Source organism: Centruroides vittatus, unplaced genomic scaffold (genome assembly GCF_030686945.1).
Source record: "Centruroides vittatus isolate TY-2023 unplaced genomic scaffold, ASM3068694v2 scaffold_996, whole genome shotgun sequence".
Lineage (NCBI taxonomy): Eukaryota > Metazoa > Arthropoda > Arachnida > Scorpiones > Buthidae > Centruroides > Centruroides vittatus.
The window spans coordinates 408,971-481,059 of record NW_027122724.1 but is presented as its reverse complement, the minus strand read 5'-3'; the positions used below and the strand labels follow the sequence as shown (position 1 = coordinate 481,059).

Sequence of the window (72,089 nt, the reverse complement as noted above, 5' to 3'; positions counted from 1 at the left end):
AGACGTCGGGCAGGGGCAAAAATACGATGGATTCTGGTATAATTGTAAAATTGCTAGAGCAACTCTGAGATAATTCGTATCCCAAAAACTCTCATATACCCTTTTTGATGCCCCTTCAGTTATACTTTTCCGCGTGATTTGAACAAGAGTTTTTGGAATAAAACGACTATTTTTTAACTGTTATATATATAATTATTTAAATTTTCTTTATTATATCACCTGTATTATTAAATTTATTAAAATTTTAATAATACAGGTTTTAACCTTTATTAAAATTTTTTTATTATATCACCTGTAGTAATAATTTCTGTATACACACGTATTACTACACAGAAATTATTTCTGTGTAGTAATACCTGTAGTAATAATTTCTGTGAAATACAGAAATTATTACTACAGGTGATATAATAAAGAAATTTTGTTCTTTCCTGAACAAACTCTCATTACTGTGCCAATCTTTAAACACCAGTATAAAGTCTTATTAATAAGTAAAGTCCAAGTAGACAATTAACAATAATATTAGAATTTAAAAACAGTAAGGCTTTTTCAATTAACTAATCACTTATTCTAGTGTATTATTGTATAAAGCATTGCAAAAATATTTAAAAAGTGTCAAATATTTACTATTTCAAGCACAAGTATATGATGATAAACTTTAACGTGTCACTTTACGATAACAATGGACTCCTCTCCTGGCTAAGTAATTAGAGATATAGTGTAAATAATGGCAATAACTTCTCCCCAGTTCTAGCTAGAAAGCTGCGGTTTGCTTTGTTTAAAAGAAGACAGATGTGTCTCTAATAGATGCAAAAAGTTCAGCGATTCTTTGTAAATTAAATGTTTTCCTTTTGTTTGTAAACTTCAAATTTTAGTATTATTTTAAATTTGTATTAAAGTAAACATTAAACAATTGTAAACTGTGACATGTTTCTAATCAAACATAAAACACAGATTAAATATAGAGCGATTTTGAAGCAAAATATCGCGATTTAAAAAAATTATCCAAAAAATGCAAAAAATGCGCCACATTACGAATTTCACTCAAAAATGTTCTGTAGATCGCCAACCCAAAAAAGATTAACGAGTAAACGACCTTTAAGCGTGTTGTTACAAATTTCACATATGACTTTTATTTGATCCGAGCAAAATTCTTATAACAAAGTCTTTCTCTGAGCGGATGTTGCCTTTGCAAGCACATTTCAAAATATACTGTTTGTTTTAGGTTCGACAGTTTATTTACATGTGCTGTTACTTAAGCTTTCTCCTATTTTGACATATTACAAAGTTGCATTTTTGACTTAACGTAATAAAAATATTTTTATTGAACATTCGCCATCAGTGCATGCTGAATGTCGAAATTTGCCAGTGTAAGTGAAAAATAATGATATTTAGCAAATACAGTAGAGCATCGATTATCCGATTATCGATTAACCGACTTATCGGTTAACCGACCACGTTCTAGTCGACAAATTCAAATGTCTGCTAGTGATGTGGCGCTACAATATTTAGTTGTCTTGGCTACCTTAATATTATTTTTGTTAAATTTTTGCATGTTTTAGCTGGCAGCACTGGCTCGACCATGAAAGGGAGGCTAGTATTTAAACCAAGCCTAATACACTGTACTAATAATGTATTTTTTCATACTTTTCGGTTATCCGACTTTTCAGTTATCCGACCAACCCCAGTCCCCAATTAAGTCGGATAATCGATGCTCTACTGTATTTCGTACATACACGGAACAACTGTGTGAATGCTGACATTCACCGGAGAATCTCGACATTTGCCAGATATCGGTCTTTCACAGTAACACACACATAACAAGGAAAATCAGTGGAACCGTGTAAAATTTGTAACTGACAGTTTTTCTGCAAATCTGAGTTTTCAGACTCCATAAATCCAAAACTATAAAAAAACGGCAAAAAAAATTCGTAGCTATATTTGTGTGTATGTATGTAAGTGTGTGTGTGTTTTTTATATTATTAAAATTTAAATTTTTAAGTTAATTTGCATGCATTTCATATAACATTATATACTTACTAATGAAGTAGTCACAGAAAGAGCCCAACTGACTGAAATAATTCCAACGATAAGCCCCGAAGCAAAAATTGCTGAACTCAATTTCATTTCAAAGTCCATTTCCACAAATAATGTCTCATACAACATGAAGCAGCATAAATAAAGGTATGTCGTGTAATTAAGACATACTATCACCTTCATTTGTTCGTTGAAATTATCAAAGTAATGCCAAATTTCTAAATGCTTTTGAATAACCCTCTCCAATTCTTCTCTTAAGCATCGTCGCTTTATATGCAAGGCTTGTATTTCTTCAGACATTTTGACGAATCTTTCTTGCAAAATATGTAATGTTAACATGGCCAGGAGAAACATACCTAAAAGATGACCAAAAGTGTAGATGTAATGTAGGGCGTATAGAACAGCCACAAGAAATGCTTCGGTATTTGATCCGTTTTGTTTCTTTATTTCCCAGTACAAAATTACGCCTGAGACAACAGTTGATACTATGTCTGCAATGAATGAAATTAAAATTATTATATATAAATATTTTTCCATTTTATCAAATCTTTTCTGTTCTCCTTCGTACGAACTCAACACACAATGAGCAAATATTTTTTTCCTCTTGAAGATGCTGTATTGGATCGATAGATAACTCGACATTAATGCACATATTATTGAGTCTAAGAAAGCGTTTTCCTTGTACATATTGTTCACTCGTAAACCGTAAAGGTTACCATCAATTAACCTGATCAAGAACAGAATATTCACCAACCAGAGAAAGAATTCTACAAAATGCGTGTACATTCGATATAACGGCGAAGATGTAAAGTGCCTGTTATGTTCAGTAGTATTCAATATACATGAACATGGTTTTATCATATACAGCCCAAATGCCGTCATACAGCTCATCGACGGCTCTAACAAATAAGCTATACAAACCATGTTGCAGATTGAGAATGATTTATAAAGTATTAAAGATAGTTTGAAACGTTGTTTTTTAGAAATTATGCAGTTTATATTATCTACTATTTTCAACGTGAATTCTCTAATTGTAAATGTAGTAAAGCGGCTTCATCGTGGAGCTTGAACTTATATTGACTTTAAATGTTACTGCAATGTGTCGTTAGTGCAGCACAGATGATCTTATATAATGAATATAAAGCGGAAATTCTACAGCTACACAGAATAATTACACAAAAAATATTTTAAATTTTAGTCATTTTGCTTAAGTTATATAAATATTAAATTCAGAAATTTAATGAAATTAATTAGTAATTACGCTAATGCACGAAAGTTAATGCAGAAACAATTAATTTTATGGCATATTTTAATGCTATATCGATTGCATCAACATATTTTTGTAAAGATTAATCAATTTTAATATCATTTTCATTATTTTTCACATTAAAATTTTGCTGTCGTGCTGTCATTTTGTGTCGTATTTTCCAGCTTAAAAATATTAAAATTTTAATAATGTAAATTTACTAAATTATACTCTTCCGTATACTAGAAAATGAGCCACGCTTTAGCAAAAAACAACAGCAAACATTAATTAAGATTATTTCGTATTTCTAGCTCTTCTATTATATAATAATATTATAGTATCAGATTTATATTAAGAAAGGATATCTTACGTGAAAATTTATCACACCGAGTTTCCAATCTAACACATTTTCAAAATTCTTTATACTGTGTACACTAGAAGAATAAATAAATTTTTAACCCTCTTCCTCTTCTCCGTGGAAAAGGAAAATTTCCAAAAAATTTTATTTCAATATGCATTTTCATGACGTACCCTAAATGTGTACCAAATTACAACTTTGGACTCCTAACGTTTGAGCTCTGTGATTATTATTATATTACGTTGCATTCTGTGAGTTATACTCAATTGATTCCGGTGGCTATGTACTGTTCTTTATGTATCAGAGTCAAGGCATAGCAATAAAACGAGACAAAACTTAAATAAATTTGTTCGTGTGTGTTTCTGTATTCAGGAATTTCCTAACAATATGACATATATTCAATATAGTGGCCATCTGTAGTGTGATGTATGTGTTTCCATTCAATTGAAATGTTCCCAGACTTTTGGATAGTGTGTGTGGGGTACGACATCCGAGGAGAGAACGACTGGTGCAATAAGCACCCATATTCGTCCTCCACAGATGCCTTATTTCCTGGGTGAGTTCTGTGTATTTGCTGATTTTTTCAGTGCATATGTTTGCATATTGTATGTTTGGAACGGATACGTCTATAATGTATGCGATTTTATTGTGTTTCTCGAAAAGTGTGATGTCTGGTCAATTTTAGTAAATTGTTTTATCTGTGATTACGGCTCTGTCGTAGTACATTTTGTGCGTGTTGTTTTTCAATACAGGTACTCCTCACTTTGCGACCGAGTTCCGTTCCAACGATTACATCGTTAAGCGAATTGGTCGATAAGCGAGGAGCTTGCGCCAGGAATATAGGATCGTTGTAAAATTATACAAATTATGCAACAAACTTCAAATTTATTCATAAAAAGACTATTATAGTATGCTATTAGCCTATTATAGTACTATAAGACCAGTGGCGTAGCGAACATAACTGGCACCTGGGGCACGACGCTTTATTGGCGCCCCTCCCCCCTCCCCCCTCCAGAAACACATATAGTTTGTCTTGGAGACCACTTGGGCGCCCCCTGTGAGTGGCGCCCAGTACATGATAGACCCCCTTGTACCCCCTCACTACGCCACTGTATAAGACAATTATAGTACGCGCAAGCCTATTATAGTACACTTACAAGGGAACTGTCGGAGTGTCATCTAATAGATTTTAATAAAATTTAGTGAATAATTACGTTAAAAGTATACAAACTCTATGACAAATTTTTAGAATTCACTAATAGTGTTAGTCAGAGTTATTAGCAATCAAATGTCGTACTATTTTATAGTGGTTTAACACAAATATGCAAATTTTTAGAAGTGAAAGGGTCGCGGAGGAAGACGGCGATATTACATTTAGAATAAATGCTGGAATTTTCGGAAATGGGAGAAGAATTAATAAAATTTAGTTTAATTACGTTAAAAGTATACAAACTCTATATCAAATTTGTAATGTTTACTAAAAGTGTTAACACGAATATGCAAATTTTTAGTAATGAAACGGTCGCGGAGGAAGACGGCGCTATTACCTTTACGAATGAATTCTAGTTTTCGAAAATGGAAAAATTAAATGTAAATATTCAAAACATTATAGCAGAATTTAAACGTTTATGTGATAATGTTTGGCCTACAGAAAATATTTGTAGGCCTAATATTTCAGACGTTGATAAACAGGTAGCCAAACTGCTTTTTAATGCATTTAGCGATATTTTAAGTAGTTATGTAAGTAGAGATGACGAAGAGTTTTGTCAGATGGAAAATAATAATTTGATTATAGATAGGCCTATTTCAGATAATAAAATAACACGTCTGCTTCTGGAGAAAGAAATTGATAACGCAGACACTGACTGCGAATCGGGATATTCAGATGATGAAAAATTCGATAAGAATATAATCTCAACAAAACGAAAAGAAGAAATTCTTAACTTGCATAAGAAACACCCAAAATGGAAATTACACACATTACAGCGGAAAGGAGCTAAAGAATTAAAACGTTTTAGTGATTTATATAAATGGGAAAAACAATTTAAATCTCGAAAGCATAGAATTGAAACGTTAAAAATCATTAAAGAACATACTAAACAAATGTTTGACGAAGCTCGAGGCAGCTATAAAATTGTTAAAGGAAATCAATTAAAAATATGGGCATTACAGAAATTTCTTCAACTGAATAGTTCAATTAAATTTACAGCTAGTGATTCTTGGGTTGCAAAATTTAAAAAAGAATATAGATTAGTATCTCGAAAGATTACAAAACTTGTAAATAAAACAGAAATAGCGAACGAAAAGGATATTTTAGTAAAAGCTGCGCAATTTCAAACAACAGTAAAAAATTTATTGCCATCTTATTCGCGTAACTTCATATTCAATACGGATCAGTGTGGTTTTTCATACGAAATGATTTCACCAAGAACACTTTCATATAAAGGAGAAAAAAACACTATTGGATTTGCACATTCTCCAAGTAATAAAGTTACGCATTCCTACACTGTTCAATATTTAGTTAATGCTAACGGACAAGTTGTAGGTAATGTATTTATTTGCTTACAAGAGGCTCGTGGAACCTTTGGACCTAGAGTTCAAGCATCGCTGTTCGATGCCCCAAACGTAACTGTTACAGCTAGCTCATCTGGCAAATTATCTACAGCAATTATTACAAACTATGTAAAAGACGTATTATCTCCAATATATAACAGAAAACTCTTTATTAATAATTGACTCGTGGAGTGGACAAACAAATATTAATATTTATAATACAGTATTTCAAACATCTACAAATCAAAATTCATGCGAAATATTAATTATTCCACCAAAGTGTACGTCTATATGCCAACCTTTAGATGTCGGATTTCATAAACAATTAAAACTTTTAGCTAAAGAAATTTTAAATGCTATACAATTATTCTGTAATGATTCTTCGATGAAATTGTTTTAAACAACTAGAAATGGCATTATAAAATTACATTCGATTCTTCATCATCAATTATCTGCGCCAATATTTAATAATTTGATTAAACATGCATGGTTCGCTTCTGGACTCATAAATGAAAAGTGTCAATTCTTAAATGTAAAACAAGTTTGTTTTTCTTTTTTAAACACTGACAGTTTAAATTGTGTCGAGAGTAATTGCGAAAATCTTCGATTTGTTAAATGTGCACGATGCCAACAGATTCTTTGTTTATTTTGCTTTGTTGAAAAATATCATGTAAATAGTTGCCCATCTAATAATTTGTGAATATAATAACTTTTAAATATATCTATTAAAATGTATTTATTTATTACGTTTCGATTGTTTTCTTTATATTTATTCTATCAATACTTTTATATTAAATTTCATTGTTAAACTAGTATATATATCTAATCTTTTATAATATTTATTTGCGTTTCCTTATTGAGTTTCCTATTTGAGTCATTCCTTCTTCCACTCTGTAAATGTAATACAGTGATACCTCTGTTTTCGTAGTGTTTAATACTAAAAAAAATTAAGAAATTAATATAAAATGAGTATAAAAAACTAATACAATGGTCTCCGAAACAGAATCGCCATCTAACTGTTTTTGATTGATCGAAATTAATAATAACTGTTCGGCCTCTTCAATTCTTTGCGGTCTGTGTTTCATTAGCACATTTACGCCTTTTGCTACATTAGCCTCCTTTTTGCTTCCTTTTTCGCCACAACGAAACTTATCGTGGATGCCGACTTCCCGTACAGTACATGCGACCGATTTCAGCAATCTTAATGCCGGTCACGTATTTTTTAATGATTTCCTTCAACTCGATCGTGTTCCTGGCCTTCTTCGAAGGGCTACTGGCTCTGGAAACTTTCTTTGGTCCTACGATGGAACTAAAAAGAATGGAAGCAATGGAATTGTTTGGCTAGACGCGCGGAGTAATGCTCATACAGCAAAAGACACCGCCACGATGACTTGTGAGCAGAAAAATGCGTGGGTCGCTCTTTGTTTTCGCAAAATTAGCAACGAGATCATGTGGCACTCCGACGAAATCCGAGGCAAATTTTTTGCAAAAAATGACGAAAACCAAAGTCAACAAAAATCGAGATATTACTGTATCTTCCTCCGCGACCCTTTCACTACTAAAAATTTTCATAATTGTGTTAAACTACTATAAAATAGTACGTCATTTGATTGCTATTAATCTCGATTAACACTTTTAGTAAACATTACAAATTTGATATAGAGTTTGTATACTTTTAACGTAATTAAACTAAATTTTATTAATTCTTCTCCCATTTCCGAAAATTCCAGCATTTATTCTAAATGTAATATCGCCGTCTTCCTCCGCGACCCTTTCACTTCTAAAAATTTGCATATTTGTGTTAAACCACTATAAAATAGTACGACATTTGATTGCTAATAACTCTGACTAACACTATTAGTGAATTACTAAAATTTGTTATAAAGTTTGTATACTTTTAACGTAATTATTAACTAAATTTTATTAAAATCTATTAGATGACACTCCGACAGTTCCCTTGTTAGTGCGCATGTCACCATTTGCTACTGATCGACACTCAAGCTGAGAAAGGGGATTCCTCGAATTGCAGGTCGAAACTCGATTGGTCATAAGTGCGAGTGGTCATTAAGCAGATAGGTCGTAAAGTGAGGAGTACCTGTACTCTCTGTGGGATGTATTTGTAGTATGGTTCATGGATGTCTAATAATTTGTTTTTCTTTGCAAGCTCTTGGTGTATTATATTTGCTACTTGATTGTGTCTGTGTGAATAATCTGTCTGTGCCAAGAGCTTGTAACCAGAAGTGATGTGTTGTATAGTTTCTGGCATGATGTAATATTTTCTGCATGTGCCATTTGTGAATGTTGTATATTTGAGTACGTTTTCTGTAATTTTTAGTATATATGACCTAATCCTGTATGGCAATCATGAATTCTTCTATCTTCCCAAAGTGGCATCTTCGAACAACTTAATGGGATGTAGGGGATGTTCGAAGAGGGTTAAACATCCAGATGGATGCCTGAGTTTAGAGATAAGGGGTATGGGAAAGGAAATTCGACTTCCCTTTTTGACAGAAAAATGACTAACGTTTCCCTTTTCGACAAGTGAGAGGCCGTTGTTACTGACATCAATTAATTTATCACAATATTTAAAGAAAAGTATAATTCCAAATAACATGGCGACTCCATATTTTTTCGTTCCTTTTTAATTTCTGACAACGGAAATTCCGTTTTAATCTCACGTAGAAATCAGATTTGCAAGTAATAAAATTTTAATTTCCAGGGCAGATCTCACACTCCTCCCTTTTCTTCAAAATCACACTGGAATTAAAGAAGACATGATTTTTCCATCTATGGACGATAAGATGAAGGATAGGCGTCATTGAAATAGGACGGGTAGTTGACAAGTGACGAGTAGTTGACAATGTTCACAATACGTGTGTTTATCTCTCTCTCTTTTGATAATAAAAATGGTTAGTTTAATAGGTATAATTAATATACTAATTAAAATATACATTCATATAAAGTAAGGTGATAATGAAATCTTAAAATTATAGATGATTACAATTCATATATAAATATATTAAAATAGTCAAACAATGAGGTCATAATAAAATGTTAAACGTAATACACTAAAAATTAAATATAATCGCCTTTAGGGGGGCAAAACACAAGACAATTTGTTTTCAGTTATCTCCAACTTCTGTAAATGAAGGATTGCAGTGTTGATGACTCACTTAGATAAGGCTTGTTCACATCTGTTGTCAATAAGTTTGCTTATTCACCTGGCGATCTTCTATTGGTTTTTAATAACGCGTGACTTGACTAACTTTGAACCGCAACGACCCATGACAAAAATAAACTGGCGGCTAATTACAGAACGATTCCGCAGCCGCAGTTCTGATTTTTACCACGAGATGCCGCTAATGTCGTGACGTTCACGTAGGCCGTGTTTCTTTATGCAGCGCTGGTGAAGCACTTTACAGCGAACGCACTGAAACTGGTTTCTAATTGGCCAACACTGCTCGTGACGTCATTTCGCTACACTCTCGCTGCATAAAGAAACGCGGCTGTAGTACTGTACGGTGTGCTTGGAGTTTTTTGTCGATATTTTAGCTTTAAAATTATACTTTATCATCGATAATTGGTTTTGAAGTAACTCTGCTACGTTGCTAAGAAATCGTTATGGAGAATATTGCATTGAATATATCAGAAAATACTGGTTATTGCGTTAAGCACTTTTCAAACGAAAATCTTACTAACAAGCATGTAAGGTTAGAACATAGCAAATCCCGGTGGAGGAAAAGTCTATATTCTGACGTGAGACATCATGTTCCGAAGGATTTTCTACTTTCCTTCGATTACGAGAACATTTGGAGAGAAGTACTGTACCCGTACATGGATTTGCCTGCGAAATTGTGAAGCTGGAATTCAAAAATATGAAGGGTAAGTAAATTCTGTTCTGAAATTTTAAAAATGCTGTATTTAATTAATATATCTTAAAATAATTGTTTTCACGAATATTAACAGCTGATTAAGTAGTAAATAAAAATATTATGTACTGTATTTGACAGATTTCTACGAATGGAAAGCCACAGAGGAGTGAGAACCAACTAAAGTTAACTGTGTCGCCCTGTCTAAAAAATCATGGAATTTATAAATTGTACTCGTGCATCTCTGGCACGTGGGATTATGACTACACTCAATTCAGAAATGTACAGTACCTAGAACAAGAAAACATTCGATAACAGGTTGTGTATATAAAAATGTTGCAAATGTATAATTTTCAATGAATCTTTTTTTCTTAGCTAACATTCAAATAAATCATTGCAGATCTGTTAAAGGAGACTGCAAAAAATTCTCTAATAATTTACTGACTATGATAATTTGTTGATAGATTTAAACTACCAATTCAAAAGACTTTACTCAAATTACACAAGATACACTTAACTCTTGGTATTCGCCAGGATTAGGTTTTTTATAAATCTTGTGAAAACCAAATAAGGATGCCTGTGGAAAAAATTGAGTTTTGGCTTTGTGGAACATTTCAAAGATAAACGTTAATTGTGAAATAAAATATTGCAAATTTTCTAATATAAAACATTTAAATTATTTCTAAATAGCAATGAATAATTTTATTAAATAATACAAAAGAAAACAAACATTTCGAGTAAGAGACTGAAAATTCAGCAGGAAAATCTTGAGATTAAAAGAATTTAAGAAGGAAAGTTTACTTATTCTGTACAATAACTTTTATAATATACTGTATAATTTTAAATATTTTGATAAAAATAATAAACAATAGTCATCTTTTAAAGCTACGATATAAACATTGAATATTAGACAAAAGACAAATTTGCCGTTCAATAAACGAACAGCAGCAAATTTTGTAATAAATTAATTCTGACTGTGGTGTATTTACACAGATTGCGTTCTGTCACGCGATTCAGTGACGTCACGAAGTAGCGACATCTAGTGGTAAAGAACAGAACTACGGTTACGGAATCGTTCTGTAATTAGCCGCCAGTAAAAATAAGGTCAGAGTTTTTCGGCAGTCGTTAAGATGGAAGGTGTTTTTGTCCTAAACGAAATAGTTCGTATAGAAGTCTTAGAAGAACGTTATCATTGTCTTTAATATCATTATCGCTATCCTTATCGTTTTAATATAACGTTATCATTGGCTTGATCTAAATTAGATCTAAACACTTTCTATGGAATAAGAGAGAGATGTTGAATAGGAGTAGATATATACACAAAGTATATTAACTAATTCAGTAAGATCGCACCTTTCCATACTTCAAAAGGTGTTTTTATTAAGGAGGAATGGGAACACCCCATTCCTCCTTAATAGAGATAACTCTATTAAGGAAAATGTATATAGATATAGAGATATCTCTATATCTCTATACATTTTCAACATTAAATATATCGTGAGAATTATATAATATATATATAAGAGATATACATAAACGGAAAATAACTCAATCTATTTAGTTAACAGCAAACTATGGTTAATTGCTTAGTCCTCTTATTTCTATTTAATGAGATCATTTGCTTGAGTATCTATGTATCGGGCTTCCGGATGTTTAGTATACTTGTACTTCAAATATTTTAATGTATTCCAAATAATTTTAAAATATTTCAAGTACTTATGTAAGATTTTCAAATAGTGTACTTGAAAATTCAAATTTCTGATACTTAGTATTTTAAATAATATGCACCAGAAATACTCTAACTTAAATCAGGTAGGCTACTTGTTATATGGGAAAAAGTATTTCTAATACAAGTGTTTGGTACTTGTATGCTTCCATCTCTGTATTATCAACACCAATCTTCACCATTGTTTGTCACTAAAAGTTTGTCACCACTCAAATGTTTGTCACTAAAAGTACAATTAATATATAAGAATAAGGGAAATGATTAACAATGTGAAAACTATATGAGCATTAAGCTTTTTTCCAATGAAATTTCGGGAAAAAATAATTGAAAAAAGGTTAAGGAAAAGTTTTCAGTATCTCAGAAAATTAATTTTGTTTCATGCAAGGTAAATCGGGTGCTGAGGCGATATTTATGGTAAGATGGGTAATAGACATATATTGAGAAAGAAGGAGAGAATTACACAATTATGATCTTTATTGATGTAGAAAAGCTCTATGATAATATACCATGAGATGTACTCTGCTGGAGTCTAAGTAATAAGGGGCTCTCATAAAAATATGTCATAATTTTCCAGGATACATACAACACTGTCAATACCTCTATCCTTTAAAATGATGTACTGTACCATTGTGCTTCATGTTGGTGGATGATGTGGTATTGATGGAGAATATAAGGAGTAGGGCTAATTAAAACTGGTAAATTGAGCAACTGCTTTAGAGGCTTAAGGAATCAAAGTCAGTAAAGAAAATCAAAATATAGGCTATGACTTTATCCAAAAGAAAGCTACGTTTGATATACTCGCGGAACTAGAACAGTGATGCTACATAATAATAAATTTAAATAGATAGGATTATTCTTATAGTGATAAGAATCTTCACAACGAAGTGAAATAGAATTCAAGCTGACTGAAAGAGCTGGCAAAAAGCTAGCAAAGTGTTATGTGACAAAACATGCCATTCAAAGAGAAACTTTTATAGAACTATCATAAGGCCACTATGCTTCATGGTATTCGGTTTACGGCAGTATTTCAGAAAATGACCTTAATCCAGAACAGGATACAGAAGCAGTTACATTTATTCGTACAAATTCAACAAAGAAAATTGTGAATCTAATGATTGTTGTCAACAGAGCTAAAGGCGAACCCCAAGAGAAAAAATAATAGATAAAAATGATCAGAAAAATTAGAAACAATATGTATACTTCGTACTAATTGAAAGATGGTTTCAGCTTTCCCGACTTATCAATTGTTTGAGTAAACGACTGAGGGTACATACGTGGTTCAGGTATCAAATTAAAGATCATTTCCTGTAATATGATGCTGCTGAAGAGAGATTTGAGAAACGTGCAATGGTTCAGGCATGGCGAGGGAGCAAAATTACAGTTTTAAGTCTCTGGGACCAACATGTCAGGTTCCCACCTCTTGTTAACTTTAGCTTGAGCAATTTTTTATACGTGTTTTGCAGTTACATTATTGTAATTACTGAGGTCAATACATGTATATACGTACTGTACGTTTTAGATACTAAGGTCATGTTTTTATCACGTTCTCCCAACTCAACCTCACTACCCGTAGGCCGGATGGCCGAGCAGTCAAGCTGACAGCCTACCGCTATGGAAGACCCGGGATCGAATCAGACGGGGGGAAATCCCCAGGAATTTTTCGGGGGATAGTCCGTTCGGATATGTCAGGCTCCGTCCCTCACCACCCGGCCGCCCCATTGTGGGCCTGGACGAGCCCATAATGGGCTTGGTAAAAATGGCTCTTTTAGTGCCCACAGAGAAGAAAGAGTTAAAAAAATGACCTCACTAATCCTCCCTCCGCAAAAGCCCGAGCAATGCAGCTAGTTAAATATTATTTCTAACTAAATTATATAATTTTAATAAAAATTTAAAAAGTAAGTAAATTATTAAAAAAATTCACGTAAACAAAAAAATAAATATGACGACCATTTAAAAAAAATTACTTAGAAACATCGAGATCGTCACACATCGGATATGACGTCAAACGTTTACGCAAGTGTAACCTGACGTCAACTTCCGTGTATATCGTCTGATGGAAAATCTGGTTTTTAAATTCGACTTTAGAATTGTAATCTCCGATATAAGCGTAAATACTTAAAAAATTTGGATAGTTATGGTAATTTAGTGGCAATTTATACAGAAAAAAAGGTAAGTTACGGCTTAAACTGCTTAATTAATTCGAAAAGGTCGTCTGTTTTACTAAAAGTTAACTAAGCCTAAATATAAATAAGCCTAATTTGCAGTAAACTAGGGACTTCAAATCATCAAATTTTCAAATATTTACAAGGTTTTAACGCATGAAAGTGTATTTATAAGTGTGTAAAGTTGAAAATTGAGAAATCTGTGTGTATTTTTAACCTAAGGATGTCGACATTTGTTCATAAGTAACCTTAACCCGAATTTAGGGAAGAATTTTAACGATTAAACTGGTATAAGGCAGTCAAATACGTTCTGCTTACGGAGATAATGCGATAAATAAGGTGAGTGCGAATGATTCGTGTACGTTCGGTTGAAGGAAATTGCCATATGAATAAATGCTTTCTTGGTTATGGTAAGAAATCGTTTAAATTACCACCAAATCAATAGTAAATTGTGATAGGAATGTTTAAAATTCTATGGTAGTAGCCTCTCGTGGATGATTTGTTCGGGTAAAATTATCGTCCCAAACTTTACCAAAAAAGTTTGAGGAATCGTATCTAATTGTGATTCTTGGGGAAATATTTGCTTCTAAACTAGTATTATTGGCTGCATTCAGCAGATTCAATAGTTCCAGAATGACTATTTTTCTGCTGAACACAGTGTTGTAAGCACTACTGTAGTGGGCTACAGCTCTACAGCTAGTGTAAATGAAAGATGTCTCATTTAGTAGTGTCTTTCATTAATGCTACCTGTTGCTAGCTGCTTCCTGTTTAGATGCGTATGTCACTCGTTGTTCATTGGGTGTAACTATGTAACAACTTTGCTCAGTTACGACTGTTGACTCTGCTGAATACAGTCGTCGTATGCTGCTAATATAGGGTGTGGGCGCCTATTGCTGACCGCTTCTAGTAGTCGATCGTGTAAGCCAAAATTCATTGGAGTGGGTTTGTACCGGCAGGAAGCATCGTAAGATGACCGCTTTCTCCATGATGTGCGATAATAATGGGTTGCCTAGCTGGCGGTGATGGGAAAAATTGTGTTACGTCTCTTCTGGTAGTTGACCGCATAGCCAGGCGTTATCCAGGTCTTTCATATATTCTACAAAATGCCTATTATCTTATTATTGAGCTTGCTTATCATTTTGCCATTTTGCAACAACCAGGTTTTCCTTCATCTGACATTTGCAAGATGAAGGAAAACCTGGTTGTTGACTGCCATTAATGATCGTGTGACTTGTTGGTTGACTACTGGGTGATTAAGTTGTGTTTTTATTTTCATATTGTAAACAAAGATTTAATAAAAAAAATTAATTTTTCCCTGTGACAAGTATAGAATAAATCTTTATCATCGTATATGAACTTTACTTTTCATATTACTACATACTGTAATAAAAAAGATCAAATGGTTGACTACTTGCACCATTACCTCACTACTATATGTATGTATATTTTGATACAGGGTGTACAGTACTTAAATGATGTGCTGATTCCAAAAATGTTATCTATAGTGCACTAAACAGGACAGTGATACACCCACAAACAGATATGGAGGCAAACTCTTAAAGTTTCTCAGATATCCTATGAATGCTCAATTTGAGTCCCTCTTATTACTCTGCACCCATCAACTCTAGTTCATCTCACACATGATCACAAACCACTGATTTGTCTTTGCACAAACATCCAGTAAGCACAAATTACTTGTACCATTGTCAAATAGTCTTCACATCTAATTGGTTTTTGTTGAACTTTTTACAAAAGCAGTGTTGGAAGTTAAAACTGATTTTATGGAATGAAATTTCAATACACAGAATGCTTTTTCTTTGCCTATCACCATGTCTATAATTGCCAGCCATCTAGGACTAGAGGTGGATGATGGAAACAGTGCTATGCCACATGATAGAAATAAAAGTTTGAGAGATGCTTATTTTACATGATCTCATGTCTGTTTTGCATCTTTTATGGTTTGTTTTCAAAATCATCTAATCAAAACATTCATTTAGGTACACCGTGTGTGTGTGTATCTATATCATCATCATGTATTCCATTAGCTTGTGACTGGACATAGCTGATTACAGAGCCAATATGCAGCTGCAGTTGCCGTGGGTTCACAAGAGGAATGCCCATCCATAATAGATGATTAGAGGCAATTTTGTATACTACTAATATACTACTATATTCCAAAAACTGAAGGGAATTGGTACAATGGCATTTTTTGTTTTATAAACTTTTAGCCATCTGTAGTAATGTAAAACAGTTGATTTTTACTTTTAAATTTTACCCCATTTTTGAGGGTATGTATAATTTTTATCATCCAGCACAACTCACAAAGGTATAAATGCAGCTGACTTGTGACTGGACATAGCTGCATATCTCTTGAAGGATCACATGTAGACCATTGGTTCCTTTTGACTTTTTTACTCCTGGTCCTGGTCTGATTGGTCCTGATCTATAGCTGGAATAAGATCCCAATTGCTTCATTCAAAGCTGCATTTATACCTTTGTGGGCTGTGCTGGATGATGAAAAATAAGTGTAGCAACTTTGCCATGCTGCCTCATTGTATATGAAATGAATAACAGAATAAAAAGTTACATTGTTGTGCTTTTACTGTTTACAACCTATTGCAGCTTAGCACATTTTTGTTTTTATGATAAACTCTTTTTGCAAATATTTTTAATGTTTAATTAGGAAAAATGCTGCACAAAGATGCCTTTGTATTGCCAGAATTCTTGCACTTAAACTCTTTGCGCATAAAGTATGCTTAGAGGGATGCTGTTAATGACGCACTGTCAAACATGGGGAACCTTACCTTTCTACTTTTTACTATCTTGCTTTTCTGTCTTTGCTCCCCTACTCTTTTTCTCCCTTTCTCAAAAATATTATTTTCATTTATTTATATTTCTGTAACTTATATTCTGTAACTTCAGAAAGTTAAAATATGATGATTAACATATTTTTACTTGCATTAGATTTCGGGATTTCTTGTTTGGTGAAGGATTGGACTGAGGTTTGTTGTTCCTTTGAATTTTTATTTGTGTAAGAAGTGCTTATTATCTTTATTGGTAGACGACCATCTCAACATCTTAACCAACTAAATACAACATTTTACCAACATGAAACTTAAGATCTAATTGACACTGAGTTACTTGACAGGTTAAAAGTATATTGTTTCAGCTATTTTATCTCATCAGATAATATTGAGTAATTTAATTTTAAAGGTCAAGTTTATATTATCTAATCTCATTATTGGATTAAAAACTGAATTAATAACAGATTTCTCAAAAAATACAAACTATTTTTATATTTTGTATCAGGGTTAATTGACAAGGCCAAAATAGCATAAATAAACGTAATTTACATAAATCACTCCAAAAATACCTTAAAAATTGCATAAATCACTTTAATTTCTAATATTTTCGGCCATATTTAACCAACTAAATACAACCTGAAACATTAAAGATTGACAACGAAATAAATTAACTTCTCTAGGAGTTAGACAAAGTTCATTTATAGTCATATATATGGTTAGACAATGTAAGGACACAGGCTTCGGACCACAGCAAAAAAATTAAAGATTAATGATTTATGCAATTTGAAAGGTATTTTTAGTGTAGTAAATACACTAAAAATACTTTAATTAAACCACACTATTCAGCATTGCATTTTTAAGTAGTAGTTGTAATTTATGTTTATTTATTTATGCAAGTATAGTTTTTAAAAGTGATCAAAATTCAGATGAATTTAACAAATTTCATCGTTGTATTTGGCATATCTCATGCTAGATTTTGTGGATTCATTCATATCTAGGAAAATGCGTTGCACTTGAATTTATTGTTCTTTTGCATTTGTATAGGAATGGCCTACATCATTCATAGGAATCCAATGGCCTCTGTTAGAGCTACATGATATTCCTATTGATAAGAAACTTGCATACACCAAGATAATATTGAGTAATGTATTTGTATTTTCAAGATGTGAGATAAAAGTCATTAAAAAAACACATGCAAAGGTTAGTAATATAACTGAATATATAGGAGATTTTAAGTGGACACTAAATCAAGGTGAAAGGTTTTTAAATGTAAAACACACAATTTATTGTGGGTCTAAAAAGAACAAAACAAAAAATTGCTAGTGCAGGAGCATTACACATAAATGTATTCCTTAAATTTGTTGCCACATAAAATTAATGTAATGTTAAAATCAGAAAAATTTTAATGTAATATTAGCTATTGATATGGGAAATTAGGAAAATGTAAGCATGTTGTTATGGTTTTATTGTTTCTAAAATGTAAAAGGAAAACCAAATTGCAAACATTCATATAATGTAAAGCTGGCTTTCCAGGTTTTAGAACTGAAAAGCCTGCTTTACATTACTTCCTATTTAAAACTTATTTAAAGAAAGAACATGAAATCTTTGGGATTTCACGTCTACTGTATACAGAACAATATTGTTTTTTTAATCTTTCTAGTTTTAATTGACTGAGTACATAGTTTTCATATTTACACCTGTCTTAAAAGCTGTAAATAGTAAGCTACTTGTTTGTATCTACAGGTTTTGTTAGTACACCTTTTGGCCTACTATGGAGCATGTCTATAGATTGAAAACACAAATAGGCCATGTCTCTCTGGTGTATACTATTCCGGACCGGGCACATGACTTCGATTTGGTGATATTCCTAAAGTTGTCCAATTACTTTACCTCCTACTAAACTCCTTTCTGATATTTACTAAAGTGCAGTGCTATTCTTTCCTGGAAGCGTGGCTAACCAGAACCATTCAGATGACAGAGATCAAAAACATTATATTTAATTTTTAATTCAATATTAGTTTATTTGGTCATCTTGAGAATTTGTTAAATAATAATAATTTATAAAAGTATTTATATTATTACAGGAAAATCAGGAAAACTTCCTTTTACAAAAGCAACAATAGAGAATTTCAGAGAATTAAATTGTTGTTACATGCATATAAATATCTATTAAATTTTCCTAAATACAACAGTACTGTATTAAGAAAAAACTGCTACTTTTACCTGTTTCATTGACCTTGATTCCAAATAGCACAGCTTAGAACAGAAAATTAAGTTTTAAATCCTATTATTATTGTATGACAATGGATATGAATCTGCGTTTAATGTAATTTAAATAATAATATATCATTCATGAGGTAGTACCATTTATAACAAATGATTTGATTCTTATAATTAATATCTTGTATTGTGCATTTCTTATGATAAATTGTCTGTTTGAATCTACTGAAAGATAACAAATTTAATATTGTTAAATCAGGGCTTCTTAAACTGTGGTTCATGACCCAAAAGGGAGTCATGTAACTGAGGGTGGGGTTCACAAAAAATTTGACATCATTTGACTAAAATTTGACAGTAAAACTTTGTATTACATATTTATGTGAAGTGATTTCAACATTCATGGTTATATTAATAAAATCAAAACATTGGCTGAGTGAAAATGTTGAAGATGCCATGCACCCCACAGTATCAAATATTCAGTCAATATTTGATTCTTTATGGAAAAATAAACAACTGAAATCTCATTATTATAGAAATTTGACTTTGTATTGAATAAATGGTAAAATAATATATATATATTTATTTATTTATTTATTTATATCAAAGAATTATTGTATGATTTATTATCAGTAAGTGATTTTATTTGTACTTATTTTATATACCTATATATGAGGAGACTTGTGTAAAATTTTCCTGGGTAAAGGGAGGTTTGAATAGAAAATGTTTAAGAAGTTCAGAGTTAAATTATAAGTGAACCGCTCTCTGAATTGTAGGTTATTGTCATTTAAATTGTCATAATCATGACTTATTTTAAAGGTTATAAGCAACGGTTGGTGAAGGATACCTCAACCCAGTAACTACAAAATAAAATATTGTCCTAAATTTTTGCTAAAATGAATGATATATGTGTTTTTCCTACTTGAATTGCTTTGTATAATTGCAAAGGAAATTCTATATATTTTTATTTATTGAATGTGATTGTTTTGTGGGTAAAATAATATAAATTTCATGTAGTCAGTGAGTCATAATATCGGTTATAAATACAAAAAATAATATGGAATTTATTTATACATGAAATTTTCTGCAAATCATTTCTCTTATAGATGACAGTGATGATAAGTAGTAATGAAAACATACATTATTGAAATAATGTAGATGTAAGAGGGGAAATTATAAATTCCTGATAATAAAATTGTTTTTCTTTATGATGTGTGTTAATGAAATGAATATTAAGCAATTCCGGTGTGAGTCGTCTTGGATTTATTAAAATATTTTTATATTCTTGGCATTCAAGAATATAATTTATGATAATTTTATGTTGTTGTTGTTGTTTGTATTATCATTATGTTGTGTTTGGCATTGTTGATCATGTTATATAATTAAATATAACTTGTGCACAGGGTGAGATAGCTGGTGTTACTAGGATCAACTGGACTATTTGGTCCGCTTCTCAGACAGGGAAGACCCTCTGAATTTAGTTGATTGATGATAAGAGCCAATATCGTAACATGCTAATGCTGTGATGTGTAGATATACCCTTGTAGACAAGGGTCTGCAAGGCTTGACAAAACAAAAAAAAATAGACAAGTTGGCTTGACAGATATACTGGAGTTTTTGATTTATTTCCATTGACATAGTCAATGTATATATATACAAGACAGAAACTATTGCGAGATTGACAAGTTTTCAATACCCTAGTAAAACCAATTCGTGTCTCCCTCACTTCTCTCATTTAAGGGGGTTCACGACACACAGTGAACACTATGAACAACAAAGTTTGCATGACAAGCAAAAATAAACCAAAACTACTCACAACAATTTTTCTACCCCTACAAACATTGAGAAGGAATACTAATCTGTGCAGTCGAATCTTCCACTGTTCTTCTCTTCTTTCTATACATTGTTTCTGAGTTGAGGTATCCTTGGTTAGATGGAATTGGGTTACAGTTCCTTCAGCCTTATTTCAGTCCTTAGTATTCTCACACTCAATGCCTCGATTTTGTATCCTTCACACAACAAACGGGACCCAGGAAAAACCAAAGAAAAAGGGGCTTACAAAACGTGGACATGACCTTTTATAAGATACAAAGCGGATATCCTCCTCACGTGACCATCACTGGCCAATCTGGTTACCAACATGCGGCGGATGGTGAAAAGGTGGTACTGCGAATGAAAATGAAGGGGGTCGGAGAAAACTGAAACAACTAAACAAAAAATAAAAATAGTCGCAAAGCATTACAGATGTTACTAGTAACCTCAAATGTCATGTCTTGGGTTTAGTCAACCATCTTAAGCTTATTTTTTGCATGGAAAGTGAGGTAATATGATATATCTGTTCTAACATATTTTTATCATTTTAGACAGTGCTTAGTGATATTATTTAAGGTTTTTGGAATGAATCTCTATATGACAACTTACATTGGATATAATATAAGCATTATTAAGTTGTATTCAGATAGGTTGTTCTTCTCATGATATGTTAAATTTGGACGATCAAAGAAGGTGTTACAATAATGCCTTCTTTGATTGGTAAGACATAACATAACAAAGTAGTCTGTCCAAATGCAGCTTTAAATGGGCACTTTGGAATTTGTCATTACGCTTGATTCTACTATACTTTTTCAAATACTTTTTGTAGATTATTTGTGTAATTAAGCATTTTAATATTTTTAGAATAATTAATTGTTAATTTAAAACCAACAGTATAGTTATTGGTCATTTAGAGTTTAAACTTCTACAATCTCTTTTTACAGGAAGGAAAACACAAAAATAATGTGTAACTATTATTTATATTGTATTTTATAAACATGTTATATTATGTGATCACAGTGGCCAAACTGTTGCTCTTTTAGACCCTTACTGCAACTTGGTATATTCTATTAACATATGGTATATGTAGTATTTTTGTAAGTTTGCTGACTGTTATGTAGTGTAATGTCTATACGGTTTATAGTCATAACTTATAACTTAAAGACTGGCTACTATAATAAATAGTATTATAATGCTGTCTGTACAGCAAATTCAATTCAGCATTGAACAAATGAAGCCCTGCACACTGCACATAATTTATAGTACACAAGTCATGTGTGGATCTTTTGTATTATAGTGGCTGATGTGTGCCAAAGTTAACTTTAAACAGGCAACTGAAGGCTAATGGCAGGGATGGGCAACCTGCAGCCCGCATTAGTATATTGTGCGGCCTGCATCGCACAAAATATTACAAAACAATATAACTGTCTATAAAACAAAAATGTAAAATACTAACATCTACTCGTCTGTAATCATACTAAATACCAAGAACCCGCTTCGTATATATATTCAATGCAGTTAGAGACGGCCCTTGGGTTGATTCATTTTTGCGTTTTTAAGGGGTGCTACAATTGTTTACAAATTCACGTGTACTTTCGTAGACTGTCCCTACATGCTTGACCCTTTTTCAAGACTAAATGAAGGTCAAGGGAGTAATGTGCATTCGTAAACAATTTTATTACCCCTTAAAGACACAAAAATAAACTCTAATTGCAAGGTATCTGGTAATTTAACCCGACTTCACTTGATACTTCATATTGAGCTGTAAAGTTTTGCCAACGCTTTGTATCATTGCATTTAATTTTTTTGGTATTTTCTACATTTTTACTATTAATCTACTGTGGTTTATCCGAATTATAGAAAAAGGTATGTTAAATATTTGAAATTTTACAGAAATAGAATTTTTAATGTGGAATTTCGAATTTTAAATATCCAAGTTAGAATTTCTGTTTAATAATAAATGTTATTCTTAATTTCCAAAATTGAAATTAAAAATGTTTGAACTAGAGAATTATTAATATTTTAAGAACAATTCAGACTTAGAACTAGACAGTAATAAATACAAAACCCACATATGAAAACGTTTCAACTTTGCATTATTTTCAATGCTAAAACTGACCTTGAGGTTCACACGTGGTTTTGTACAATAAAAGCTCGATATAATGGATGGTTGCTGATGTCGGTCTGGCCAAAAGTAAAAGAAAATTATTTAAAAAAAAAAAACTTATTCTTTGTAACGGACTCCTGCTACTTTGGATTATTTTTTAGTCCTCGCAGACCATGGTTATTATGGACTTTTTAGTCGCCATTTAGTCAAGTCATTGTTTTACAGTCACTTCTCAAGTTATGATCACCTTGTCCGAAGTTGCGGAACCGAACCATGTCGTAAGTCGAGAAGTGACTAGTTATTTCACTATAGTCATAGTTTTATTCATTTTATTTGACAAAAGTAAACACAAAATTAATATAAAGTTCATTTTAATCATTTTTTCAGTGTAGATTTTTGCCTTACATTCAGTTTTGCTTTCGTTTTCTGATTGACTTGTTTTTGGACTGCAATTTGAAAAATTTGCAGATCTATAAATTCCCACTGTCGTTTGTCTGTCTGTCTGTCTGTCTTTCCTTAATCTAGGGGCAGGAGACCCCAATTAACTACAGTAGAGCATCGATTATCCAACCTCCGATTAACCGACCGCGTTCTAGTTGGCAAATTCAAATGTCCGCTAGTGATGTGGCGCTACAATATTTGGTTACGTCTTAGCTACTTTAATATTATTTTTGTTAAATTTTTGCATGTTTTAGCCGGCAGCACTGGCTTGACCATGAAAAGGAGGCTAGTATTTAAACCAGGCCTAATACACTATACTAATAATATATTTTTTCATACTTTTCGGTTATTCGACTTTTCAGTTATCCGACCAACCCCAGTCCCCAGTTAAGTCGGATAATCGATGCTATACTGTATTTACGAACTTCCAGTTCAAAACCCAAGTCACGTTATTTCAATTCAAAAATTTCCCCTGAAAGGACTTAGATAAATGACCGGCACGACTCTATTGCTAGGAAAAGTATGCTGTACGGGGGAAAGTCACTACTAATTTGAGGTGGAGAACATATATCTTAAAAATTAGATTAATTAAAAATGTGATTAAAAATTGCAGCCCAGCATTGTTCAGTTTTGGTTTCATCTCGCCATGAATGATGCATCGTGGATTTGTTTGTAAAGCAGAGACATGGATCATAAAAGAAGACGATAAGCTTTAGATTTAATACGAAAAATAGATATATTTCATTAGATTTAAGATGGAAAATATCAAGATGAAGTTGGTAAAGAAATGTCTCGGAATAAATAGACAACTTAAGACATTTCGATAGCGAGAGATAAACAACAGACTTTTCTTAAATATGACAGTTCTACTAAAACTAAAAAGTCTCTTACTTTGTCTGATATAATTTAGGCTGCGTAATAGGGTAAAATTTTAAATTAAGAAAAGTACAGCAGTAGTAGCCATTTTTACTCTTCGTTTTTTCGTTTTAATCTAACAATAATTTTTTTTTTATGTAGACAATTTTGGTACAGGTGGTAATTAGTCTAAAGTTGAAAATCAATTTAATCAAGATCTCGTTCGAACGTGATTCTACTATATTATAATATACTGTTTGATATAACGGACGAGTCTGTAGTAACGAGTAATCGCGATAAAATGGACTTTCATTGTGATGAACCAATATCTTCAATTCCATAGTAGTTTGTTACATCGAGCTTTTACTGTATTTATTAGTGCATTATTTTATTCATTTTATTTATCCTCAATTTATAGATGTCAACAAGAAAGAAAAGAAAAATTGAAGATGAAAATCGAATTTACAATGAGTCGTGGAAATATGATTACTTTTTCACTCATTATGAAAAAAATCTCGTTTGTTTTAATTTGTTCGGAAAGTATTGCAGTTTTTAAGGAATATATCGTTAAAAGGTCACTAAACATTTCAATAAATACGACCAGTTTACTGGAGACTTAAGAAAACAGAAAGTGGAAAAACTGATGAAAGCCGTAACCTCCCAGCAAGCATTCTTAATGAAAACAAATAATGAATCTGAATCCGTTACAAAAGCCGGTTATGAAATTTGTAATCTATTGGCAAAAACTCTTCATCGTTATTCTGATGGAAAGTTTATAAAGCAATGTATTGAAAAAGCAGTTGAAATTATGTTTCCCGATCAGAAGATTTTTGCTAATATTAGTTTATTTCGACGAACGGTTGCGAGAAGAATCGATGAAATGGCAGATAATGTTGACGAATCATTAAAAGAACAAGTCAAAGCCTTTGAATATTTTTCCATTTGTTTGGATGAATCCACCGACATAACAGGTACGATTCAACTTGCAATTTTCATAGGAGGCGTTGATTCAGAATTAAACATTACTGAAGAATTTTTAGATTTAGTTGGGCTAAAAGGAAATACTACAGGAGAAATTATGTACGGGGCTTTTGAAAAAACCTTAGAAAAAAATGAACTCTCACTATTAAAACTGAGTGGAATTACAACTGATGGTGCCCAGTCTTTCGGAGGAGAGTGACGCGGTTTAATTGGCATTCTCTCAAATAAATTAGCACAAAATGAAAATCCAAATGGTTTATTTATTTGCCATTGTGTTTTGCACGTGGAGAAATTGTACGCTAAGAAAATTAACATGGAACATGTTACAGATATAGTAGTATTTACAGTGAACTTTCTGAGAGGTCGTGCATTGAACCATCGTCAGTTTAAAGAATTTTTGTCCGATATTGATGCCTGAAAATAATGATGTCATTTATTTTACTGACGTCAGATGGTTAAACAAATCTTCAGTTTTACAAAGATTTTACAATCTCTTACCAGAAATAAAATTATTTATGGAAATGAAAGGGAAACCTGTTAAAGAACTTTCAGACTGCGAATGGCTGACAGATCTTGCGTGTTTTGTCGATATTACAATGCATTTGTCAGAATTAAATATAAAAATGCAAGGAAAAAATCTTATCATATCTGAATTTATAACATTTATAAAAGCATTTATATCCAAGCTCAAAATATGGAGTATGCAATTGCGTAACAAAAATTGTCACTTTTTCCCCACTTTATTACAACGCACCGAACCTAAAAATTATTTAAAATTTGCAGAGAAAGTCAAAGAACAAGAATTTAAAAATAGATTCGAAAAATTTCTTAGCCAAGAAAACGAAATACAGATAATTACGGCACCTTTTTCAGTAAACATAGAAAACGTACCAAATGAACTTCAATTGGAGTTAATAGACTTGCAAAGTAATTTAGATTTGAAAGATACTTTTAAAGAAAAAAATTTGGTAGATTTTTATAAAACTTTTATCAAAGAAAATCAATTTCCTAACTTAAGAAAGTATGGGGCAAAAATTCTGTCCTTATTTTGTACAACTTACGTATGCGAACAGTTTTTTTCCGCAACGAATTTAGTAAAAAGTAAAACAAGAAATCGGCTAACAGACTCTCATCTAAAAAATAATTTAAAATTAGCGACGACAAATATTCAGCCAAATATATCTGATATATTACATTCGCATCAATTCCAGCAGTCACATTAAGTACAGTATACCTATGTTAATTTATGAATAAATATTTGTGATTTACTAGTATTTTTTCCTTTTTTTTTCTTATGTGCGGCCCGCGTCAATTTGGAAGTTTCAAATGTGGCCCTTAGAAAAAGGTTGCCCATCCCTGGCTAATGGTATGTTTACTATGAAATGCATCACAAACCTTATACTAATAAGTAATGAAAAAGAGCGACGTAGGTAAACAGAGAAAAAATTAACTTGAAATAAATCTATTTTCTCTGTTTTTTAGATAACCTTTCTTATGTATGTATCTAAATGTATTATTCTTAACCTAATACAACTGTGATACTTATTGTAAAATAGTGATAACTATAGTATTTTAAGTAGGCCTATATAATATATGTAACCATTTTAATAGCAGATGCAGTTTTTGCATGTTTCTATTAGGTGAAGAGTGGCTCCTATCAGGACAAGATTTGGCTTTCCCTGTTACATATCAAGGAGTTAATGCTTGATATATAAATTGCAAAATATGCACTTAAATATTAATATTTTGTTTATCTATATGATATTGTATAGTTCAGTTTATTGAACTAAGATAGAAGTAATAAAGACAGTTAATAACTTAGATAAACATTACTAATTCTAAATTCCATGCCTATTTTCGGCATTTTTATATTTACACACGCAATTCTGTTCTCTTTTAACTGATAGTTTCAATCTGAAATTGCTAAAACTCAAAATAAATTATTATTATATATAAATATAAGTTATCAGGTAACGTTAGGTTTTTCCATATATAAAGCTATGTAAAATTGCCTTTAAAAGTTTCTCTAGTATCGTGTTTTTGTGAATAACAGTAGAAATTTTGGACCAAAAAAAAAATTACTTAATTTGTACATAATTTGAAGATGCAACATTTAAAAGTAACTTGAACCTGTCTTAATGTCATAGGATTATAAATACTAATAGTCAACATTTCTTTGTAGTGAGGGTGATCAAACTTTGATGCATTAGGAGACATACTGCATATTAAAAATATGTGAGAGTCACATTCTGTATTGCAATAGTATGTAACTATAATAGTAATATATAACTTATATACTGTATATATTAGGAGTATAGTCTGACATAGAGAAGGTGCAATAAGGGTCTAGAAGAACTGCATGTAGCTTGCGAGTCACAGTTTGCTTTATACACTCCTCATTCTTTTTTTGGCCTATGGTGAAATTGGTTTTGTTTAACTTAATGTTGTGGTTTTCAAGAATCTATCAACAATGTTAAGTGAGGATATTGCTGTATTTGTTTGTGTTGTGGTTGACCTTTATTATAAGTTCAGGTTTAATACAGCAGGATAATGATTATTTAGCATTAGTTTGTTTATCCAGTTGTATTAAAGTCACTTTACCAGCTTTTATAACTTACTAAAGTATGAAAAATATGCTTTTGTGGTATCATGCCACTGGATTCATGTTGAAAATCACACTGTCATCTAAGGGAAACAAGTAAATATATACAATCTATATTTAATATTTTTTGTTTGGTATGGTTTTATGTACAACAGTCTATAATCAGTGTCAGGTTGTTTGAGACCCTTCTGATAAATATAAAAGTAAGGATTGAAAAGCAGAGTATATTTCCTCATTCAAAACAGTATAAATTTCAATACTTATTGAGAGAGAACTTTTTTGCCTCGGGACATTTTAACACATGGGAGGACCTGGCATTTTCACGGGGCCTTGGGCTTTAAGGTGGCATCAAAATAACATTAATACAGTAGAGCATCGATTATCCAAAACAATTTGGGACTGGGGTTGTTCGGATAATCGATTATATAGGAAAAAAAATATTAACCTATCCCATGTTGAAATTCGTTCAAATCCTGGCACGTCCTTTAGTACTCTTTCATGGTCATGCCAGTGGTGCCAGCTAAAACATGCACACCAACAAAAATAATATTGGAGTAGCCGAAGACAGCCAAATATTGCAGCGCCACAGCACTAGCGGAAATCTAAGTTTGCCGACTGGAACGCTTTCGGTTAACCGATGTTTTAGTTGATGGATATTCGGATAATTGATGCTCTACTGTATAATAATACATTGCCATAATGAATTTACAACAAAAAGATTTTATTGTTTCTTTGTTGAATGCTGACACAAAGTTAATGTAAGATATGAACATGACATATTATTTATTTGAAGAGCCAAGGGCAAAGTTCATAAATTTATTAATAACAAAAACTTCCTAAACTTAAACTTTTTTTTAGCAGTATTTGAAAGTTTTCACTAAGGTTTTATTGTGAAGAAGTGTTGACCAGCTCATTTATTTTTTTGTATTCTAAGGACATAGTATCTCACAAATTAGCTTGTTATGGAGTTTTAACTAATAGAGCATTTAGAGCGTTCACTTGTCGGTTATGGACAGAAAGAAGAAATCATATACATATATATAGTAATGTCTGTGACACTCCTTGTATCTAATAAACTACTGTATAGGGTAGATGTACCAGTTTTGGCCAGTGTAGTATCAGTTCTGGTCAGAAAACAAATTTAACTTAAAAATATAATCACAAATGAAACAAACTTTTATTGTTAACTGTTCACACAGTTAACAATAAAAGTTTGTTTCATTGGACAGATTTGAATATGTGGTGATTATATTTTTAAGTTAAATTTGTTTTCTGGCCAGAACTGGTACACTGGCCAAAACTGGTACATCTACCCTAGATCTTTCTGTACTGTCTATCTCCTCTCCCTCCTTCTTCCCCTGTTCTTTCCCTTACCCTCTTTTCTGCTGGCTAAACACTTCGTGTATGGCCGATATCTTTCATGTATGTATGTATGTATGTATGTATGTATAGATCTTTACTATTTATATATTTTTACATAGCATATGAATTAGTATTCTGGCTTTCACTCTTACTTTTTATTAAATGGATATTGGATTGATAAAACCACTAAAACCTGGAAATTTGTTGTGAGTTCTCACCCAGCCACTTTCTGTTTTATACATGTAACTTAACTAAATAGGGTCCAGTTCCCCTAGAAAGCTCTCTCAGGAGATCACTCCTTGACAGATGGATTACATGTTGGGTTGCCTTTTTCCATTGTCCAGTTCAAAAGAAAAATGTACACTTAAATAGAAACCATAAAAACAGTTCATATTTGCAACTAATCCAGCTGTAGTGATTACATTCCCATAATTCCCTGTCTAAGTTTCCAGGCTTCTCTCTATCAGCCTTACTGCCTCCGGTGGAAAAATGAGCATATGTAGTTATAGAAGTTGTGTATGTTGAACCAGATGGGACCTTGCAAATTATTTTCCAGTTCATTTACATCATAAATTTTTAATAAATGGGCAGTAACATAAAAGTTTTAATGACAGTTATAGAGCACCATTTTCTGCATTTGAATAAATACAATTTGTGCTGCATAATTTGCAGCTTTAAATTTACAAGAAGTAAGTGATTTTTCCTTTTACGAGTCTTTTTTAGACTAATTAAATGAGACTCTTAACTTTGTTATTGGAACTTTTATGTTACCTTCACTTATTAAAAAGTAATGACCTTGAAAATGTTATCATCAAGGTGCATTAATTGAGAATGTGACTGCTCAAAGAGAAGAGCTGCTCATTACATGCAATATTTGTCCCAAATTCCGTTTAAATATTCTGTTCTTTGTTGGCCTCTTCATCTTCTTCTTGTCCTCTTTCTAATATTAGATTAACTAATCTGTGAAAAATTCCTTTTGGCACACATCCAGCAAAATTGAAAGTAAAAGCCAGAAAATTCAGTGCTGTAACTTTATATACAAGATATAACATTACTATCATTAAATAAAGTATTATGAAATTTTAATTATCATAATATCTTATATCAACAAACTTTATATTAAAAGTATGAAACTCAAAAGATTTACTTTTCAATATATTCAGGTTTAAGAAAATGTCTTCGAGTACCGAAGAACGAAGAGAAAATGGTTCCGCTGCTTCTGGTGGAGATCAGAATTCAGGAGGTAATCAAGAAGGGAATTTTGAGTGCAATATTTGTCTAGATACAGCAAAGGATGCAGTCGTCAGCCTGTGTGGGCACCTCTTCTGGTAGGAGTTTTATTGTGTTAAGAATTATGATGATAATAGTGTCAAAATATTTTTTCCTCTAAATTATAACTCAACAACACAATATATCCTAATGTGATATTAGATTTATTGATTATTGTGTTTTATTTAAATTACTTTCTGGAGAAATTTAGATTTACTTCGACAACTTATATATAATGTACGTACTGGATAACCATAATATGAATAAAACACACCTTTAACAATCCATCAAATAAATTATTTTAGTAACATAAAAACATTTTTGACTGTTTTTTAACAATCTTCTTCAGTTAACATAAAATAGAATGTAAATATGAAAATAAGAATTCCGAAATAAAAATAAATAACGGAAAATGTAGTTGTGGTCGATAAAATAATATAAATTAGGCTGAAAATGTTACTTAACACGTTAACTGCCACCTGTAATATGATATTTTCCATCTTTTCAGGCCACAATGAGAAAATTTGATATTTAATATTTTATTATGATATAAATAGAAGGGTCATTATATAACAGTCGGTAGAGTGAAGATTAAAAAAATATATCAACGATGACTGGCCATCGTATGGCCTGAAACCGGAGACTATAAGACCATGTAATATTTAATATTAATTACTTTATATGTAACAAAAGAGAATAATTAAACTAGTTTTCGATATTTTTTCCTTTTTTTAACAATTCACTATTAAAAAAACACTATTAGATATAAAATAGCTTTTTATTTAAAAAAAAACTACGACAGCCGGCCGTCGGACCACTTCGTGAGGCCACACGATGGCCGGCAGTCAGAAACGAACTTCATAGACGTCCGCGAGAGGCCACCACTAGGATGTAAAACAACGTCTTACGAAGCCAGGATAATTTAACCTTGAGTGAAACTACATTGGTTATAGCGACGACGGGCGGTTGGATGGCTCTGTACGGCCCTAATTAGTACGACCGCCAGCGTGTCGGATGGCAGTTAACGTGTTAATAAAATAAAATTAAATTAAAATGAACAATGTCTCTTAATAACATATATTCTCGATTAAACCATATCTAATGTGTCCACATTCCTATGGTTGATGCAACCAGTTCTCTTGCAAGCTTTAAAGATCTGTAATTTTTCAAGATGTTTCATTGTGTGTAAATTTGTTGTTGGTTTAATTATTGCCGCTTGATCCCAATGGATTCGAATGTCTTGTTGTCTTGCATAAGCTGACAGTGTGGTGATGTTGAGGTTTTTATTAATCATATATTTGTGATACTTGATTTGTTGCTGCAAGTTGCGCCTTGTTGCGCCCATATAGACAAGTTCAGAATCAAAATGTTGGTCGTGTAATGGTATAGAGTAGATTCCTGTGGATGAGTTCTGGTCATATCGTTTCTTACCGTTTCTTAAGAGCTTGAAAACAGTAGGATTTTGCCGATATACTACTTGGAAATTATTAGTCTTGGCTGCCTTTTTATGTATTTGCCTTAAAAATGGGATGTAATTTAAAACTATCCTTTGTTTTTGGTCCATCGTGATATGCTGTTGTTTTGTTGTTTGGAAGGTTGTGATTAGTTTCTTTATGATTTCAGTTTGTTATCCCTGTTGTTCTGCAATCCTTAGAATGTAATTTAGCTCCGTTATTGTGTGTTTTATGCTTGTACAATGCGTATACGCTCTTCTTATCCAGGACCTGAAGGCTGCTAACTTGATGTGATGTAAATCAAACAATTTATGCAATATTAAAGTGGGTTGAAAACGTGGTTTTCTGTATACACTGGTCCAGCTTTCTCCCTGTCTGCAAGTGATGAAATATCCAAAAAATTTACATTATTTTAACTCTCCTTGTCTACTCGTAGTAATAAACTGTAAGGGTTATTAGTGATTGTCTCCAAAAATTGTTGTAAGTTATTTATTTTCCGTTATTTATTTTTATTTCGGAATTATTATTTTCATATTTATGTTCTATTTTAGTGTACTATTTTATGTTAACTGAAGATGATCATTAAAAAATGGTCAAAAACGTATTTATGTTACTAAAATAATTTATTTGCTGGATTGTTTAAGGTGCATTTTATTCACATCTTCCAATTCAAACAGACTAAACTTAGACATATTTTGACTTACTTAGACATACAATATTTTATTTATTGCACTTGGACAAAAAGCATTTCTAAGTGCTGAGATAGAATTTATTGGCTATTTGCTACAAAGAATAAGACTGACTGTACTATTATTTAATTCAAATATGCACTTTATTAGTGTAATTATGAACTTGTCAGTTATTTACAATCCTCTTCTACTGTTGTCAATAATGTTTTCACCAATTTAAGGTTTGTTCCAATGTTTATTCTTACTTTGAAACCAATTTATTGTAAGCGACATAATGTGAGGAGGTCAAAATTAAGTATAAATTGTTGAATTGATGTAACTAGAATGGAAACATTAGTTGCAGTATGATATCAAGAGTTTTGTTACGGCTACTTTACGTTAGGGTTTCTCATTTCTCTTTTGCTTGTCCCAGGGATTTTGGGAAAAAAGTGAACTGTTTTCCAGGATCCTGGGAAATCCTGGGATATAATTAATTATTTTTAAAATATAAAAAATATCTTGAAATCGATTGATATAATTATTTTTCATTTTTAAAAAGTAATTTAATATGTTCTTTTCTTAGTTTCTTAGTAGTTTAATACGTTCTTAATATTCTTTTATCAATAATACTTTGTTTCCAATTCTTTTGCTGCTCATACACCATCATACCATCTTCAAATCATCTCCACATTTCATAATTGGTCTAATACACATTTGATTAAATGCTTTCCCTATTTTTCTCTAAACTGTTTTAGCACCATTGTATCCAAATGAATCAACCTTACTTTTGTCAGATCAAATAATATGATTCCAAAACAAACTGGATTCTTGAGATGCTTTTCAGCTCTTGAAAGTAATTGCTTGTTTTGTTTACTTATCTATGCACTTGTCATAAACTATAGTACTACTGCTAAAACCTTTAAAACTGTAGTGTATTGCATAAACAAGTTCTTTGTTTCTTTCTCAGGATAGAAAGAAACAAATTTCAATTAAAAAGTAAGAATGAATACTGGAATGTCTTCTGGAACAAGTTGATTTCAAATATTAACATTTTAATTGTAGTAGTACTATTGCTTATCCATACTCATCCAAGCAACTCTAGCATAATAACCACATGCAATGACAGAGTTTCTAATATCATTAGACCACTGAGACCTTTTTAGAACCATGTCAGTTATGTAAAATTGTAAGTTAACTTTCAACAAAGTTGCTTCTTCCCTTCTCTATGCAATTATTTGCATTGTTACACTTTATGGGAAATAAAAATGAAAAAGTAGGTACCATTCCGATAATATTTTGGTGACTGTTCATCAATATCTTGATTTATGAATATTGGGAAATTGTTATTCAGATACACTGTGATATTTTAAATCGGATATCAGTATATCATATGAATTAACTAATAAATTATAACTAAGAGAAAGACATGAGTTGCTACATGTGTGTTTTAATTAAATGCTATTTATCATGTTGATCTCATTGCTTTTTATAAGTCGGTAAAGCTGTTAGTGTGACTAGGCAATGAGCAAAGAGGAAACTGAAAAAAAATCATAAAAACTACATGTGTAGTTTTGCTGATCTCTAGACTGACTTTGGCATAATCCAGTAAGTAATGCTCATGGTCTCTGACTCACTGACCAAGGTTTGTATTTCCCTTTTTATTTTATATATAAAGTGACAAGGAAAAACAAACCTGAGTCAGAGACAGCAGATGTTACTTGCCAGCAGTGTTGAAATGGCTTCAAGGTCATCTGATAAACTACACATGTATTTTGATGTATTTTACACTCTTTTTTGAGTTTTCTTATGTATTGCCTATTCACATGAATGGGCTTTACCCAGTTATAAAGAGCATCAAGAGCAACTTGATAAATAGCATTTTATTAAAAAGTGTATGTAGCAACTTGTAGTCTTTCCTTGCAAATCAACATAATTGTGTTATGAAAGAACACTACTTCCTTGAGTCTTTTCTTCAATTTTATTGATGAAACTAATCCTTAGTAAAATAAAGCTGATTAATAGTCAAGATTTTCATTTCAAAATTCTTCTTAGTGTTTTGCAATTGAGTATTATTATGATAGATCTTTAAATAAAATAAACTATGCATCCTTTAAGAACATCAAGTTTAATAATAATTCTTATCCATCAGCCATAGTTTTGCCTTATGTTATCAGTCGCATAACAATGAGAATTTCCTGGACATGAAATTAAATAGTATCTATATCATACTTACAATGTTTCAGTATAAATACAGCTTATATTGTTGTTGCTTCTGGATTCTTAGGTCAAAAACAAAGAGAATGCACAGATGTCGGTAAGAGAGATGACACACTATTTTTCAAATCTTTACTAGGTTTTCAAGCCCCACCATTTAATAATATGCATCTGGAATGACAAAGAGCATTAACCATTCCAATTTTAATTTTTTATTTTGATGGTGGGAATGGGATTCTTCTCCTAGTTTGAAAGTTTCATTGAGTATTCGTGTCTACCTTTGACATCATAATTGTCTCTTTATTCCTTATTTTAATTACATTTAACACTATATCTTACATTTGTTCCATTCCAGTTTCTATCAATACTTCTGATGTTCTATGTTGTTGAAGCATGACGAGGACCTGTTAATTAAGTTAAAAACAGTGACAATTAAAGTATTGTTTTGCTGTTAATGCTGTAAATTTTCCTTACATTTAATGTATTATTAAATGTCATGAGTACTGAGTAAGACATTTTTGTGGTCTTTAAAGCTTGTAGTGGCAGTCAAGTTTTTTCCTTTCAATGTTGCTGGCACAGTTTTTCTTTCAACTTACTTCATAAAAAACATCTTCACAATTCTTTAATTTTCAGAATAACAGTTTCAAGATGAATATATAAAAATCAATTTGAGAAACCATTTACCTAAACAATAAATGCAACATTAAATATATACTAAATACGTGCTTATAGATTACAGGTTCGGGCAGTTTTCTGTGCAGAAGAAAACATGACTGCATTTCTATCATCTAAACACACTCCATAGTTCTTTGCTTAGGTATGTTTACCTGTTCCTCAACAAATATATGCAAAGGAGAGGTAATTTATAGCATATATTTAATTAATACATATTTAATGTATTTTGTTATATTTATTGTCTGCTTAAATAGTTTTTCAAACTACTTTATGTTTAACTTCAGACATTTTAAAATTTGTTATTTTGAGAATTAAAGAATCCCAAAGATGGTCTAAAAAATAGCTGAAAACATTAGACTCAAAAATTAATTATACTGTTATATTTTTGCAATTTTCTTTGTTTTTTCTTACAGCAACACATTTAACATTCGAATGGTAATTGTGTAATGCACAATTTTTTAGTACATTACAGAATTATTATATTTTATAATTTGGGAACTCAAAAGACATGTTTGTTTTGTGTTATTGTCGATACACAACTTCATCATTTTTCATTTGCAGCATCATTCAGGGTCTCTGTCTTTTTACAGAGTCGCCTTATAAGTTCTGTACATCTTTCTCTTAGTGACCATGTTGTTGTTTCCCATTGAGTTTGCAAGAAGGCACCATTTGTGGCTATCTCACTACAGATTTTTCATGTATGATATATCACGAATGTAAAATACCAATATTTATCAATATACATTATAATATGTTATTGACAAGATCTAGACCGGGCCTGGCCAACCCAAATTGTTTCGCGGGCCACTTTGATCACGTGTAACATTATGATGGGCCACAATTTAGGCAAACATGCTTTTAAAATAGTAAAACAAATACAAGATGAATAAGATTTTATTGTTATACCAAGAGTTCGTACTCACACTTGCTCATTATAACAATGACATATGCAAATTTTCATTTATTGAACTGTTTTGGTATACACATAATGGGAAACAAAAGTTTTAATAGATATATAATATCGCTTAGCGGGCCACACAATTTAACGTAATGGGCCTCTGCGGCCCGTGGGTTGGTCAGGCCCGATCTAGACAGTACATTTGTCATAAAATCTTTGTACGTTTACTCAGATTGAAAGTTTATTAAAAAATATAATCAGAAGAAGTGGAAAGAACAAATCTCTGGAATGAATAATTTATGTATAATAAATAAACTCAATCTCATTTCAGTATAAGTAAACAAAATGGCTTCTTAAACCATTTATTAAGTTTTATTTGGTCAAATATAAGACTATCCCAGCTTACAAAAGTACATTTGATGGAATAGAATGATGTATGACAAATTATTCATATTCCTTTCCTTATCATTAAAGAAGAAAGTATTCTATAATTTTCAGTTTTTATAATTGTCATATAAGGACAAGTCTTAATTAAAGTAGAACAATATGATAGAAAAAACCAAGTTTTATGTATCCGTTCCATCCAGAGAGCAGTTTATTGCCTTTCTAAGAAATGTCTTGCATTCAGTTCTGTTTAAGTGAAATAATGAGTAGAATAGACAAGGACCAAATCACCATCCTTGAATTAAAGATTGCTTAATAATGTGATATTTTTTTTCCTGTATATAGGTCAATATATGGAATTAACTTCACTTGAAATAAATCACAATGTACAAATTTACTGCTTTGTCTATCACTGTGTCATTTAAATCTGGTTGTAAGAACGTTATTGAGAATAAAATTGAACATACAGTAAATTTAATTATTAAGAATTAAAATGAATTTAAAAATAGAGGGAAAAAAAGAGATAAACAAGGATTTTTTCGACTACTTTATAGCAGGATACTGTTTAAAAATACTAAGTTTTTTAAACAGTATCCTAAGTTTAAAAATATAAGTTTTATTGTACTGATGTTACTGATGTTAATTTAAAATTAAGTGTCAAAATGAGTTTCGAGTTTGTTAATTTCTGATAATTATTTTCTTTGTTTTTTAGTTGGCCGTGTTTACATCAGTGGCTGGAAACTAGGCCCACTAGACAGGTTTGTCCAGTATGCAAGGCTGCTATTAATAAAGAAAAAGTTATACCTTTGTATGGAAGGGGAGGGGCTAAACAAGATCCAAGGTATTGTTCATACAAGTTCATGGCATTAACTGTTTTTTTGTTTTCAAACATATACATGCAAATAGTTATTTTTACACTTTAACAGGAAATATAATTCAGCGGTTTTTAAAACAGTAATTAAGGCTACCAGGTGTATCAGTTAATAATGCAGATTTTTTTAATCAAAGAAAACATGATAATTTCAAAAGAATCATCAAAAGTACTTTATTCAAAGTAATGTCCATTGCTAGCTATACATTTCCCCCATCTTTCAGGTAATTTGTGCATATTATCCCAATAAAACTTTTTTTGTTTTGAAGCAAACCATTCAGAGACCCATTTTTCCATTTCTTTTTATGTTTTGAAGTACTGCTCAGATAGTGCATGTGCCATCGATCAGAACAAGTGGAAATCAGAAGGAGCAAAGTCTGGTGAGTACAGCGGGTCAGTTAATACTTTCCAGGCAAGATCTTTTAATGTGTCTTTAACTGGTTTTCAAGTGTGTGATGGTGAATTATCATAAAGCAAAATTACTTTGCCATATATTTTGGCCTATTTTGATCGTTTTACAATCAAAGCATGGTTAAAATTGATTATTTGTTATTAGTAACAATCAGTATTAATGGTTTCACCTGGTTTTAGAAGTTCATAATACACCACATCTTCCTGATCCCACCAAATGCAAAGCATTGTCTTCTTTCTGAAGCAATTTAGTCTTGCAGTCAATTTTGATGGTTGACCTGGATCAACCCATGATTTTGTGTGTTTAGAATTTTCAAAATAAATCCACTTCTCATCACCAGTCACAATTTGATGCTAGAAAAACTGTCATTCATGTCAATGAAGTAACATTTTACTGATGACTTTTTGATTTTCCATTTGTCTTTTGTTCAGTTGATGTGGCACCCATTTTTCTTCTGTTAAAATCTTTTTATTTATTGTAAATGATCGGAAATTGTTTGCTGAGCAACGTTTAATCTTTCTGCAAGTTGATTTTGAGTTTGACACGCATCTTCATCCAATAATGCTTGTAACCGTTGGTCTTCAAACTTTTTTTAGTTGACATGGATGTTCTTTGTCTTTCACATCAAAATCATCACATTTAAAACATTTAAACCAACGTTCACAAGTATCTTTAGATGAAGCATGTTTACCATATACTTCCTGAAGTATATGATAACTTTCAGCAGCACTTCTTCAAAATAAAGTAATGAATTAAAACTTCCCACAAATGCTCTTTTTTGAGACAAAATTTGACATATTTAAGCATAAAAATATCTGATGATAACACCTTCACAAAATTTAACGTATAAAGTTTTAAAGTTTGTTGTCAATTCAACAAAATGACATACACATCAAATCGGATGTATGTCAATAAATCTGTAATGCCATCTATTGAACAAAATCTGCATTATTAATCGGTACACTGGTATACTATAACCTTGAAAATCATCTTCAAGATTCCATCCAATTCTCTGTATGTGCCTTCTATGTTAACTACATTATAAAAATTATTATATCTTCAGTACATTTGGAATGAATTGAGAATAGTGATTTGTATATTCACAGTTCATTCCTATTTTGATATTCCTTCAAAGGATTAGCTTTAGAATGGCATATTTTGTCTATTAAGTAGAAATCAATTTTAAAAAGATGGACTGTTTCAATTTTCTTAAAAATGATCTTTAAAAAGCGTAAAAAGTACCGTATTTTACGGACTATAAGACGCACTTTTTTCTTCGAAAAATTGCCTCCAAAATTCAGGAGCGTCTTATAGTCCGTAGCGTCTTATAGTCCATAAAATACGATAATTGCTTGGAGCTCTTTGTAGAGATATCTACTTAAAGAGAAACAAATCCAAACTGGAAAAATGTAGATATAAATCACCTCAGCAACCTTCATTTTATTCCAGTAATATCTTAAAAACGGCTATTGCTTTCAAACAGCAATAGAATAGCAATAGCACATGAGTACTTAATAAAACTTATAGAACGATTAGCACAGAATTGTATATACAACAAGATACCACCCCAAGGCAGAAAACATACCTCAGCTAAGTTTAAGAACATAGCGATGGAATATGACAAGAAGCTGAAACCAATATACAAAGAAATTACATGCAATGGAAGCATACAAAAGGGGCAGTACTATACATCAAATGCTGTGAAATGATAAGGATATCATAGATAGCACTAGAGCTCCTGGAGTTTATAGCATACCAGTAAAAAATGAAAGATTAGACAGGGATTTAATTTACATTGAAGCCAGATCTCTTAGAAGCAAGATTATAGAACAAAATATGATATTGGAAAAGAAAAACAAACAACAGTGCTATCCATATATGCCTCGGAGCCAGGAATCAAAGGTAAATTAGAGCAAGCAGCACTGATTATAGTGTTTTATTAGAGAAAAAACGAAATTTTTAGAGATGTTAAAAATATATAAGACATTCTCGAAAGAGAGAGCACATTAACATATGAGATGCAGATTCATTATCATATGCTTGGAAAGCTTTTTACAATAACCCCAACAAAAGATTATTATAACAGCTCAATTAATCGATAACATATTAATATAAAATTAAATAAAATAATTACATTTTACAACTAATGTAAGTTAAATTTTGTAAATTGCAAAAAAATTTGAAGTTTGAATTCAAATCGAATGTAAAATGCAAAAGAATGAACATTTTAAATGGAACACATAACCTGACCTGAAGCAGGACAGTCAAGCTGTTTGAAAATGTTCATTGTTTCCAAGATATTACTGGAATAAAACAAATGTCTCTGAGGTGATTTGTAGAGCATATTTGGCAAATTGGTATATGTGCCATTTTGAGTATATGGTTTTGATTTTCAGAAAAATATCATATTTTAAAATTGTTCCACTGTTCCCTTGACGAGTCTATTGCTGATGTTTTCTAATAAATTTTGTGAGTTAAGAAAGTGAAGAAATTTATTCCAATTATAAGTGTACCAAGTTGGTATCACTATTTCATTGGTATAAGAGTTTGATGAGTAATGTGTGAACAGGCAGTGGGTTCATGCATAGAAGAATGTTTCTCAACTCTTTTTATACCCAAAATTTGTTAGAAAACATATCTAACATGCATGTTAAAGGGACAACCATGCAAATTTTGCCTTGGTGGCAGATTTTTTTTCTAAGTAAAATTTTATCCCAAAAATCAAAACCATATACAGTGGAACCTCGCTTAATGAACAAATGAAATTTTTTAAAAAGTGACTCACTTAACAAGCATCGTTTCGCATAACAAGTGACGAGGAGAGGGGAAGTCCTGGATTGTGCGCATGCTTCATCATGCTAATATCTGTGATTTTTTTTTTTTTTTTTCTACAAATCAAATTCGCGTTCCAGGTTGTTTCATTCCGTGCTAGAAGAAAAGATGATAATAAATCACGCTCCTTAACAATGTATATTGTATAATTTTTTGAATAAACGTTATACAAGAGTAAATACAATATTTTATGTATAAGATAATCTCACATACAGGACGAGATGTGACTTTAAAGATCGAAATAAGAAAATTAGATTTATTAATACAATTCTAATTTTATTTCGGTTAATTACAAATAAATTATCATCAAATGCACATATTAAGGCAAACAACCATGTTTTCTTGATGCTATCACCTTTTGTTTACTTGGACTTGCCCTCCGAAGCTTCGTTACAATTCTCCTCTTTTTCATTCTTACTCCACAAAGCATCGTCCTCTGATCTGTTGAATTTAAAATGCAGTATTTCCCGAATGACTGCTGTCAGCTTTTGAAGATTGCTTTTTCCATGCAACTGATACTCATGTAGCAAAACCAAAAGATTATAATGCATGTGACAGGAAAAAGTTTATTTTTAATGATTCAGAATGTACAAATATTCATTAAAAATACCAATTTAACAAATATGAAATAACTGCATTTATAATCACTGCTAAGTGACCAGCTATTTTTGTATCATCTCTTTATAAGCAACATTCACCTTGACCTCGATAGCACTCTGCTATAATGGCGGCACAAACGATACATGGTTCACAAAAATTATTGCAAAAACACAAAGGGTCCTTTGCCCACATGTATAGGATGACCTAGGTTTTGAAGCAGTGAAAAATGAATAAAAACGTTGCTTTATACGCAAGTAAATACAGTATTTGAGTATTTTTTCGGCATAGAATGCATTATCATATTTTACATTAATTTCTTTGGGGAAAATTGTTTCGCATTACGGTCACATTATAAATTTGGTCACAATTCGCTCAATAATTTTTTTCTACCAAGAAGTCCAAACATCCATTCTTTAATGGACCCATGTACTGTATCAGAATACACATAATCGTTAAAACAGTAACAAAACTTTAAATTTTTAACAACAATTTATTTTATATTTTTATTTGGAATTTTGACACACAAAGTATGATTTGATCAAGAAAAGTTACATGTTTGCTTCTTACTGATTAATTTATTATTATTAACCAATCTCTTGCAGAGCAATCGATAACCTAAAGTAAATAAAATAAAATTAATGGTTTATTTTTTTTTTCTTCCTATTATCATGTAGTGAAACTGTACCAGTTATTGCCAATTTGAAACTTTTAAAATAAGCTACTTAAACAGGCAAAATTGTTTAGACACACCATCTACCGTTACAGAATTACCATATATTTCTGCAGATAGGACGAGGTATAATTTTTGTCAAAGTTTTATAGTTTTAGCATTTATCTACAACCCCAAAACTATCAACAGCCAATGAATTTAGTTTAGATCAGCGATCATCATCTGGATAATAATACTGTACAGCATATACGGAATTATATCCTATTAGTAATTATTTTGAATACACAAATTTTATTTTCTTGCATCTGGTAGCACTGCCTTGCAATTGTTGCAAACATTTCCACTGATTCGGGCATTTGGGTAATGACCTTGACTATTCACAAAACGTTGTATGGGCTATTCCATTTTGTGGACATACCCTACTCTCTACTAGTAAATACAGTAGAGCGTCGATAACTGGAACCAATTGGGGACTGGAGTCGTTCCAAGTAGTGATTTGTTCCAATTTCCGACTATGTACGAAAAAATATATTAACCTGTCCGATGTTCAAATTTTTCTCCGTTGCGTGTCGCTTCGTGTTGAATTTTCATTAATTTTAAGCCTAACGAAAATTTTTATAATAATCATCGAGGCTATCGTATCATTAAAAATTATTTCTGCATTTTGTACAAACAAAATAAATATATTAAAGAATATAAAAAACATGAAAATTATACTTTAGAAGTAAATTTAGTATCAAAAACATTCGATTCAGCACGACACAGTCCGACTGAAAATCGTTCCACTTTCCGGCCATTTCAATTACAGACGTTCCAATTAACGACGCTCTACTGTAATTACGGTTTGTCCGTTTTTTAAATTTATATAAATTTCAGTCTGTCCTATAAGACAACCCCAGATTTGGAGGCCTTTTTTATGATTCCATTATCGTCTTATCTGTGAAAATATATGACAAGTTACAAACACAGAATGAGAATTTTTCTAAAAAGGAGTCACTAAGGCTTTTTCTTAGTTTCTTTTTGAACTAGATTACAATATATTAGTTATCAATTAGCTTTGAAATACTAAGCTGTGTTCAGACAGGCTCTTATGTTACATTATATCACATCTGGCCAATGAAAGGAATTACAAATAACTCCTCCTTTGATTGGCCAAATTTAACGTAACATACAATGAGCCTGTCCAAACACTGCCTTACAGTTGAGAATAAGTTGATCAAATTTGTATGATATTTTATAAGAAAATTCTCTTAAGGAATTTAACTCGGCATTTAATCTGTATAGAAAGTTAACCGTAGTCTTGTCTACATGAAATATATCAATGCTCGTGGCACCGACTACAAAAATAGAACCCAAATCCTTCTGGCTATTTTGGCACATGTGAATATCTTTAAACCATAAAAGGACTTGAAAAACAACATAAAAGTTATCCGGAAGAAAAGACTGGAAAGGGAAGGCACGAGTGCAGCGATACTTAAGCTGGCAATGACATCTTACCATTATGGTGGCACCATAGCCAGGTCTCGGGAGAGAAATAAGTGCTTTGCAGTACAAACATTCGTGGCTTTGACATACCAAGATAATGTTTGTTTTGTACTGTGTCATTCATCACCACTTTGACACAAGCAATGGAATGTGATGCGACTAAATAAATCTCTCATATGCTTTCTATAATGCTGCCGACATCGGGTCACGAACTGCCAGGCACGTTAAGTATCGAAAATGCCGTAAAATTCTGATTGAACCAGCAAAGAAGTTACAAAGCAACATAAAGTTGTCCACGACCAAAGATGGGAAAGGGAAGTCGAATAAATGAAGTATGGCTTCGTGCACATAAAAGTTACAAAATGATAAAGGGTGTCAATTATAGATTCAGAAAATTCAAATTGAACAAAGCTCTTTACAAAAACCTAATCTTGTTTTTAACAAATACAAATAAAAAAAGTAATGTTGACATTACCAAACAGTTAAAGTAGAGGTTAAGTGTTACTAACGAGAGATCCAGATGTTCAGGTCTCCGAGAAACTTGGTGAGCACACAACTCTAAACAGAAACAACTCCTTACCTAAATAATAGGACCCACTTTTCAAGTGTTTCCAAAAAATGGGCCTCTGAGAATTGAGTGTTTACAGAAGTGAACTGTCTTATAAGCTAATGGAGATAGCTGAGTGGATAAGACACTAGGAATTGAGCTTACAAGACGTAGGTTTTGAACCTTTGCAATTTAAATTTTTGTCTGTAACAAAATAGTGCTAATTATTTTACTGTATTATGTAATAATTATTATTGCTACTCACATTTAAAGCTTATAAAACGAGATTAAAAACATGACGTTATTTGCTGTTTAATGACATCAATGAGTTCAATCTACAGAGACTTTGTTTAAAAAAAACATGACATAATACAAGACATTTTTTTAAACAGGAAATGATAAGATTTAAATGTGAGAAATAATAATGGTAGTAATAATGCTAATGATATGGTAAATAGAATAATTTTGTTACACATCAAAAAAAATTTTTAATTGAAAAGGTTCAAACCTACTGTTGTAGGTCCAATGGCTAGAGGCTTATCCACTCAACTATCACCATTACAAATAGAAGTGAAAACTTAGACTTCTAAGCTAAACACTCAAGTGGGTCCTATTATTTGGACAAGGAGCTGTTTGTGTTTAGGGCTATGCTCACGAAGTTTTATTCGGATCACTGACATGAACGTCTAACCCTCTGCTTGTAGATATGAATCACATTTTAAGCGATGTACTGTACACTACACCCTATAACTCAAAATGCATACTGCCACACACTTTCTGAAATTCTCTTACAGTTAAATTATGGGGATAATTTCTCAGTAATCTGAAATGTGTTGCAAAATGGTCTGACTGTGCAATACTAGCATTGACTATACATATGTTTCTGTAGTCTAATCCATTCCAATAACAAAAACATTTTCCTAAATAAAAGCTAATTGAAAATAAAATCTATTTTCAGAGATAAACTTCCGCCGAGACCTCCCGGACAGAGGACAGAGCCGGAAAATAATGCCGGAGTAAGTATTTTGTGAATGAAAAGAAACTCTGACAGAAAGTTAAGTTCTGTTTCTGTCCAATTTACTTGGAAAAATATATATTATAAGTGTATTGAATCTGAAATCAACATGCATAAAAATGAATTATTTCAGCAATCATTTCCTGGATTTGGATTCGGAGATGGAGGATTCCACATGTCATTCGGAATTGGTGCCTTTCCATTTGGATTTTTCGCTTCTACTTTCAACTTCGGTGACGGAAGACCGGCTCCCAGTAAGTCTCGAAACACTTTTACTGTCTTTGTTTATTTAAACCCAATTGTTAAAAGTCACGTTGAAATATTTTAGCCCCTGGTAGTCCCGAATATTCCGAAGAACAGTTTCTAAGCAAAGTATTCCTCTGGGTAGCTATACTTTTTCTTTTCTGGCTCCTAATAGCCTGAGAGACCGGACTCCGGAAGGTGTAGATACGAAAGAGTAGCATTGTCGGCCGTTGTATCGTGCAATTATGGTATTGTAATATATTACGAACTCTCGTCGGAATTTTCGTACACACATTTAATTTTGAATTTTTTTAGATCTCAGTTATTATTAACAAAGTTTTATCAAATCAAAATCTAAAAATTCTATTTTTAAATATAACTGCTTGGATTTTTTTTTATTGAGGAATGTAAGAGGCTCCATATCTTCCATTGATATTATAGTGGTGTGTGAGAGGAGTTTTTGGAGAAATTTAATATATTTGTAGAACCCATTTTGTCTGGAGGTTAGTTTTTTTTTAATTGCATTTGAATAATTATTGAGAAACCTTGCCGATTAATGGTATGTTTATGTTAATTGTACAGAAATGTAGTTAATTATAATTAAGCTGTATTGTTAAAGAATGCTTGAAAAAAATCAAATTTTCCCGTTTAAACTTCCAAGGTATTTTGAATTTTGCTCCAAAATTGACAGAAATCTTTGGAATCGCATGTAATTTCTGATGTAAAAAAGGACTTTCCAACATAAACAGAGTTTCCTCAAGCATTTCTGCTTGCAAAACAGCTTTCAAAGACTCTGACGTAAGAGCTTTTGAAAGAATTCAAACTATTTTTGCTATTGTCGGGCTTAAAGATGGTCTCTCTAAGAACTTTGCTTCAAAAATTTTCATATAAAACAAGTTTGTTAGATATAAAAGCATTTTTATCGTCATTTTGGAGCGACATAACTCTGTACTTTCCAAGCAAAATCTGCTTCAGAAATTTAAACCGGGATTGCAAATTTGTATTATATTTAAAATTATGTATTTACAGTATGTGCATTCAAAACTTCCCGCAATAATTCTCGTCCCGTAGTTTACAAAACCGCAAATTTGCTCAAAAGCGATAATCAAAATATATTTTATGTACTGTACATATCACCCAGTTACCGTTTTTGTTTCTAATCTCTGATCTTTGTTAAAAGCTGTGCGCTAGAACTGGTACGTTGCAAGAATTTATTTTATTTGCATATAAATAATAATCACATTGGTAGCATGGGAAGACAAGATTCTTTTCATCACAAACTTGTTGGATTAAAATATTATTGTTTGAGATAATCATTTCTTTGTTTTCCAAGTATCCCTCAGTAATAATTGAAAAATGTTCTAAAAAATTCTCTTAGAATATTTGGAAAGAATTTGAGATGAACTTTTGGAAGCATTTGGAGAATGTTTAGTACACAATTAAGCACTTCTTTAACTTAGAACATAAAATGTCTTTAAGATTGAAAAACACTTCTCTACGAGTCTAGGTATAATCTGTACAAATTAATTGCAAATAATACTTTCTTCTGCATGCTAGACTGCAAAGTTTCAACTTACTTTCTCTTTTGCTTCCTAAAAATTCGGCTCATTGTGTATTTTCTGTCTTTTGGGAGGTACGATCTCTATGTTAATCTCTCCATTCTAGTATTACCCACAGTATTGGTTACTTGATTTGTACATCTTATGTCAGAGGTGTAATTAGGATTAAACAATTCGAACACAACCCAAAAGATGTGTAAGATTGCAGTCCGATCACCCAAGCGCTCTGAAGTCCTTTTTGGCTTTTGTAATATATACTGTAAATATGTCATTTTAAATAAAAGTCTGGTTGAAAACTGGAAAGTTAATTGTTGCCCGGCGGTTCCATATCCCAGAATCTATTGTTTGTTTGACGAATTCTTCTGTAGGTTGCGTGTGCGTGCGGAAGACGGAAGAACCCACTGGCTAATAAATTGTATCATATTTGTTTTATGTTAAATAATGTTTTTGTATATATGGTATCGTGTATATTACATCTACTCTGTCTGGGATTCTTATTTTACGGGAAACTTTGAGTAGCCGACCAGTAGATTTTTCTTTTTCTGAAAGTGTAACATCATTATTATGGTATTTGTACTCATGATTTGGCAATGCCAACATTCCATTTAGAGAAATTAAAAATTTCGTACAATTTCATTTTGTATGTTTTTAATTGTCTGGTCTGTGTTTGTGTCAGAATATCCACTAGATCACAACGTGCATGTGTTAATGGCACAAATTTTATTGTATAACAGAATCTGTCATCAGCCACGTGCCAATGATTTTCGGCATGCGGTTTCATTGTCACCGTATACAATAATTTTGTCACCTGTCAGTTTGGTCAATTTTTGGATACCCGAAAATTGCGGAAGTAGAGCGTGAAATAGAACCCCAGAAGGTAAAATGGTGCAGAGTCAAACGGTTACAAAACGACGACTACAGTTCGTCCTCGATTCGGGAATAGGGTGCATTTTTGAATTCCTCGGGAACTTCTTCCTTCTCCTCCGATTTCTTGTAGAATTTCTTGTCTAGAAGAATAGAGTTGCAATCTTCACGCGTCTTCTCACTGAGACCGATGCGCTGCCAAGAAAAAATATACAATTATTAACCAATTTAAGAAGTTTCACATACATATTCACCAACCAATGTTACCTCTATTTCTTCTCCCTTTATGTTCAAGAAGATCATTTCAGGGGGTGCTCCGGCGACTTGTTTGAATTCTACATTATGGCTGAGAACAGTTAAGGCAGATTGACACAATACATTCTGAACAAAAAAACAAAAACATTTTCCAGAACCACAACAAACTTTCTAGAAGCCGAGTTTATGCCATATGTTCGGAATATTTCATTTCACCAGGGTTTGCCTTTATTTATAATATTGATACAATTTTTAGGGGACATTAAACTTTATTTATCATCTGATGAGTTTTGAGCTTTATTTTTCTGAACTTCTGAGAAACTGGCTGGAAAAAGAGAGGACCAAACTATTGCAAGGTTTGAAGAGCTCCCCATGCAAGGACATTGAAATTTGGCATGTGCTGAGAGGACATGTCAGAGTTTTTTGAAATTTTTAAATTTGAAATTGCACATAATTGCCCTTCTTTGTCAAATTCAATGTAACTACATATGAAGACTGCCTCCTCGTGGATGTGATATGTACTAGATATAGGTCGAGTCATAAGTAACTTCCGTTTTTTTATCAGACATTTACTTTGCTTTCATACATTAAATAATAAATTAATATAATTTTGTTATTTGCCACTATTACGTATGACCTTCTCCCCTCTTCTTCCTGGCAGTTTATCAATTCCTTCCTTGTAAAATGTGGTTGGTTTGGACTGGAAGAAATTTTTGACAGCCTGGCTGACTTGCTCTTCAGAATTGAAGGTTTTTCCATTCAAAAAGTTTTGTAAGGAACAGAAAAGATGGCAGTCTGTCAGGGTAGGGTCCGGGTGTAAGCTGGTTGTGGTAAAACAGACCATCCAAGCTCAAGATTTTTTCTTGAGTCGCCCTTGCTGTACGTGGTGGCTCTTTGTTGTGTAAAAGAATGATGTTTTTGCGAGTGATGAGTTCAAGACGCTTTTCATAGAGTTTCCGTTGCACTCTTTGCAGCTGCTGAACATATCTATCCTTCAGTAATAGTTAAATTTGACTTCTAAAACTCGTGATGAATTATACTTCAACAATCCCACCATACACACAATAAAATTATTTTGCCATGGATGTTTGCTTTTGGATCTGGTAGGAGTTGGTTGATCCTTGTCAAGCCACTCTTTTGCAGACGATATTGTCATAGGTAACCCATTTTTCAGGCCTGTTATAATCCTGTTTAAAAAAAGCTCGATTTTATACCCGTGAGAGCAGACTTGCGGTGATTGACGTGCGATCTTCTTTATTCCACTCACTGAGATTGTGAGGTACCCATGCCCCTCTTGCTGACTTTCCCTAATTTCTCCAGGTGGCGGTTAACGGTTGATTGTGATGTATTCAACCTTTCTGCTATACCTCTTGTGGATTGATGAGGATTTTGTTCCAATATTGCCTTTAAAAGGTTGTCGTCAAAGTCGGAAGGACGTCCCGCCCTCGGTTTACTGTATCTCCAGGACGGAATTTTACAAACCAATTTCTAACTGCCCGACCAGTTATTAGCCATTCACCATATACACTGCATATTTTTTCAGCTGTCACTTTAGCACTATTGCCCTTTTTAAATTCCCAAAGCATTACATGTCGAATATGCATTTTTTTCGCTCTCCATTTCAGAGGTTAAGAAAAACAGTTTAATGTAACGTGCATCACACAAAACAGATGAGGGTTCAGTTAGTCTTCTGTCATCTATATAGTGAAAACAAAAACTCATTTGTCCCAGTGACTCATAGTCGGTAGATACGAACAATAGATTCTACTTAGCTGCATCGGAAGTTACTTATGACTCGACCCGACGATTAATCTTTTTGCATAATGCTTAATTGACCCGAGTGCCAGTCAGTCCCTATAGCGAATAATGTTCAAAGATGTCTCCATTTCGCAAAATGTGCAAGTCAGTTATTTGTTCGAACCATCTTGTAGGCTTTTTAAATAAAACATTTTCTCATATATTTGAGCAAGCTGCTTGAATTATCTGGAATGATTCTTCTTTAGTTGTCTATTTCCATTTGCACATAACATTCTTTAAATTTTCCCATAAATAAGTCACAAGGGCGAAATCAAACCCATCGATTGCAGGCCACTACACTAGTCTAAATTCTGTCAAAATTGCATTTGAATCATAGTAAATTTTTAGTGGCCTTGCTCCATGTAGCAGAATCCTATATTCTCTGCCTCGTACAAAGATGATGTCTCCAAACAAAACTGATAGTTGCTCTCTTAGGAGCTCCAGAAAGTTCTGCTCCCACACTTTTCCACGACTTTTTATTTTTTTTTCAATGAACTTTACACAGCTGCTTTCCACATGCATGTCTGTGGATACCTGTAAAGTTCGAATGCTCGTAATTACCGACGAGTGCATCTTTTGACGAACTTTTGCCTGTGTTAGACTTCACGAGAGCCACGAGAATCGTGGTTCAATGAAATTTTTTGGTGCAAGTTTATTTTTTGAGTTATTCCAGAGGATTAATAAAACAGGCCACTCCATATAATAAAACCCCTGGAAAAATGATGGAATTGGTCAAATAATTTAATTAATACTTTGTTGCTCCATTTCGATCTTTTGGATACACATTTCACTATCGATGGCTTTCCCAAATAGCAGTCGAGAGATCTGATTTGTACCAAGAAGCTTTGGCCCCCCATATGAATTTCCATCAATGTTTTTTATTGGATTGATATCCAAATCATTTGCCATAGTCAAAGAAAAGTAACGGTTTGGGCCCCTTCACAAGATGCATTGTCGTCACCACCAAATGGTGAGACAACAATGCAGTCTTGTCATATTTTCAATGGACGGAATAAGAAATTCCTCCAAAATGTTAATATATATAAGGCATATCCCATAAATATAAAGGCACAAGTTTAGTAGTTAGGTTTTATTTGCATATCGTATAACAAAACCAAATTTAATTTTGAGGTAGTTACAAATAAACATAAACAATATAATTACAACATTTTTTTTAGTAACTACTTAACAATAAATTAATTTAAATCAAAATCACATTTCTCGCCATCCCAATATATAAAGGCAGGTTCGATTTTCTAACACTAGAGGTCATATAGCACTACAGTATAACTGCCATGTATTTCAAATGTTTATTTCTGTCAGGTATTGATGTAAATGAATTGTTTTTCATCGTGAGACATGCAAAACCCTTAACACATGTTGAAAAAGGCAAGATTTCAGCTGTGAGATTAATTTTCTTTGCAATTGCTCTTGCTGAGTAATTTTAATCATTCTCCAACTGTGATTGACAATTTCATAAAGCTTGGAGACAAATATGGACTAAAGAAATCAACAGATCAACCTTCAAAGCTTACAAATAGAGGAAAACAGTATTTTGAGAGAAATCAAAAGCAACCAAACATCTTTACGAAAACTAGCATCAAAACCAGAGCTTAATGTATCAAAATCTACAATTGGAAGAATTATTAGTGCATATCAGCATCTTATCTGTAAGAAGAAAAAGCCTGCACCATCACTAGCCCCTATCCATGAGCAAAAGCGTTTGCAGGGGGCACGGGAAAAGATGGGATGGACAGACACAGGGAAGCATGTCATCTGGAGTGACAAGAAATTTTAATTTCGACGGACGAGATGTGGTTGGCCTTGTTATCGGGACGATTTGTGGGACAAGGAAGAAATATTTTCAAAACGGCAGCAAGAGGGAGGCTCAGTGACGATACGGGGTGGGTTTAGTTGGTTTGGCAAGACAAATATTGCATTCCTCAGTGGCTGAATGAACACACATGATAATTAAGACATGCTAGTAAGTTATCTTTTACCTTGGGCTGATATTAATTACTGGAATTTGTTGGTTTTTCCAACAAGATTTTTCCCCAATCCGCACAGCTAAATCAACTTATGGGTGGTTTTTAAGAATGGAGTCCCAGTTATTGATTGGCCAATATGTTCCCCAGCTTTGAATCCAACGGAAAACTTCTGGGAAATCTTAGCCAGAACTGTATATGCTAATGGGCACCAATATAACAGTGTAGATGAGTTAAAACATGCAATTAATATCCATTGGAAAGAAATAACTACAATAGTCCTTCAAAAACATAGTCAATGTCAGACCATATCTACATTTATAATGAAAAGAGGAAAATGTATTGGTTATTAGTTGATTATTATTAAAGATTTGTTACAATACTTTCTACTGTTAGTGATTTTGTATTATGACTTTATATTTTTGGGACAGCGAGAAATGTGATTTTGATTTAAATTAATTTATTGTTACATTGCTAAGCAATATAATCACATGATTTTTAGTATGTTTATTTGTAAGTTGTAACTACCTCAAAATTAAATTGGTTTTGTTATATGATAATTCCTTTAACTTTTATTTGCATAACAAGTTGAGCGTTTATATTCGCGGGACATACCTTATATATCTGTGCATCACCCGACACTCGACCCAATAACAACCGAGGTAGGAAATTTTGGCGATTTTTCAGGTGCTCATCTCCATTAGGAAGGCACCAGAAAAAAGTTCAGGCATTGTCTTCGTGAGTGACAATTCCCAATTTGTTGCCTAAATCGCTTTTTTCCGGTCGTCTTTGTTTCCTTAAGTTTTGGTGCCGGTTTTTTTTCTTTCCACACATGCAAATTCCAAGCAATTTCCCTGTTCTGTCAGATGATAACATATGCTTCTTTCCACTTTCTATTCATCGCTCTTGTTGTACATTTCCTATCCTCATGTTTTGTTCTCTTTTGTTGTGGTCAACCAGTGTGTTTTCCTTTTATGATATTCTCAGTTTGACTTATGACAAATTTTAGGCTTTGTAAAACTCCTTAAGGAAGGCAATCTTTTCTATTGTTTCGATGATAATCTCCTTCTAGGTACCAAGTTTTACTACTATATTCTTCTGTTAACGTGTTTGAATGACCATGGGTATTTGCCGGTCTAGTTGGACTTTGTGTCTTCTGCACAACCTTCTTATATAATGGACTAAGAGAAAAATTCTGGACTGTGTTTAAAAACATAACTTTTGAACCAAAAAAGATGGCTCAATTTTTCGCACAACGATTTTAATGTTATTACACATGCTCGGTTACAGCAGGTGAAATTTTCGAACATTTGCGAGTTGGTTCGGAGTAATGGCTTGAAAGGAGGACATGTTAAGGCAGTCCATTGTACAAATGTACAAAAATAAAGTGTGAACCACTCAAAGAAATTGGCAATAGAATATTTTTATAGCCAAAGGACACAGGAAATCAACAATATATAATATTTTGTACTAGTATGAAATATCTGGAATGTGGAAAAGGTCACGAAGTGGAAGAAAGACAGTTGTTAGGAATGCTAAAAATCAAAGGGCATGGTGACAAATGTTTGACGACACACATGTGATTAGCCACACGGAAGCAACTAAAAGGTTCGACTGTCGTCAAACATATGTAGGTAAGACACTTAAGATGGGCATGTAGAAGAGGAAGAAGAGGGCCCCAGAGTACACTGCCGAAAAAATTGCCAAAATCCAAACACAATGCTGGTAAGAGATTTTGGAAACAAAACATTGGTTTTGGACGACAAGAAGTACTTTCTCCTCTCCCATATGTTAATGCCAGGAAATGAAATTAACTGGATTTTCATTGTGCTCGTAGTAATCTCCCGAAGCGAAGTACAAATTCAAGAAGAAATTTGAAGCAAAAGTCATATCATCAGCAGGTGTTTCAAAGCCATTTTTAAGAAGGGATCCATTGCAATCAATGCTGACGAATACTTGAATGTGTAAAGAAAAGGGATTAGAATTTTATCGAAATCATCATTTTGATGACAGTTGTCTTTTTGCCCAACAAAGCTTTGTCTTGCTATGCAGGTTTGCCGTGGAATTCCTCTCGTAATCAAAGAATGTAAAATCCGTCAAATCTGCCACAATGCTGACCAATTGCAGATTTCTTTGGATATTTGGCACAAATAGTATAGGAGAAACATTGGCTAGCAAAAAAATACCACACAACCAATCCAAAGAATCAGACCTTCACTTTAAAAAACTGTCATGGAGGCCAACTAAAGTGTTGCAAATTTATCAAAATTAACTTAATGAACACATTTGTATGGCCCACGTAATTCTATACTATTATATATTATTTTAAAAGAAATTTTATTTATAATATTTAATTGCTACTTCAATTTTTTGATAAAATATTATCCTTTAAAAACAGTCCAGACTTTTCTCTCACCCCGTTAGTAGCCAAGTGTTGATTATGGTAACATCTACTAAATAATAAAACGTTTGAAAATGCATCATTCCATGTCAAACAATTGTTTTTATATTTCTATGCATTGTAACAACCCATCATTTACTGTACTCCGGAACCACTATAAGATGGATTACAGGAAAGTTTTTCTTTTTTGGCGCTTTCTATTGCAGTCTCACATGTGGGACTGGGAAGCTGCCCGAGTGGCGACAAGGCCGGTACTACTTTGGATCTATTCTTTCTACTATTATGTCATCTATCGTACCAACAAATTCACAACCGTTTCCACGATCCCGCTTCTTCATTCTCTGTTTGGTAGGTAACTCCAAATTTGGTATTCTATTTCTTGTCCCAAACGAGTGTATTTCCCATTTGGCAAAGTATATTGGTTGCAATAAACAGCTGTCAAAGTAAATTTGGTAGTTTTTATTCTGATCCATGCAATCAAAAGAACTATGTTAGAACTAGTCTTGGGTCGGATTTGTTATTTCGAATGATCTCGCGGTAACGTCTTGGAGTTATCGACAAAATGCAACTTTGCCAAATTTGTTTACGCTCAAACATTCCTGCACGACAGTGTTTCCTATTCCTAGGTATTGCGGAATATTCCAGTTTTTCAGAATTCTGGATAAAGAACAGGTTGCTCCGTTGGACAATCATTGTGATTAGTTCACCCATAATTTTATTTGACGACTTTTTACCTTGCCAAAAGTGGGTCGGTCGACATTTTGGAATAAGATTCCCCCCAACAATTTCTGGCCTCGCACTTTTTTGTTTGTTCACCCGTTCGTCCCTTTTTACATCTTCAATAGGTTTGACCTAGTGCCAACATAAAAAGTTGGTTACACTGGCCATTTGAATCACAGACCCGATTGAAATAGTCAGTGTCATTACGGTTGCTAATGCCTTGCATGTTAGAACGGTAAATTCAGATCAGCTTTCATAGTAAGAATGGTGGCGGGATCAGAAGTCTACCTCGTGTCCACTTATCTCACACTTGTCTTCGCTCGGACCGGCAAATTTTTCCAGTATCGCTTAATTGTTTCGAAGTCGCGCCAAAAATATTAAAGACCGCATGTCTGATATCTAAGTGCCGGCGGTCAAATTAAGACAACCAATTTGTGCATCATTAATGATAAACCTCTTGTCAGAGCATATTATTTTGTAATATAACTCAAAACAAGAACACTTATCGTAATCAATATACAATGGCAAAATTAATTTTTGGAGGATTTTTTTACACAAGAATCTTTGCTAATTTCAAAGTTTATATCTTATAAACGTCTGCATAAACCAAAAATTTTATTGTCAATAAATATTATATTCGACGATAATAAAATTTTTGGTTTGTTCAAAACCATCTGTAACCATTCTGTACGTGTCCAGCAGATGTTTCTACAGCTGCGTAAATAGCGCGACAAACAGTATGTGGAAAATTTGCCACCACATTAACTCGTTAAATGATAATTAGAATAATATTCTGTTTAGCAATTAAATTTTATAACGAGCACTTTTTTAATTAGCATTGTTCGCGTCCAAAAAACTTTGATGAAAAATTCATCCGAGAAATAGCAAAACCACAATCCGGTGTCAAACTACATTCAAAAGTAACTGTTTAAGCCTTAAAGCAAAGTCATAAATTTATACGCACCAAGAAAAAGGATACTACAGAGGAATGTCCTGATAGATGAATTTCTTCACTTCAGGAATTCTATTCAGTCGTCATCCTCCGCAACTCTACAAAAAAGAAATGAAATAAGATTAATAATTTTGTGAATATTCCTTTAGTCACTTAATAAATTTTTGTTCCCAGTTGTTTATGACCGATGCTTCAATCAGAGAAAAATGGTTAAGGATAACGGTATTTGTCAATTTTGTTAGCAACCCCCTCTTAATTCTGAAACTTCTTTGTCAATGTTTTTTCCATTATAGTTTAAAAATTGTAATGTGTTGTTAGTGTGTTCTGCATAAAATCGGCCCTGCTGCTGGAAACAATACGAATTATTTAAACATACAGAAAATGTTAGAAGCGGTATTCAGGTGTACGTGCACCTTTTATCGGATGTAATTGCATTCGGATCGACTTAATGTAAAACTTGGACATCGACATCCCGGACGCATTCCGTTGGTTCTGGGATTGTCTCTTAAGCTTTTCCTTCAAATACCCCCACAAACTTACGTTAAAATCGGTCCGACCGAAACGACTGAACATTAAGCGGGACGCCCCTATACGTGCAGTGTTATTAGAGACGACGATACAAAATCCAATTATTCTTTAGACCGACCTGTTCTGTCAATAGAATTGGTCATTATGTATATGACAATCAAAACCGTTACCTTTATCTAGAAGCAAGATGTCTGCCCCAAACTTGTTTTAGAGCGATTAATGCATTAAAATAATCGTTAGCCTTTTTTCTGCACGTCGAACCGTTGCATCTGGATTGAAAAAACACAGACGTACATTCACAACTTGTCGCATTTTGTCGTTTAATCACTCGCAAACTTTGCACGGAACAAACCAGTTAAGTAACCATTCTCTCCAGACACCGTCGATACAAGTAATTGGAGACCAAATTCCCAGATCTAAATTACTCCGACACCAAGAAAAGAGGACCCACTGGCGGTTGAGCAGATAAAAAAAACACCAAATGCCAGTCGGTCGCGTGTTTACGACCGGCTACGTGCAGTTTTCTGGGTTTCCTTTACATTTTTAACAACAAAGTAGGAATCGGTATCTCAGAGTCCACCCGGGAAGCATCCCCTTCGGCAGACGGTCACGTCGGGTTACCGTACACGAAACAATCCAATCAAAGAGACACTAGTTTATGCACGAGATTTATCTCCACTCAACTCAACTAATAAAGCAACAGAGACAATTTACACACAAGACAAAGACCAAAATGAATGAGAATCCACAACCACCATGCAGTGATTTGAGTCAATGTAAAAAAGAACAAAAGCCAAACATTTTTCCACAGGTCACTTCCAGTTTCGAGATTCAATTTGCATTTCGGGACAGGTCAAACATAGTCCACCAGTAGTAAACTCTCTTGTAGACTTTTGAGTGTTTCTAGTTAAGATATGCTATTTATACTCTCTTGTACTGTACAATTCTACCCGTGCTAGAGAAGTCTAGCGTGGGTAGAATTGTAGTTCCGAACGAGGGATCTAAAGCCCTAGACCAGAGGTTCTAGAAGTCTCTCGTGCGGCAGACCCCAAAACCTCACGCGAGGTCTGCCGGTCGAGAAACACTGCCCTAGACAGTCTTCAACTCCGAGGAGGACCCAATCACCTCGTTCGGAACTGCATTTGTACTGTACCTAAAGGGTGTTCCTGAAGTGTACCTTAGTGAACTTCTATAATACGCCTCCTGCGGACGATAAACAGGGTGCAGTCGACGTCCAACATACGTTTACTAGCGATAAAATAACGTATAAACAAACAGGAAGAGGAATCGATAAGGTGCAGGTACGTAACAATGAAAAAAAAGTAAGTGTGAAGAAGTGTGACGTTTCACCGACACGAGCACTAACGAGGCTACCAAACAAAAGAAATAAGAAATAATAATAATAATACTCACTTCGACTCTACATTTCGCTATTTTGTTGTCTTTGACGACGATTTCTGCACCAATTAGTGCAAAAACTGGCAGCAGAAGCAATAGAAGCCGACCGATCTCCGCCATGGTCACGTCACCACTAACCAAATTGTCGCAGGTCACGTGACAGTACGTATATACGGTCGGAAGTTTTCGTAGACTCGTCGAGTAATTACGTCGTAAAAATATTCACTTTTATTCCGAATTAATTAATTTACTCGAAATATCGTAAATTTCGCCCGGTTACGTTCCGGATAATTAAACGAACGCACTGGAACCGTTCGGCCGGATTACGTCGTAACGTCACCGGTTTAGTTTTTCGTACGCGTAAGAGATGACGTTGAGCAACGTAATACGAACAAACGAAAGCTGATTCGATTGTCTGACGACGACCACCGGCGATTTGTCGAGTGGCGCCCTCTGCCGAACGATAACGGAAGCATCGATCGAATATGGAAGGAGAAAGACGGTGCAGTTTCTTCGTACAGAAACATTGTTTTTGACATTAAATCATCACCAAAATTCCTCTTTACTCGATGTTCACCTCAAATTATCAATAGACTTGCCATTATCACGTGAATAATGGACAGGTGCCACTAAAATATATTCATATCTTCAGATACAGAGATTCGAAATGCACTTACAAAATAAAATTATTACCAGTCACCAACACATCTGCATTATTTAAAGTACATAATGCATATTCACTCCGTTTATTGCAATTAATATTACTAATTGGAATTTAGTGCTTCGTACGCAAAATAATTATTATTATTAACTGGCAAAAGTTTTTCTTCAACCAGTAATATTCTAATTAAATAGGTGTTTGTTGCTTTTCAGAATTAGCTCTTGTACATATGTACAGGTACATTACATGGGATGTTGTGTAACTAGTGGTACGAATAGGAAGTCGGCGATTCTACACGAAAGGCCAAATCAAAAGTACAGAATGAAATTTTTCGGGTACGAGGCTTTGTTTCCATAAGAAACTGCTTTGAAATTTCGAGTATGCTTGCACTCGACCAATTTTGCATAGATTATCTCTGCCGACGTTTGAGTTAACGACGCAAAGAAATTTCCACGTTGGCGAGGTACAATCCAGTGGTGTTTGGTGGTTATATACTCGAGGGTTTATCACACAAGTGAACTAGAATTAAATTACAAAGGACCCCAAAAATACTATAAAAAGTACTGAAGAATTCCTTACAGGCTTAAAAGGTATAGAAATAGAAACTAATTTTAAAATGCCATTGTTAGATGAAAAAAATACATACCCTTCTATTAAAATTGATAGAATGGTAAATTCTATCAATTTTAATGTAGATGGATTACTGATTTGGTACAGTTTGTATTAATAAATAATTATTTTTAATTTGATAGTAAATATTACACCGAAACAAGTGAAATACCGACGGGATCAATTATAGGTCTTATATTGGCAGAACTGAGCACGATTGGTATGGACACATCTATAAATAATATAAAAGGTATAAAAGTCTATAGCAGGTATGTGGATGACTGTTTGTCCATCCTGTTTAATAGCAATGAAATTAATCCTTATTGAATATTGTTAACAATCTAGATCAGTGATTCCCAAACTTTTTCAATCCACCGCCCCTTTGTTCCATAAAGTTATACCCAATGTCCCTAACCGGTTTTCTCTTGTGTGAGAAAGAATTGGAAATACAGTGGAGCATCGATTATCCGACCGCGTTCTAGTCGGCAAATTCAAATGTCCGCTAGTGATGTGGCGCTACAATATTTGGTTATGTCTTGGCTACTTTAATATTATTTTTGTTAAATTTTTGCATGTTTTAGCCGGCAGCACTGGCTCGACCATGAAAGGGAGGCTAGTATTTAAACCAGGCCTAATACACTATACTAATAATGTATTTTTTCATACTTTTCGGTTATCCAACTTTTCAGTTATCCGACCAACCCCAATCAAGTCGGATAACCAATGCTCTACTGGATTCTTAGGAAAATTTTTCTATGAATCTCACACTTTGTGCCCTTACCGTACATTGTTCTCAACATCTGGAAACCATTAAACGCAATGTTTCCTCTTATCTGTTTAACAGAGGAAAGGAATGGCTGTCAGTGACCCCAACTTTTGCCTTTGGTCACAGTTCAGTACCCTGCCTCCAGTGCCCCTCTAGATTTACTCACCGCCCACAAGGGGCATTATCGCCCACTTTGAAAAACGCTGATCTAGATAGTAATTTAAATTTTGAAATAGAGGAAGAGCAAAATAATAAATTGTATTTTTTGGATGTGTCGACATTAAAAGAATCTAATTTGGTAAGAATACAAAATATAAAAAAGTTTAGGGGAAACATAGAAGTTTAAAAGTACGGGTAAACGAATATCTAAATGCAATTAATATACACATAATTCAACTGTAGCTAAACATTGTAATTCAAAAGGTTGTCAAATAGTCAAAGATTGAATAAAGGCAATAAAATACAAAACTAATACTAACAAAAGGAAATACTATGAACATATAGAAATATTAAAAATTAATGACAATTTAGGAATAAAAGTAGATGCAGGTTGGTATGATTACATTGATAAATACAAAAATAAATTAAAAATTAATCACCTAACAAGTGACACAAGAGGGAGGTATAAATATACAAATTAGCAGTTGTAGCTTATGCTGTGTTAAAACCTGGATAATGTTTGCTGTGAGAAAAGCCAACCTAATTAAAAAGGATTAAAGTGATTTGAAGATGATATCATCTTAACCATTTTGATACAATATAATTTTTTGCAAAGTATACTTTATGTTTGTTTTATGACAATTTAATTTCTATTAAAAGTACTTTGTTACATTTTATAAATCTGCAGCAAACTTTTCATACCTATAAGTATGGAAAGTTTGCTGCAGATTAGTTAAAGAGTTTAGAAGTTTATATAGAACAGATGGGCAGAATTTCGTTTTTACGTATGTACAGAAAGTTCAATATCGATTGGTAAACGTATCTATTATTTATATTTAGTATGCTCGGGAAAATCTTGCTATTTACGTTGGTTCCGAAACTGTACATTTGCCGGGAGCGATAACCGATCGCACGTTAGCGTCGGAAACTTCGAGAGATCGCTTCGAACTTTCGTACGACAGTTACAAATTGGTGTGCCGACGTGTAAACAAGTGTACTTAAACATAAATCAAAGTTGTGAGCGAGACTTCAATAGTTTCTTTAATCCCATAGAAACCGTGTTTGGTATTTTAGCAAGTAAAGTATATAGGAATGGAAAGTAATGTACATCAGTGGCATTTAAGAAAGGCAATAACTGATGCTTGGCATGAAATCACAGATGTGGAGAGGAAAAATCTTATTAAAACAATGCCAGATAGAGTTTACAAATAATTAATAATGAAGGTGGACATATTACTTATTAATAATAAATAAAATCACTTATTTAAATGTAGAAGACACTCTGTCATTTTGGGACAAGTATGTCCTATACAACAGCGTTAAAATTCAATTTATATTATTATTTTATCACTGTGTTTGATAAAATTATTATTATATGATATTGTAATAAACCAACGTTCAAATTTCCTTCTATTGTTTTGTAATGTGCTTGTTATTTCTTTATTAATGTCGTTATTTTACACTGGCTCTATCGTTTCGGAACAGACTGTCTGTATAATTTGGCAGACTGACGCAAACGCCGAGATATTCGAGTTCAAAACTTGCCATATAAAGCTTATGGTCTGATTGCCGATTGTAAACCGGTCACGTGCTGCGAGCCAATCGAGTCGACTGCTGTCGATTTATATCAATATCTATGATAGATTTTTATTTTACCATGACCATTTAACATATACGATGTCATGAAGAAATCTACTTTTCAAAACAAACATGTGTCCTGCAGTCACAAATGTGAATGTTGCTGGATCCACGTATGGGCTGCTGGCTGCACATTGAGTGTTTTGAGCGTTTCACAAAGATTTGACATTTATGACTGTATGTTCACCTCCTCTATTGAACTTGTGGGTTTTAAACTGCTTTAACAGAATGTTAGAAGCATGTTGGTGGACCTGTGTTTTCGTGTTGGGCCAAAATAGTAAAACCTACGTCGCCAAGCTCGGCTTCGTTTTCCCAGAAAATACCTAGTATGTACACAGAAGAATGTTTCCCGAATTCACAGCACAGTGTGAACCATTAAGGCATTGTGTGAAGTGTGAAGAGAATTAGCTTTCGGGTTCGATCGCCACATGATTCTTTTGCCACAAAAAATACTGTATTTTACGGACTAAAAGACGCTACGGGCTATAAGACGCACCTGCATTTTGGAGGCAATTTTTCGAAGAAAAAAGTGCGTCTTATAGTCTGTAAAATACGGTATATATACAATAGATAGTTACAATGACTGTTTTACAAGAATATGACAGAATTTTGGGTGTTATTTATCATAAAAACAGTTAAAACATAATAGTTTGGTGTGCCATGCATAAATAATCATTGCTACTTCATTTGTACAATCTTTACATTTTGTTTTAACATCAGAGGGTGAAAAACAAACTTCATTAACGTTTTGAAATATTTCTTTCTTGTGTTATTTGAGACGCAAACTCTGCATATTTTAACATGCCACAAAAAGCCAGCGCGCTCACTGCTTGTGAATTAGGGAGTGTATTTTAATAGCATATTTTGGCAAGTCGGGTCCCACCAGTTAATAAATCATTTTCCTACTTAATAATAACCAAAAAAGCAGAATAAATGATAAGTCATTAGTCTTTTCATATTAATAACATAGAAAGCATTAAACCATCTACTGTTTCAAATCTCTTTTAGATTTTAAACAATGTGTGCCTTTTCTCTGTAATGTTTCAGTGACCAATTTTGATGTTCTATTCCCATGGATACAACTTTTCACTTGTATTCTAGATTCATTGTTTTAAATTTTTTTGTTTTAGGGGATTCCATCCACTCTTCTGAGAGTGGTGACAATGACAATTCTTCTATTGATTGATGCAGTGATTCATGACCAACATCAACACATATTTCATGGCCCACAACTATTGCCTTTACCGACGAAAGATCTGCAATGTAATTATTTCCCACAAGAAACTTCTCGGCTACTTTTAGAGCACTTTTTAATAGCATTTCTTTATTAATATCTTGTTACTCTTCTTCATCCTGCACACTACTAGTGCTCATTGATGCCATAGGAGTGTCCGTATCTCACAAGCCAAATATAAGCAAGAATGTCTTCTACAAAAATCTGTCTGGCATTCTTTGCGGTTCTATTTATACCGTCCGTCACCGAGGTTACGACGAATAAAAAGAGAGAATCTTAGCTGTCGACTTTGGTCGGCTCTCTCTCTTTACATCAAAGAACTCCCAAAAGCATTGCCTTGACCTGAATAGTGATAAATAAATAGTAGCAGTGTCCTTATTGTTATAATTATCAGACTTATCACACACCTTTCCGATTTCTTTAATTAAATGCTTAATATCCTAGAATGAATTTTGGCTTTTGTAATAGCCTCCTTCGAGCTATTAAATGGGTTACATATACAAATTTCGACAATATGGTATTATAATTAAAATACACCAAAAAGAATCTAATAAAATGAAAATACAACATACAGATAAACCAACATATCACTATATATAAACACTACATACATTATAATAATAATTATTAAAACTCTTAATTAAATTCCAGTTGCTTAACTTTTCTGAAAACATTTAAAACTACCTGTGTGGTGTCATCTGTTATATTTTATTTAAAAACTTTTTATATTTTTGAACATTATAAAATGGCAAAAAGCTTAATTTTGAGGGTAGGGACGGGTTTTATAAAAAGCTGTAAATGCAAATGACGAGTAAAATCTCTGTTAAGTCCGATCCTATTCGAGACGCGACGCAACCCCCTTTTATCTCCCCACCCTGTCGACCTTTCGAATGTTCTATTATTTTTTTAACGGTATCATTATATCGATCTTACCCCGTAATCACAATTTGTTTTATCTGCCTTGACAATAACTAAATTATCATCAATTAAAGCTCTTGTAACTTTAATCATGCTAAGAATGGTTTTTTAATTTATACATGGTTAATATATTCTGAATATTACTTCTATATTTTTATCTTCTTCCAATTCTTTAATATCTTCGATTTGTACCACTAATTTTAACTTTGGTGGTATTTCTGGTCCGAGATAATTCAATCCTCTTACCGGAGTGTCTTGTATATCTGCCGGAACTTGAATATTTGTTATATTTAACATCACTTTATCTATTATATTTTTCTTTTAAAGACAAGTAACCTGTTATATTTCCTATTTTTGCTTATAATAAGGGGTCTCTCTTCTACTTTTACATTCTTTTCATTTGTTTTTCTATTAAGAATTTTTGAGAGAAAAACAAATCAAAAGAATATAAAACTAGATATGTTTTAATTTATATTTTTTATGGGTAATTGTTGATGTTAATATATTCTTTTCTACTAATTTAATATGATGTTTTGCATATTTAGCATTAATTAAAGAAACTGGAAAGGTGTGTGATCATTTTAATAATTATAACAATAAAGACAGCAGGCTCACCTGTTATTTACTTATTTGTATTAATAACAATAAGATTAAATTATGCACCCAAAAACAAAAATATCTCGCATATAGGGATCGAACCCAAAAACTAAAGCTCTTTGCATGTCTTCACTAAACCAACTATACCATGAATTCGTGAATCATTCTTATGTGTGTGTATTAATAGTTCTAGAAAATGTTTATCGCAATTTTCTCAAGAACACTTCATTAGTGGGTCCTGCGGTTTTGATACAAGTAAATACAGCACACCCACAAAATTTCGTCGAAATCGGTGATTAAAATGTGCCGGTTTCCCCTTGTTAGATAAATGTAGGATATACATAACACAATGGTATGATTAGATACACGAATAATTAAAGGGTATGGGCAGCTACAAATTTTTCGGTTCTGTTAGAATCTTACACGACTTCCGTCATATGCGCAGACCATAATTAAGCTTAACAGGATTCCAATTGGGAGTAAAACAATGCAATAAGACCAATTCTGTCAACTCTGTATGTACATCACTACTTGCACAGATCTAAAATATGTTTAAATACGATTTTTGAGAACACAGATGTGACGGAACACATCTGTCATTTTCTACTTTACTGAAGATCCTAACAATAGTTACATCACACCAAATGAGATGGATTTTCAAATGGAAATTGTCTGCTCATGACAGTAGCAATTACTGGAAGTGATTTAAATTTTAATCTGTCTCATTCACCCAATATTTATGGTTTCTTCTGTCAAAAGTCCCAAAGGAGGAACAGGGAAGCTGGAAAACCTCTTCAACCTTAATGCGGTTAAGGAAGCATTTCCTATGTAAAAAGTTATACCTGCTTCTTCAAGCAATCGAGATTTTACAAGCAAAACATTTTTAATTATATCAATAATACAAATATAACCTAAATATAGTGTATCATGTATCTTGCTACTGTCACTGACCGTGACCTGCCTTATGATATAAAGTGTTCTTTTCTTGTTTAAATCCAATATTTACATTTACAGTTTTATTTTAATATCCCTCCTATAAAATATTTTAAACAAAACGACACTTACCATTTTATGGGAGAGTTTGTACCATCAATTCATTGTTCTGCCTAATTTAATAACCTTTCGTGTCCCTAAAAACAGAAAAAAATTGGTAATTAGTTGAAGTTACAATAACTAGACACTATGCACAAATGTGATTCAAACCCTTTTTGGAGTGAAAACTTTGAAGAATACGCAAGCACATTTGGATTTTATGCCCATTATCAGTACAAACAAGAGAAAGAAATAACAAGAAACAAATCTGACATCTTTCTCTTGTTGATTTTGACTGCTTTCGGAACATACAATTACTAACCACAAAAGAAACCTCTCTGTAATTGTGTTTATAATATGCCATATGGTTAAGATTGTATAGAATTTTTCTTGTAAAATGTATAATGCTTTATACACTAAAATTTTCTAATCTGGTTGGTCCTTGAAAGAAATGAATGATAAGACCCATCACCCTCTACTATCGGTTGTTTTTGGAGACAACGTGATGTGCTGACATGCAATACTACACACAGAAATGAAACCCGAGTAAACAGGAAAGGTGTTTAATAGCGTATAAATTTTAAAAACAACAGTGAAATGTAACAAAATATACAAAAATATGTGTTGTACACTAGCTGTGCGTGCATAAATAAATAATTTTTTATATGGTCTAACTGATGTCGACATTTTGCATTTCCTCCGGATTGAACCGACAGAACGGACAGTGACCTTTCTGTAACACCTGCAACTCGTAATCATCCGTATGAAAGAGTTTTTTGCACGATTCGCACTGGGTGATCTGCACGTCGGGCATCAGATTACGAAAATACTGGTAGTGACGGGGCAGCGGCCACTTGCAAACGATCACGTCGGTGCGATTCATGCTCTGGAGCACGCTGCGGCCAACGATCACTGGGACAAAATCTAATCCTCCTTCTTCGAAGCTCATTAGGCGGGCGGTAAACGGATCTGCTTCGGTGTCGTTTTCCAGATTGTCGTCAAAACGCAGTGCCTGGTAACTTCCTGCATCCACTCCAGTAAAATTTTGTGGTTGTTCAAACGAAGATTGTGGTTCCATTTCTAATAATTTCATGGCTTCTTCGTCAGAAATTCCCTCTTCCAAAATGAATTCCACTAGAGGGAGAATGTCGAAAGAGACAAATGAATGGACAAACGGTTGTTTACAGTTAATGCAACAATTTCCTTGATTATTGAGAAGCGGATTTGTCGTCGAGCAACGATAACACAGAGGTAGGAGATCTTCGGCATCGCTGAAAGGTTTTGATCTTATCTTCACTGCACCGAGGTCGATAATTTCTTGGAATCTTGCGGGAACGTGCAGAGATTGCAATTTGTCGTACGCGTGGCGTGCCAATTTATAAGCGCCAAGAGTCCTACTCTGTTTTGCCAGTGCGTATAAAATTGCAACTCTCGAAACATCCGGTAAACTGTCTCCAATCATCTGATGCAACAAATATCGAGCCATGTTGAAGAGCGCTTCCGAGAAAAAAGAGGTGAATGGCTCTTCAATAAATCTGTGAATGTTGTGGTAAGCGTAATATATTTCTGCTCTTTTCTGATACTCTTCAAATTTATTTAACATTACTTTAGTTTGCGTTTCGTCTTCTCCAGCAATATCCAAACACTGAATAGAAAGTAGCCAATAGTAATATCCAGCGTCGTTAAATCTACTTTCATTCACCGCATTATGTGTTAATTCTTCCAGCACTCTAAGAGCTTCATCTTGTCTTCCGGCTTTGTGAAATGCCTTTTGAGCTTCAACAAACCGATCGTTTTCCGCTAGCCAATTAGCATAAGGTACATAAACTTCCTCTTTAAATTCCGTATGTTGTTCAGCCAGAACAAAAGCTTCCTCCCATTGATGCGCCTCCACGTAAAGTTTTATCAGAGCATGCACATCGTGCATCTTACGGTAAATTTCTGCAGCATACTGGTACTGTTTGTGTTTCCTCAATGATTCGGCAATGGTGGCCAATGCCATTTGATCTGCTTTATCCAAATTTCTACCAATATCCATCAACATGTCCACCCATCCATGTTCACCAATTATTTCTATGGCTTTCATAGTTTCTCCGGCCGACAGATACATCTCAGCCGCAGCTTTAGGTTCGTTAATATTACGAGCCCAGTCAGCCTTCTTTTTGATTAATATCTTCTTATCTTGGACATCATCCGAAGAGAGAAATTCCTGAGCTAAATCAAATTTTCTCAAGTCCGTATACATCGTCATAGCTTTACTTTCGTTACCGGATTTTTTATATAGCTTAGCTGCATCTGCAAACTTTCCCTGAGCTGCATAAATATCACCAAGAAACACATCATCTGATTCATTTTTTTTCTTTCTCTCTTCAATGCTACCAATCAATTGCAAGTAAAGTAAATCTCGCACACGAATAAATGCTTGCTTTGCAACAGAAACATTTAAATTCTCTAAGGAACTGTGTGCTAATGCTTTCCAATCATTTTCTGTTACTCCTAGACATGCCACTTTATAAGCTTCATTGAACATTTTCTTCTCTAGATACTGATACATCGGTGTCGACTGAGGAACTTCGATACTCGACATGTTATTATAGTGCAGACAAAAGATTTTAGAGCCACAAAAACCGACGACGAACCCCTGAAGTTTCTGCTGATGAGTAGGAAAATTTCCAGCTTTGATATTCAAATAACCTGCACCCGAGAAGCATAACATGTCCTCGTTTTGGCTATTCCAAGCAACGCTATTTGCGTTTGGTTCTTGAAAAAGTAATTCTTTCGTATTAATGTCAAACACTAAACACGTCCCCATGTCGTCTACGATGGCCAATTTACGTCGAGCCGCACTGAGATCCAGGCACCGAATGGCAGAAGGTATCTTCAAAATAGGCAACGGGAAAGGGTTATCGACAAATATTTTCACCACTTGACCATTTTTCAAACCTACCAACAGTCCCTCACGACCGGTGGGTCCTCCTGTCACTTTAATGTATCTTATCGATGATTCCATCACCCAATCTCTTTCTTTAACACCTTGGAAAGACATACACTGCAACCTTTTCTCTCTACACAGAACAATATGATTGGCACAGACCACCAATAAGGTACATTCAACTTTCTGATTAATCTTTTCTTTCACGCGATAATGCATGTCGTTTGCATCACCTTTCGTCAATTCGTAAATGATAATTCTTTCCGGCAACTGCACCGCCAGTCTGTGTTTAAATATGGCAAGTTTCTTGATAAAGTCTCGGCACTTTATTCTAACCTTCTCTTCCGTTATCAGGTGTTGGATGATGACATCCGTCATGTTCTCTCTGTAAGCGTAACGTTCTTTATACAAGCTGTGGACGGTAGAAAATCCGACGTCGTAGTAGGATATGGTCCCGTCCTGACTACCAACGGCAACATGTTGCGAATCTGGCCTGGCACTGCAACACCAAACCCAAGAGCTCTGTTCGGCCACAGTTCCGACCATAATACCTTCTCTCGTGTACAAGACGGACTGCTTGTTCGAACCGCCAACAAGAATGTAATCGCCGTTCGAAAAATAACCGACACACATAGGATCAAATCCCAAGGGGCGTTCCTTCCCTATTAATTTCCCGGTAGAGTTATAGAAAGAGAGCATCTGGCCCCAGTCGACAACGGCCAGGACGTCGGCGTTCTCCTCCCTGGACGGATTCCAGCACACGCCCCAAACCGGAGAGAGTTTGCCTCCAGGTCTCTCCATCTTGATCTTCTCGTCTCCGTTCCTGCTCCGGATGCTGACGTAGCCGTTGACAAGGCCGAGCGCCAGGTGATGCCCGTCGTTGGTCCAACTGCAGCAGGTGATGCGACTACTGACCCGGTGCTTGGTGACGGACTTCTGCTCCGGAGACCACAGTCCAAAATCCGAGCAGGCGCAGCTGGTGAGCTGATGCGACACGGGATTGTAGGCCAAGCACTGGATGGCATCGTGATGGGAATACTTCAATATGCCTTCGAGCTTCGAAGTCCAGATGATGACTTGTTTATCTGCCGATCCGGAAGCGAATCTCTTGCCATCTTTCGAGTAACAAACGGCATAAACTACGTCTTTGTGGCCTTTTAGGGCCTGCACCAGCGATCCGTCGTTAGTGTCGTATACTAAAACACGGTAGCCAGCGGCTACGATTAATTGCAATCCGTCAGGTCTGAAAGCGAGATCGTATATGCACTGTTCTCCATTCTTATCTCGGTCTTGTAGTTTCTCTACCCAAAGCGAAACGGATCTCATGACACACTCCAAACAACGACCGAGCGATCGTTCAAAAACAAACACGCGTGACGCCCCCTTTCGGTATCGATCGATATTTAAAGCCAACAAAAAATATATGTATATTTGCTATTTTAAATCTATCTTCTAAATTATAATATTTTAACATATTTAAAATTCAGTGACAAATTATATAAAGTTCTGAGCATATTTTAAGGTAAATTGTCGTTCGCATCAAAAGGATTATTTCTAAAGTTTCCTGCGCCCCCTTTCGGTGTCGATCGGCGACGACAAAAGTAATTTTAAATTATTTAAATTACCTTGTTCCGAGTAATTCAATGTAAATCATTTATAATTAGATATTAATGTATAACATCGAATTGAATCGCTAATGGTGATTAAATGATAAACAAACGGGAAAACTAAATCAAGCGAGTGCAGGCGGGGAATACCCATCCAAGAAAAAATATAGAAAATGGAAGATTTTCACAGCAGTTTCAACGTTACGAAGCGATGAAGAAGTGTATCCCGATCGCCTTTTTCACCGGTCCCATAATATTTAATAATCTACGATGCAATCTTTGCGTGATTATTCAAGAATGACTCTAGTCCAAACAAACTAGAGTCATTCTTGAACAATCACGTGTGCTACAAAACAATGATAATTTTCTAGTATAGAGGGGGTGCAGTCACGTGATATAACGTCATTGCTCCGCCCAAGAAAACAATTGTCCGCTATATTGGTTGCTGATTTCACGTTACCCTGCTTGATCACTTTATTACGTCAACGTGGAAGAAAAGAATTTTACTGGCTTTGCAGCCGATTTAAAAGATAATGCTTTGATAAAATATAAAGAGAAAACTTCTTTTATAGAATTGGATCCATAAGAAATGAAACAAATGGATTTTTCATCCAACGATTTAACCACGTCGCCAACTATAGAACATGGAGAGACAGTAAATTATTTGGAAACTCCTTTATACAAAAACTCCTGATCAGCCGATTCCAGGATTTATTAGTCTGGAATTGCTATTTATGTTAAGATTGTCTTGATAGATATTGGGGTTTATACTGTATAGGTGTATGTAGGCTGATGAGGAGTTTTTGTGCCCGAAATGCATTCTACTAAAAATTTGATTGTGGTTAATTAAAGGCTAATTTTTGTAAAAATTTAGTCTATTTTGCTCCAGTCAGTCCCTGATGTGATAAGCCCTCCAATTTATTATAGCCATATTTATTAGGCTAATTAACTTAATCTTAATAATAGAGACTTGCGCAACACAAAACCATATTGACAAAAAAAAATTAATGGTAATTATAAATACAAGTTAACTTAAAATGTGACTAAATATAAAATTGGATAGATGAAAATTCCGTTTGTTTCATTTCTTATGGATCCAATTCAATAAAAGAAGTTTTCTCTTTATATTTTATCAAATCATTACTTTTTAAATCGGCTGCAAAGCCAATAAAATTCCTTTCTTCCACGTTGACGAAATAAAGTGATTAAGCAGGGTAACCTGAAATCAGCAACCAATATGGCGCCTGTAGATGTGAGCGGAGTCATGTGACGTCACGTGCACCCCCTCTATTCGGATCAGTCTCTGGAAATCAAAAAACTGTCACAAAATGGGTGTGATTTCGTGGCTTAACGTGTGAAAAATTTATCGAAGTTCTATAGATAATGTTTTCCACAGACTAAGAACACCCGACAGAAATTTCACAAGTATTTTTATGAAGCGGTGTTTTGTCACATTCTTAAAAATCACACAGAAAGGCACAGCATTAAATGCTTTGACTCAATCGCTTTATAATAGACACAAGCTAAAATTAATTAAATATACGCTGTCCACCATAAATTAGTAGCGGCTTGTCCCTGTACATCATACTTTTTCTTTAACAATAGAATCGTTCCAGTAATCTATTTTATAACGCATAAAATACGAGTCCGTGTCTTCGTTTACATTTACAGTGGGTCAAAGCTTTCTGACGCGATTCACTGTGCCTAACGAAGTTTAGAGGAGGAAAATTGCATCGCGTGCACAATATACAGTTACAAGGACTGAGGCAAGTAAAGTTTGCCTGTCTGCAACCGTCAGGTACAAGGATTCTTACTTTTGAGCCAACAACTGAGAGTGTCACTTCTGTGTCTGAGTCCGACTCAACTTTACTGCAATACAACAAAGTATTCTCCTGAAAGTCTATTTCTCTGTTGAACCTAAACTTTGCTTCAACTATCAAATTTTTAAACTTTTAATTTAAGTCTGTGCAGAAAAATATTCGATATTTTCTTTTAAATTAATATAAAAGAAAATATTGGCCAAGCAAACAAACGGTCGCCATTGTGAACTACTCCCTAGAAAAATTCTGAGAACATTTCGACCCGTTCTAATTTGTTTCCTGTAATTCCAG

At 33.4% G+C, this 72,089-nt stretch overlaps 4 protein-coding genes across 5 annotated transcripts; 2 read left to right on the top strand and 2 right to left on the bottom strand.

Annotated features, from left to right (window-relative positions):
- The first annotated feature begins 13,792 nt into the window (after positions 1–13,792).
- Positions 13,793–46,630, top strand: LOC136990663 (E3 ubiquitin-protein ligase RNF185-like). 2 transcript variants are annotated; one of them, XR_010883093.1, is made up of 7 exons: positions 13,793–13,955; positions 30,293–30,457; positions 37,404–37,532; positions 45,067–45,124; positions 45,257–45,377; positions 45,452–45,614; positions 45,770–46,630. XR_010883093.1 is itself a non-coding variant. In XM_067289051.1 (6 exons), exons 2-6 carry the CDS (start codon positions 30,303–30,305, stop codon positions 45,544–45,546), a joined length of 558 nt encoding a protein of 185 aa, XP_067145152.1. In that variant the 5' UTR covers positions 13,793–13,955; positions 30,293–30,302; the 3' UTR covers positions 45,547–45,758. The 2 variants fall into 2 exon arrangements, 1 of the variants encoding a protein (XP_067145152.1); XM_067289051.1 differs by lacking the exon at positions 45,770–46,630 and having other exon boundaries at positions 45,452–45,758.
- On the top strand, positions 24,828–25,364 carry LOC136990640 (general transcription factor II-I repeat domain-containing protein 2A-like). Its single transcript, XM_067289030.1, has one exon. It carries the CDS (start codon positions 24,828–24,830, stop codon positions 25,362–25,364), a length of 537 nt encoding a protein of 178 aa, XP_067145131.1.
- A 996-nt stretch (positions 46,631–47,626) lies between the features above and the next one.
- LOC136990633 (selenoprotein M-like) lies at positions 47,627–58,000 on the bottom strand. Its single transcript, XM_067289023.1, has 4 exons — positions 57,841–58,000; positions 55,927–55,997; positions 48,057–48,135; positions 47,627–47,984 (listed from the first exon to the last, which is right to left on the bottom strand). Exons 1-4 carry the CDS (start codon positions 57,943–57,945, stop codon positions 47,841–47,843), a joined length of 399 nt encoding a protein of 132 aa, XP_067145124.1. The 5' UTR covers positions 57,946–58,000; the 3' UTR covers positions 47,627–47,840.
- A 7,515-nt stretch (positions 58,001–65,515) lies between these two features.
- Positions 65,516–69,767, bottom strand: Oseg1 (intraflagellar transport protein Oseg1). The gene is made up of 2 exons (XM_067289048.1): positions 65,611–69,767; positions 65,516–65,537 (listed from the first exon to the last, which is right to left on the bottom strand). The coding sequence occupies exon 1, from the start codon at positions 69,695–69,697 to the stop codon at positions 66,110–66,112; it is 3,588 nt and encodes a 1,195-aa protein (XP_067145149.1). The 5' UTR covers positions 69,698–69,767; the 3' UTR covers positions 65,516–65,537; positions 65,611–66,109.
- Positions 69,768–72,089: the final 2,322 nt, after the last annotated feature.

Excerpts from the sequence above, each read along its gene's own strand:
- LOC136990663 (XM_067289051.1), top strand. The coding sequence starts at position 30,303 with ATGTCTTCGAGTACCGAAGAACGAAGAGAAAATGGTTCCGCTGCTTCT. Across the intron at positions 30,458-37,403 it reads CTGTGTGGGCACCTCTTCTG|TTGGCCGTGTTTACATCAGT; the intron begins GTAGGAGTTTTA and ends TTTGTTTTTTAG. Across the intron at positions 45,125-45,256 it reads AGCCGGAAAATAATGCCGGA|CAATCATTTCCTGGATTTGG; the intron begins GTAAGTATTTTG and ends GAATTATTTCAG.
- Oseg1 (XM_067289048.1), bottom strand. The coding sequence starts at position 69,697 with ATGAGATCCGTTTCGCTTTGGGTAGAGAAACTACAAGACCGAGATAAG.
- LOC136990640 (XM_067289030.1), top strand. The coding sequence starts at position 24,828 with ATGAAAGCCGTAACCTCCCAGCAAGCATTCTTAATGAAAACAAATAAT.